The sequence below is a fragment of the Chelonoidis abingdonii genome, chromosome 3 (genome assembly GCF_003597395.2).
Source record: "Chelonoidis abingdonii isolate Lonesome George chromosome 3, CheloAbing_2.0, whole genome shotgun sequence".
Taxonomy (NCBI): domain Eukaryota; kingdom Metazoa; phylum Chordata; order Testudines; family Testudinidae; genus Chelonoidis; species Chelonoidis abingdonii.
The window spans coordinates 66,659,737-66,731,825 of NC_133771.1; the positions used below are offsets into that span (position 1 = coordinate 66,659,737).

The window sequence follows — 72,089 nt, forward strand, 5'->3', positions numbered from 1 at the left end:
AATTAGAAATAATTAAATGTCACTCATGGCCATCGCATGGTGGCAAGTTAATGTCCTGGCACCATCCTGCTCAGCAACTGCTTAGTTGAGTAAATACACAATATAGAAATACAAAAAAAAAAAAAACCAGCCCGGCGCAGGAGTGGCCTGGTGATACTGGGAACTCGTCAGCCAGGATTCCAGCTATGCTCAGCCCGTGCCTGGTCTGGGGTTCGACCACACCTCCGTCCTGCCAGCCAGTCAGATCTCCGGCCGCCCCACCCCCCTCGTCGTTAGCTACCAGCCTGGTTCTGCACATCACAGGCTGGGTGATTGGCGGGTGCGGCAGAGGTGCTGCCGCTGCCTGAGGCAGCGCGGAACCCGGTAGGAGCGAGTAGGCTGAGTGTTGTGCACCTCGCCTGCGCAGAGCTAGCCTAACCCCCGCCCGCTGTCAGCCCGCATACCCCAATACAGCACAGCGCTGCACCGGCGGCTGAGGCTGAATGGAACCCCAGGACTACAGACGCTTTGAGTGTCAACCGGCGCGACTCAGTCGCTGCAGGCTGTCGTTCCTGGGTCCCAGGCAGCAAGCAGAGCGTGCCTGAGTGAGTGGCGCCGCCCTACCAGCTGGCAATCGTGGCAGAGCCCGGAGAAAAAAAAAAAAAAAAAAAAAAAAAAAATACCCAGCGCTGATGCGCTGAGGCGCTCCCTGCCCCCCCCCCTGTCATACCAAAAATCAGGCTATCCTGCACTTGCAACGGTGTGCTTAGTTGGCACCTCTATTGTTATACTATATAGGAGATGATGCTAATAGGCAGTTGTTGGAGCTCACAGGAGATAACAGGCCGTCTAGCGAAAGTCAGTAACATTTCTATGTTTCTCTGATGCAAAACTGGCCCCTCTGCCTCAACCAAACCTTCCAAATATTGTCAAACAATTATTTTCTGTTTTTGGCTAACGATATGATTTGGTGTAAAAATATTCAAATTGGATTCGATGTTAGCAAGATTTGGCAAACGGTTGTTTAAATGACATGTAAATGGCAACACGGTACTGCTTTCATTCTTGGCTACCCCGGTCTCTGCTGGGTCAACTGCCTTCTGCTAGACCCCATCCACCTTCCTCTTAGGTGCAGGAGCTCCTGGACACAGCATTAACTCGGTCATAATCACCACGCCAATGCGGCACCCACCAGCTCAGCATGGGGGGGCTGATTGTAGCCACAGATTGTTCCGACAGGCTCACTCATGAGCCCAGCGCCTATCTGCCTGTGCCGCTCCCCCGGCTGAGAGGCAATTTCGACTGGAGCTGCCAGCCGGGGAGATGCCGGTCCAGCTAGGGGCATGACCAGTCTGTTCCTTTTTTTAGGGCCGGGGTCTCAGCTATGTGGGCTTTGTCTTTACACAGAGCACATTACCCCCTGAGTTACACAGACAGGCGACTGTGAATAATAGGACAGATGGGGGTGGGTTTAAAGGCAAAGAAAGGCGAATTCATGAAAACCCAAATTGGACTGGCCTTATAAGCAGAGGCGATTATGCTCCTGCCTACTCCATCCCATCGTAAAATGATGTTACAATCTGGCTACGCACCCAGCCCTGTGTGACGATTCCGATCTGGCTCAGCTGTCCGAGGAGGAGTGAGTACTTTCCTTCATTTCCTCGCCAGGCCGCCAGCCTCCTCCCCCCACCTACCCCTCAGCACCTCACCCAACCCAGCCCTGATGGAGGAGAGGGAGGAGAGAGAGAGGGTGCTCCTGGGGAGGAGGGAGAAAGGAGGGGGTGCTCCATGGGCCGGGGGGGAGAAGAATGGATGTTATGGGGGACAACAAAGGATACTGGTTCCAGAGCCACAGAGCCTGCCTCACCTCACCTCAGCCTGGGGGAAAGAGTCACACTCACAGGTGAGCTCCTTCCCCATCCCCTACCCCCACCCCTTCCCAGAGACCCCAGCAGCGAATCCCCTCCCTCAGACTGTGCAGAATTCTGCTCTTTCTAGGACCCAGCAGCTCTGCTCTTACATGCTCCACTGCTTCCCTTCTGTCTGGGCTCCCAGCAGAGTGGTGCCCCCAGGCAGAGTGGTACCCTACGCAGCTGCCTATTCTGCCTATGGCTAAGGACGGCCCTGGGAACCAAACACAAAAAAACCTACCAATGCCCAGAAAAAACAACTCCTCTCACACCTCAGACTAATACCACAGATAGCATGTTCCAGCTGAAATATTTCTGCTGAAAAAGATATGTCTGGTTTATAAAACAGGAGATTTGATAGAAGTCCCATCTCAACTTAAACTGTGGCAACTTTGGTGCAATGCTATAGATAGATGTGGTCCCATTTTCAAGAGCTGTTTCCTAAACCAACTGTTTTTCCTCCATATCTGTTCTAATTTTGACTGCACGACCATCCACATATACTAATTTTTTCATCACTTGTCTGATTTTTCAGGGGGAATGAAGACTAAAATCGAGAAGGCGTAGCTGTGGATTGCCATTTTACTTTGTAAATACAGAGTGCATTTTTCCATGACTCATCACCACAGAAGGAAGGTCACCTTAAAAAGTCACCACTCTTAAAGATAGTCAGGAGCTCTCCAAATTTCTCTACTAAAATATCTACTGCATTTTATTTTGACATTGAAAGCATGTTGAAATTGAATTAGATTGACTAACTACCAGTTACAGATGAATTATCATTGTTTGGTTTATTCTGGATTCCCTAAGAGTATGCATACTTTTTATTGATTGAGCTGATTTTCAATTTTTGATACAATAGCCCCAGTTTTAAGGAAAGTTTTGGTAGGTTAGAGCTTTTCACTTTTCTATATGTATACGTGCTGGCTGACAACATGGATTTTTGGGAACTCTGTTGAAACACTAATCACTTTGTAGCAGAGTCTCTTCACAATGAAGAGCTAGGCCTGTGTCAACTTTGCAGGGTTTTATTTTGCCATTTTTGAGCTATTGGTTTTCCCATAATTTAGAAGCAGCTGGATGGACTATTGTCACATTTTCAGAACAATTCACTTCTGAGCTGACATCAAGCAAGGAATGTTTCAGCCCCAAATGGTGAATTTTGCAGAACTGTAAACAAATAAAGAAGGGAGTTATAATGGACTGCAGACTAGTATATGGTATGTTTCTATAGGGCATCATGGACTCAAATGCTAGCAATAAGGCAATCACCCAGCTCTCTATTCCATGCTAATAGTATCATCAAGTTGTCCTAGTTCTTGGTTGAGAGCAGCACCTGAAAGCATGGAAGGCAGCATACTTAAGATGAGCCCAAGTAAAATGTGTATGGAAATAAGAAAATATTATGGAACTATAGCCACCACCACTGCATCACCCTCTCTTAAACACCTGCCCTCAAAGAGGCTCAGATTCCTTCTGGACTTCTCACTGCAAGCTGGGCAGTGAGCACTGGAATAGATATGCTCTCTAAAATGCATTCTTCCATCTGCAGCTGGCCTGCAACCCATACTGTCAGATGATGAGTTGGACATGGATTATTGTAACCACTATATTCAGTAATGAGTACTTTGATCTTAAAAAGAGGTAACATTAATCCAGAACACAGTCGCCCATCTCTCAGCAAAGCTAGAACTAGTTGGAAAACCACAGGGTGGGGGAAAAGAGGAAGGAAGAGAAAAAAAAACTTTAACCATTTTTCCCTGTCTTTATTGAAATTTTACTTTGATAAACATTTTCCTATTTGTGGTGCTGAATGAAAGTACATTACCTTGTGTTCCTTTCACTATACTGGTTCCCCTAGAACACAAAGTGAACTTCATATTCTTGCTCATTTTTAAGACCCTGCATGGCATTGGCCCACGCTACCTAAGTGCACAATTCCCTTTTGGAGATCACAGTGTCCCTCAACAGCTGCACTTCGCAGGAACTATCATCCTCAAGGATTAATAAAAACTTGCTTTGTGAGTGCAAAGAGCAGAGCTTTCTTAGCAGCTGGCCCAAGGCATAGGACTATCTTCCGGAGCAGTGAGCATAGCCTCTGATCTCACCGCTTTCTGTGAGAGTGTTAATAGAATTAAGCACTTTCCAATCTGTTCTCAGTGGAAGCTTTCTACAAGTCAGAAAATAGCATCAACAGGGAAGCTTTCCAGAAAGAATGGATTCATGGAGTAGTCAATAATCAGCAGTTAAAGGGATTCATTGGGCAGCTGGCAATGTGATCCTGCAAAATATTAGAAAGGCTCTTGCTGGCTGCGGTATACATGTGTACAGCTTATCATCTTTTTTGCCACTAGATGACAGTGTTGAGACACTTGTTTTCCTGTCCCAAAGTTTCTCCAAGGCTACTCGGTAGATTAAGTGTCACCAGCAAAACTCTTGCAGTGTCACTTTGGAAGCGTTATTCTTGAAACACGATGGCCTTAAAATCTTAAAAATCGCCTACCAAATGTGCATCATCAATAACTTTTACTGCTTCGGTGCTTTATAGTAGAACATGTGGTTACATCTCTGCACTTTTTTTTTTTTTTTTTAAGTGAGCACACAGTACACTATAGTGGTAATAATAAATTCCATTTATTGAGGCCTCTTAAGCTCAGAATGAGCCCCAAATTCTTTACAGATGTACCCATTTTACGTATAGATCACTGAGCCACCACTAAGAAGCAGTCATCTTTGAGACGGAGGAGACCCTCAGTGGAGGTTTAAGAGGGAGCTATCAGAGTGTTCTCCACGAAAGGTCTTTTCTTGCGGAACTTGCTCCATTTTGTGCTCTATTTCCAAGGAAACTATGTCTCTTTAGAATTCACAACAATGATAATTTGGTCCACTAGAGCTGCAATTTATGATTTTCCAGACATTATAAAATCCATATTTTTCATGGACATTTGCTGAGGAGGGGTCTTGATGGGTTGAACTAAGTACTGTAGATTGTCTGGAGAAGGTGACTGTTCTACTACAAAAACAATGAGGAGTCCTTGTAGCATCTTAGAGACTAACAAATGTATTTGGGCATAAGCTTTCATGGGCTAGAACCCACTTCATCAGATGCATGGAGTGGAAAATACAGTAGCACGTATAAATACACAGCACATGAAAAGATGGGAGTTGCCATATCAAGTGGGAGGTCAGTCTAATGAGACAATTCAATTAACAGTAGGATACCAAGGGAGGAAAAATCACTTTTGTATGGTAATGGGAGTGGCCCACTAATTTCCCCCGACTGTTACTCATACCTTCTTGTCAACTGTTTGAAATGGGCCACTCTCATTACCACTACAAAAGTGATTTTTCCTCCTTTGGTATCCTACTGCCCAAATAAATTTGTTAGTCTCTAAGGTATCACAAGGACTCCTTGTTTTTGCTGATACACAGACTAACACGGCTACCACTCTGAAACCTGTTCTACATCCTACAGCAAAAAACCTTCAGGACCAGACTTCATAGACAAACTGCTGAGCTTCAGTTCATTTGTAAATTTGACACCATCAGATCAGGATTAAACAAAGACTGTGAATGGCTAGCCAACTACAAAAGCAGTTTCTTCTCCCTTCGTGTTCACACCTCACCTGCTAGAAGAGGGCTTCATCCTCCCTGATTGAACTAACCTCGTTATCTCTAGACTGATTCTTGCCTGCATATTTATACCTGCTTCTGGAAATTTCCATTACATGCATCCGACGAAGTGGGTATTCACCCACGAAAGCTCATGCTCCAATACTTCTGTTAGTCTATAAGGTGCCACAGGACTCTTTATTGTTCTACTACGGTTATCTAGTGGGCTGTTTCAAGCAGATTGGTAATATCTCTTACCAAAAACCAGGTTAGGTTCAGATTTTCAATAAGTCAGCAAATATCTGCCCACTTCATTCATTCATTATTGTGGACAAGAGTAGATGATACTAGAAATACCAGTCGTCTTAGTCTATTATATAACCACCACCAACAATTTGACTCCAGCCTTATTAGCAGTAGCTCTGGAAAGTCATTATCATCCTGCTCTAACCACAAATGGATATTAAACTGAGCCATGGAATGTTTTCCCAAGAAAGATATAATTAGTAAAGAATTTAAAAATCACTAGTACAGCCAGAAAATTCCATCTCAGATCACTATATTAACTGAACTCCAGCTGCTTTGATCATCAAAATGTGAATATGGGGGGAAGGTGGGAATTAAGATTCTATTCTCCCTATTATCAAAAAGAGCAGAGAGGAAGGTTAGGTTAGGTTAAAAAAAATTCACAGATTAAAGTGATGACAAAAAACCAGATACATTGTAAATGCCGTGTGTCAGATTTCACAATAGATATGGTTAAAAAGACATGTGCAGACACCCACCTGGGGTTAAAAGAAGGTTACTGGATGCACACTGCAGTTCAGTATTGCTCCATGTGAGCAAGCATATCAGATGGGCTGCAGACCATGGGGCAGAAGGCAAAGTATGTTATAGTATCAGATGCAATGACAGAATCACAATCACAGCACTCCCAAGGCCAACAAAAAATGTTCCATATCTAGGGCTTAAATTCTGCTAGAGCTGTCCAGAGCAGAGATCCAGTAAATATTTTCAAATCTGTGGGGCTGAAAATTCTCTTGCACTATTTCCTAGAGCCCCTCACTTATTTTCTCACAAGAAATGATTGTGTCTGGGAAATAGTGTATGAGAATTTAAAACCTGTCTGTATCTGAACTCAGAGCCAAATATGGAGACCTCACTGAGTTTTTAACTCGGACTCAATTTTCAGAGGTGCTGAACACCAGCAGTTCCAGGTGAAGTCAGTGGGAGTTGAAGTCTGAAGGAGATAAAATGGTATGTTTGCCAGGTGTTGTTTCTTTGCTCTCACGGCTCTATTTTTGCAGGGCGTATTAGCAAAGAATGTCCGAGACCATTTTTCATGCCAATGCTAATTAAGCAAATTTGATGCAGCTTCTGAAAAAATTAAAGTGAATAAAATAATGGGAGCTAGTTGTTCCATGTTGTTTTAGTAGCATCCTTAATGAGATAACCTGTGAGAAACTATTTTTACATTCTATTGATTTCCCTTACTACAGAATTCTCATCTCAGTGTTATCTTGCTTCTGGGCTCAGCTATACAGCAGCACAAAGGACCCTTTATGATGTTCCCACCAGTGCAGCTACATTTTATACTAATATATCATTATGTTGACCTTCCACTAAAGCATAGAAAACTGAGGGTCAGTGCTATGGATAACTTATGTGAGGTGGTATGCACTTGAAGTCAATCATAGTAAGGAACTTTCAGGTTCTCAGTATTACACTCTCATAGAGCGGGTCTGCCCTGCAGCACCTCTTATCTGCTTACTATGGGACTACCTGAACTCCCTGCCTCAGTTTCCTCCCCCCAAGATGAGGCTCCTTGGCTTTCCACAAACAGGTCTGTCTTGGAGATGTGGCTTGGCCCTTCCAGTAATGAAAGTCCAACTAAAAAGACCCAAACAAACAAAGTTCTGCCCTTTGTGGGCTTCTCTTCAGCTACCTTCTTAACCCCTTTCTAGGCTACTAGAACACTAGGCCTCACCCTGGTTCTCCTGGAGCACTCAGACCTATGCCAATCCTGGCATAGGGTCTTCTACAGGTGCCTGCCCACATCTTGTAGCTCCATGTATCAGACTGCTCTCTCTCAGCCCTCTTATAAGGCCCAGGTGTCCATTAAACTATCATCTGACCCCTTTAATTCCTCTGAAGATTGGAAGCAGCTAATGAGTTCTGGCATAGGTAGGGCTGGTTCCAGGTCCTCTTACAGGTTTGTTTACACTGCAGCTGGGAAGCGAGCCTCCTAACAGAGGCAGATAGATTCATGCTACTGGGGCTTGAGCTAACATACTAAAAACAGTATGTGGCTGTTGCAGCTCAAGTGGTAGCTTAGATTCTCAAGACCACCCACCACCTTGGTCTGACCTTGGGTAGCTCTGTAGATCATAGCATATATATATGTCTACACTGCAGTACCCCCAGTCTCCTGCACTGGGGTACTGCAGTGTAGACATATATATATTCTATGATCTACAGTCATGCAAAAGATAGGATAAATGAAGCTTTCATAATAAACCAGCATAAACAGGTGTAGCTTAGCAATATCAAAGGCAGGGTACAATTTGATGATTCCCTGATGGCTTTGAAAAACATCTCATTGTAAGCTCTCCTCTGGGTTCTTTTCTTTCAGCATCCAGCTTTAGCAATGAGGTGAAGTATCAGGATCAGCCTTTTCCTCTTTAGCAATTTATATGAAGCTGCAATCAGGATTTTTTCCAAATTCTTCCTTATGAGGAGATCTGTACCACCAGTATAGTTGGTGTCCACAGGTGCTGACTTTTGCTGGTGGGTACAGTACAAATATTTGTAATAAAAAATAATAATTTAAAGTGAGCATTGTACACTTTGAATTGTGTTGTAATTGAAATCAATATATTTGGAAATGTAGAAAATATTCAAAAATATTTAAATAAATTCTATTCATTATTGTTTAACTGTGATTGATTTTTTAATTGTGCAATTAATCATGATTAATTTTTTTAATTGCTCGACAGCTGTACTTCTATCAAATGTTTTCTTTGCTTTTAAATGGGAAATTTAATCTGTACACAAACATCCACTTTAACAGTCAGTTAAGCTCCAGTCAGATACTTAATTGCTTCTTGCATAAAAGATTGGTAAAATTCTGGAATAAGTTCTTAACTCCTACAGACATTTTGAAAGGGTTCAGCACCTGCATGGAGCTTTGTCCAACTGGTGTAGGAGTTAAATCTGGTCACTCTCTCAGGGATTTGACTAGCCACTATCCTGCCACTTCTCTAATAAGTTATACCTGTGTAAAAATGAATGTGAAACACTACCACTGTGATTTGCCAGCAGTTTACACACAACTGTAGGTTGCTCAACAAGATGCAATGCTGTAAAAAAAATCAGGTTCTTGATCCCAAACATTTTGTCCTGCAAAAGGAAAGGGCAACCTAAGAAAAAAGGAAAATGGGAATTACTAGCCAGATAGAAAGGAAAGCCAGACTAAAAGCATTCTTACTATGATAAACAAAGCCATCATTCTTTCATCCTTCTAGGATGAATTAATTAACCCACTCAGTTAATTAAGATTGTCTTGCACAGTGGGTACCTACTGAGGGAAATCTAGAAGAGAAAGTGCACACTCCTCCTTCAGGTATGTCACTGAAGGGACCTGTACCAGTGTCATTCTGCTATCTCTACAGAATGGTAGGTCCTTGTAGTAAACCACAGCAATTAACTTTGTAGAGTATCAATAAACTCAAACTAAGTAATACCTATTTCAGTGTAACAAATGCTAAGTATCCCTGAAAAACCTATAGAAAAGTTTTATTTTCAGTGCAATACCATCATGCTTCCAGTGCCTCTGTCATGCTGGGGAAAGGGTCTCCTGAGAATAATTTAGTGCCTCTGGTTGGAGAAGTGGGGCCCTCAGCCACCATCCATGAAGACTGGGTTGCCTGCATAAGAAAAGAGAAGAAGATGGACCATCAGCAGCCTCCTTTGAGGATTTTTTCCAGAAAAGAGCTTGGGTTAACTCTTGGGTTAACTACATAACATTAGCCAAAACAAGCTCAAATGGTCTTTTACAACCATATCTGCTGGAGACATGCAACACCGCATATTTAGAGTGTATTAGTAATGCTAATCAGACTCACAACACAGCTAAGCAAACAGAGTTTCCTCAAAGTGCAGTCAGTCTCTAATGCTGGAGAACAGTGAGACTATAACAGGCCAAGTGCCTTTGAATAGTTTTGTTTTCCCATATTTTCTCCTTTAATCATGTCAAGATCTATATTTTGAAGAGTTAATTGGATTAACTTGTTTTTATTATTTGGCCACAAAAGATTTACACGTTTACAATGGAAAAGCACGTACACAGCAAGTCCCCCTGTAAAGCAACTATAGTAATTAAAAAGGTAGACCTTGAGTAGAACTATCTGGCACTCAACCTAATTCCAACTGTAATTTCACTTATCACGGTTACCCCATTAAAGCAATTTTCTTAAAGTCAACACACTGAAACAGGAGTTTTCACTTACTTCAGTTCGGTGTCTAATGGACTGCAGACATAGGGTGGGGTTTTGGAAAGCACTCAGCATTAGTGTAACTCTGTTCCTGTTAAAATCTATGGCTTCAATAGTAGCAAAGGCAGGCCAGTGTGGAGTGCTTGACATTCTTCATTAATCCCCTTTCTTCTTGGTCAAGCACTGCAATGTCCATATTTAGAGCTCTGGCCTGCCAAAATCTAACAAGTATAGAAGCAGGTTCTGCTATCATTTCTCATCTGGAGTAGCACATTACTCTGCATTTACAAATAGTTTAAGTTGATCTCAGTGCTAATTTATGTCCTGATCCTCCCAGCAACTTTATACATGTAAAACCCCTGGACCTGCATGCAGCGTCATGCTCAACTCAGTGGCAGAAATGCACCCACAGAGAATTGTTTGCAATATCGGTTCCAATTTAGCACTGATATTTAAACTATCGCTCTGATTTTAAATCCACTCCTGCCTATCAGTGGCACTTCTTTTGTATGATCAGTTCTATCACATTTGAATCTGAGCTACTTGAAAAGCTATATCTAAAACTGTAGGAGTTCTACCTATGTGAAAAAGAAAATGGAATGAATTAGGTGGAAAAAATAAATTTTAGCAACATCACTGAAGATGTTTACCTTTCAGTGGGCAATAAGTAAACAAGATGTTAAAACCATAGCAGTAAGGGTCTGCTCACTGTGTTCTCATTGTTTTGTTTGAACAAATACAATTTTGTTAAAAAAAAATAATGAACATATTATGAAGTGTAACACTAGATGTGAATTAATTTTCACTCAGCTGAATGAACAAGGCTGTGTTCTGACTTGTACTCTACATAATGCACCTGAGGCATTCTCAAATTTCCTGTTGAATATTTATCTTGAATTATGTTATTTAACTTGCTGTACTTACATAAAAACACCCCGTTCTCACAAAAACAGTGAGCTGGGAGCATCCTAATACCCTCAAATCAATCTGGCATGCTACAGAAATGAACAGAGCTGTGACAGGTGAAAAAAAACCAAACAGTATAGAAAAAAAACAAGTGTCAATATAAGTAATATATCCAGAATTTAAAGGATTTTTTAAAATAAAAATGCAGAATGTACAGTTTAAAGAGTGTGCTACCAGAAAATGGAATTGTTTAGTTATAAGCATATTTTGAAAAATTCAGGTTGACAGTATGCCTTCCACTGCTGAAATGCACAGAGTTTATGGATAAAATTTTGCAGCCATTTTAACAGTGTGCAGCAACTTTTCACTTCAGTATACCTCAAAAAGTGAAGAATAGCACATCTAGTTTAAACTGCAGGAGGAATTTCAAATAGACAATATGTAGTGCCCAGAGAGGAAATTTCTTCAGGATACTGGGGTCAACATCCTCCTCTTACAAAGAGCAACTTTAGTGACGTGCAAAACAGGAAAGTGTTTATTATTTTGAGTCCTTCTGCATCTTCTATTTATCAATAAACCTATTCTGAGGAAAAGGATATGAAACTGCAATTGAACATTGGACTTTCTTCGGACTGCCACCAGCTTAAAAACCTCAACTGAGATTAGAGTCCTATGTAACTAGAGACTGTACATATACCTAGCAAAAGATATTGCTTGTCCTGAACAGTTGACAGTATGGGATAATCTCCACAAGGAAATCCTTGCAGATAGGCCCTCCCTGCAAAAGGAGCCAATCTGGTCCAAGGGTGGTCACGTGAGGATTTCACTCTTATGTTATATCCAAAAAAGTAAGTCACATGTTTTGTTTAAATTACTCAGTGAGCAGTAATATTGACTGTTTTTTAAAGTTATTATTTATAACTTTTTGTTATTTTTTCCAAATACAACAAATATACCAAAATACCAGATTCATCATAATACACAAGGGTTAGGATAAAGAGAGGGGTGAGAAAGTGACATCTCTATCTTCAGGGTCTACATCAGGCCTGCACAACTCGTAAAGTGGCAAGGGCCACATTACTCCAAAGAAAACAGCTGAGGGCCGAAACCTCCCAGCCCCGCAGAAACACCCCTCCCCAGGGTTGCTCAGCCCTGCGGAAACAAACCCTCCTTCCCCACCAAAACAGCTGTGGGTCAAAAAGGAAGGTTGGGGGTGGGGAGGTGATACTTTATTTTAAATCAACCAGGGGCTCCCAGCTGAAGAGGTGGCTAGGAGCCCTCAGGGTCCAATTAAAGGGCTCGGGGCTCCAGCGGCTGGGGAAACCCAGCAGGGCCGGCTCTAGGTTTTTTGCTGCCCCAAGCAAAAAAAAATTTGGCTGCCCCCCATCCCAGCCCTGGGCTCCCCCCTGTACCTTCCTGCTGCCCCAGTCCTGGGCTCTTTCCCCATCCACCCACCCTGCCGCCCCAGCGCTGGGTTTCCCCCTTTCCTCCTGTCATAAACAGATAGCTAAGGGTTAATGTCTCTTTCACCTGTAAAGGGTTAACAAACAGTGAACTGCAACACCTGACCAGAGGACCAATCAGAAGACAAGATAACTTCAAATCTTGGGAGGGAGCTTTGTTTGTGTTTTTTGGGTTTTTGGTTGCGTTGTTCTCTCTGGGATCTGAAGAGTGACCGGAGACGTACTACAGGCTCTAAATTTCTATCGAGTAATGCAATAGAAAGGCGTTTAGTCTTTAAATTGGTTTCTTTATTTGAAATGTGACTGGCGGTTACAGTTTTAATGTGTATTTGGCGTGGAAGTATTTAAATTGTATTTCTGCTGGGAGGCTTTTCTCCAGTTTCTATAAGTCACTGAAGCCCTGTAATATCGATCTGAATTTACAGTGTATCTTACTTCTCTCTTATAATGTTTTTCTCTTTAAAGACCTTAATTAAATTTTTTCCCTCGTGTAAGGAAAAGGAACTGAGTCCTGTACTCACCAGAGGTGGGGAGAAGGAGTATGGGGGAGAAATGTGAATTTCCTCTGGTTTAGAATTCACAAGGAGCTTGAATCTACTATCTCCCAGGATTAACCCAAGAAAGGAAAAGCCTAGAGCAAGGGAGAAGAGGGAGAAAAAATCTGATTTCTCTGTGTTGTGATCAAAGGAGTATTTGAAATCACGTGATCTCTTGTATCCAGGCGGCGAATCTGCGAAGAGAGGGGCAAGAAAATGGTTATTGCCTTCGTTGTCGAGCACCAAGGAACTTTGGGTCTTGGGTTCCTCGGGAACGGTTTGGGAGACCACAGCAGTTTATCCGGCACCTCACTGATTGGTGCCGCGTTATAGATCTAAGCTGCGTAATTAAGCTTAGGGAACTTCATGCTAGTACTCCATTTCTTTTGGGACTCTACAGTCAGATGGGCAGTACCTACCTCCCCCACCGTGCCTTCTCCCACCCTGCGCTGCCTCACCTGGCTCCCCCCCAGGCAGCCACACCCACTACACCTCCTGCGCCCAGCCTGCGTCACTGGTAAAGCCATCCCTGCGCCAGGCCGGGTCATTCAGCAGAATTTTCGGATGTGCTATAAACACAGAACAGATTGGTTTCCATAGGTTACAAGCGTACACGTCTTGTAGTAAAATGAGATGGATAGACAGTATTTGCGAGCAGTAGTTCTTGACTGGCGAGGTCCACAAAATGGATGGCAGATATTACCATTTGAACCAGCGGAGTCTCCTCTCCAGTAAACAGATTAAGTAAGCGTGCTTTTTTTATTTTGTTCCACCTATGTCGATATCTATTTGTGGGAAAATATTGGATGACATGTACCTATCACTAGAGACGACATTCACTCATAAAAACAAACAATTATGAGATTGAACAATGGCTGGTATATTCTGACAAATTCAGTGAATTACAGCATCTTCTGGGAAGAGCACACTGGCCTCAATTTTAATCCGCTAAAACTTGTTCTACAGCACAGTCAACTAAGAGAGATAGGCAAGAGTCAGTCAAGGATTTGTATTAGACTATGAGTCATATTCAGCTGCCCAACCCGCATGAAGTGCCATCCCTGATTTTGAGGTCACACATCATGGAAGCAGTCTGACGGGAGGGGGCCTGTGGCTCCGCATGGGAGCCATGGCACGCAACAGTTGGAGCTGCAACGTAGCCAGACACACTGGTCCTGAGTGCACGGTAAAGGTGCTGGGGATTGGAGAAGGGACTGGGGTTCAGGCGGTCAGTCAAGGTACAGGCGCCAGGGGGGGTTGATAGGAGAGCTCGGACGGGCAGTCAGGGGGACAGGCAGCAGTGGACCTAGCATCGCGGAAAGGGTTTATTCAGGGGACAGGTAGAGGTTGGGGTCCTGAGGGGAAGTCAGGGCAGGTCTCAAGAGGAGACAATCGGGGGAACAAGGAACAGTGCATTTAGATAGGGGGTGGGTCCTGGAGGGCATTTAGGGGCCAAGGGGGGCCTGGGCATACGAGGATCAGGCGACAAGGGCCAGCAGGTGCTTAGATAAGCGAGTGGATCCCTGGGGCACTGGGCAGGGGCCAATCAGCGGCCACGAGTGGTGGGATCTCCAAAGGGCTCTGGGTGCCTCAGTGTGGAGCCCTGAGCCCTTTAAATCCCAGCCGCAGCTGGGAATCTCTGCTGCACGCAGAGCCCGTTTGATTCCAGGCCACGCTAGGAATTAAAGGCCTGGGCTCCCGCGCTGCGGCAGCCCAGACCATTTGATTCCCGGCGGCCTGGGATTCAAAGGGCACGGTCCCGCAAGGATTTAGAGTACCTGATCTAGTCCTACCGTCCTGCTCAAAGCAAGGAAACCAATCCCATATCTTAAATAGCCCCCTCCAGGATTGAACTCACAACCCTGGGTTTAAGCAAAGCCAATGCCCAAACCACTGAGCTATCCCTCCCCCCGCCATGGACCTAATGGATTATTAGTCCTGACCCCTGTAAAGCACAGGTCATAGGACTGCCCCAAACAATTCCTGTTTGAATTAAAAGTATAGATCTTTAGAAAATCATTCAGTTTTCTTGAGTAAAATTGCCAGGATGAAGAAATTCATCACAAGAAGAATCATAGACTCAATAGGACTGGATAGGACCTCGAGAAGGCATACTAGTCAGTTCGCCACTCATGGCAGATTATATTATCTAGCCCATTCCTAACGGCTCATAAAAAATCTCTTGAATGAAAATGGAGATCCACAACCTCCAAGGCAAATTTTTGAAGTGCTAAGCGCGACCTGACATTAGGAGTCTTTTCCACTAAACCTAAATCAACATCAGGGCCGGCCACCATTTACTGCCGGCCCCAAAGCAGCAATGCCAAAATTGCCGGCTGGTGGACAGCTGAAGATAAGAGCAGATGTGGAGTTGCCCGCCAACTAGGTGCTGCGTGCTGCCCTAACAACACAATAGGACTGCCGCCCTTGCAGCAGATTGCCTCCCCAAGCACGTCTGCTTGGAAACACCTGGTGTCTCTGACCGGCCCTACTAATGGCCAAAGCCTAAACTACTCTTTGCTGCAATTTAAAGCCCATGGCTTCCTGTCCAACCCTCAGAGATTAAGAAGAGCAATTCTTCTCCCTCCTCCTTGGTAACAAAACCTTATGTGCTTAAATGTTATGTCTCCTCTCATCTTCTCTTCTCAAGAATAAACACCAATTTTTCAATCTTCCCTCATAGACATGTTTTATTAGATGTTAATCATTTTGTTGGCCTTTATCTCTAGAATGTTCGCCTCAATTTATTCCACATCTTTCCTGAAATGTAGTGCCCAGAACAGGACACAGAACTCCAGTTGAGGTCTAATCAGTGCAGAGTAGAGTAGAAGAATTACTTCTTGTGTCTTGCTTACAACACTCCTCCTAATACATCCCAGAATGATGTTCACTTATTTTGCAACAGTGTTACACTGTTGACTCATACTTAGCTTGTGGTCCACTACGATCCCCAGATCCTATTCCCAATACTCCTTCCTAGGCAGTCATTTCCCATTTTGTATGTGTGCAACTGATTGTTCTTTCCTAAATGAAGTACTTTGCATTTGTCCTTATTGAATTTCATCCTGTTTAGTTCAGACCATTTCTCCAGTTTGTCTAGATCATTTTGAATCTTAATCCTACACTCCAAAGCACTTGCAACCCCTCTCAGCTTGGAATCATATGTAAATTTTATAAGTTTCTATGCCATTATCTAAATCACTGATGAAGATATCGAACAGAACCAGACCCAGAATTGATCCCTGCAGGACCCTATTTGTTATGTCCTTCCAGCATGACTGTGAACCATTGATAACTACTCTCTGGGAAAGGTTTTCCAACTAGTTTTGCACCCACCTTATAGTAGCTCCATCTAGGTTGCATTTCCCTAGTTTGTTTATGAGAAGGACATGAGAGACAGTATCAAAAGCTTTACTAAAGTTAAGATATACCACATCAATCCATGGGTCTATTGGCTGAAGCTTCTTCAGATTGTAAACTAAGAAACTGCTCCTTTTTGTTCTTGGTCTCTGTGTTCAGAGAAACAGGACTTTGTATATTCATTGTAAACAAATGAGATTGAAACAGAAAATATCAGACTTGAGCAATTTCTACTTCCAACTGAAACATCTCCAGGGTCCCAAAATTTGACTATCCACTTGGGTAAAAAAAGGGTCAAAAATACCTTTGTCTGCCAGGTTTCAGAGCCCATTATCAAATAGTTGTTCCCCATGTAGGTGGTGGGGAACATATAAACTGTGATCAAGTCACCCTTTAACCTTCTTTTTGTTATGCTAAATAGATTGGGCTCCTGGAGACTTTCACTATAAGGAATGTTTTCTAATCCTTTAAACATTCTTATGGGTCTTCTCTGAACCATCTCCAATTTCTCAACATCCTTCTTGAATTGTGGATACCAGAACTAGACCCAGTAGTCCAGTAGCAGTCATAGCAGTGTTAAATAGAGGCAACATAATCTCTCTATTCCTACTCAAGGTTCCCCTATTTATGCATGTCAGGCTTTCTCTACAGAGGCAAGTGAAAGACAGAACTTTTGTTATTCAGAGATGTTAAAAAAATACCCTCCCGAAAGACAAAAGTTTTGTTGATGACAAGCACTGGTGTGAACAACGTTTTGTCAGCAGGAGCTCTCTCCTGCTGACAATGCTAATGCCGACAAACAGTGGCTACACTATGCACCTTTTAGTGGCATGCTTGTAGCGGCACAGCTGTGTCTCTAAAAGCTGTGTAGTGTAGCCATAGCCTAAGGCTTGCATTAGCCCTTTCAGCCATATCAGTACTGGGAGCCTCATGCTCAGTTGATTATCCACTCTGAGCTTCAATTCTTTTTCAGTCACTGCTTCCCAGGATAGATTACCCGCATCGTTGAAGTGTAGCCTACATTGTATTCCTTTATATTTGGACATATTGCAATGCACGTTTGCTTATGCACAAATTACAGAGCAATCCAGATTGCTTGGTATCAATGACCTGTCCTCTTAATCATTTACCGCTCCTCCAATTTCTGCGTCATCTGCACATTTTATCAATAATGGTGTCACGGTTTCTTTCAGGTCATTGATTTTAAAAGAAAAATAAAAAGAATCAATTCCTGCAGGACCCCACTAGAAACATACCAGTTCAGTGATGATTTCCTGTTTACAATTACATTTTGAGACCTCTCATTTATCCTGTTATAATACATTTAATGTGTGCCATGTTAATTTTGCATTGATTTGATTGATTTCTCAAATGTCTTACAGAAGTCCATGAATATTACATTAACACTGTTACCTTTATCAACCCAACTTGTAATCTCATCAAACAGATAGTGTTAGGATCGCTTCTCCACAAACCCATATTGATTGGCATTAATTATATCACCCTCTAATTCTCTGTTGGCCAAGTCCTGTATCAGCCTCTTCATTATCTTGCCCGGGATCAATGACAGGCTTTCAGGCCTATAATTACCCAGGTCAACCTGTTTATCTTTTTTAAATATTGGCACATATTAGCTTTCTTCCAGTCTCCTGGAACCTCTCTCAGCACTGAGTCATTGAAAATTAATATTAATGATGGAGCAAGCTACTTGGACAGCTCTTCTAAAACTCTTAGATGCAAGGTATGCAGACCTGATGATTTAAAAAATGTCTAATTTTAGTAGCTTTTGTTTAACAGCCTCTTGGGTTACTATTGGAGTGGAAAGTGTTTAATCATCTACATGATTGTGAGATGTTGGATCACAGAAACCCCTTTGAGGCTGCCAACTGATGAGCCAACACTACTTCCACCCTGCTTTCCCAGCTTGGGACTTCAGTGCCCTGCCTGGTTTGAGCCAGACCCGCTAGCCTGCTGCAAACCCAGACCCAGGTCTGAACCACATCCCTTAGCAGCTGTAGGCTTAATTGAAGTGTTCCTGTCTTTAACACTCAGATGCTCAACTCTTATAGGAGTCCAAACCCCAAATAAATTCATTTTACCTGTATAAAGCTTATACGGAGTAAACTCAGAAATTGTTTGCACTCTATAACACTGATAGAGAGATATGCACATCTGTTTGCCCCCCCCGCATGTATTAATATATACTATGGGTTAATTAATAAGTAAAAAGTGATTTTATTACATACAAGAAGTAAGATTAAAGTGGTTTCAAGTAGTAACAGACAGAACAAAGTGAATTACCAAGCCAAAAAAAAAAAAAAGATCATGCAAGTCTATGTCTAATACAGTAAGAAAACTGAATACAGATTAAAACCTCACCCTCAGAGGAATTCCAGTAAGCTTCCTTTTGCAGACTAGTCTCCTTCTAGTCTGGGTCCAGCAATAACTCATGCCCCCTGTAGTTACTGTCCTTTGTTCCAGTTTCTTTCAGGTATCTTTGGGGATGGAGAGGCTATCTCTTTAGCCAGCTGAAGACAAAATGGAGGGGTCTCCCAGGGGTTTAAATAGACTTTCTCTTGTGAGTGGAGACCCCCTCCTCTCTTCTATGCAAAGTCCAGCTCCAAGACGGAGTTTTGGCATCACATGGGCAAGTCACCTGTTCATGCATGACTCGGCAGCCATTGTTTACATGCTACCCTGAATGTCCTCGGGTAGACTTCTTATGCAGATTGGAGCCTTCCAAGATTCATTGTCCTTTAAGTGTTTCTTGATTGGCCACTTAATTTGCACATTCCTTTCTCAAGAAGTTGACCAAATACCTTACTAAGGCTGCTTAGAAATCATGCAAGTACACAGCCAATATTCATAACTTTGAATACAACAATGACACATTAATACAAATAGGATGAATAGATTCAGTAGATCATAACCTTTACAGAGATATGTTACATGGCCTATGTAGCTGTAATGATACTGGTTCTGGTGGAACCCAACTGAGAGTGCCAATTCAGGACAAATTGCTTAAAGCAGGGCAGTTACAGCCCAAGGCTGGGGTTTCTATGCACACCAAGGCAAACCAAATCAGCCAAACAGAGAAGACTTCGGTTTTACCCCACTGACTAATCACAAGTCACAGAAGCAATTCCCTTAGACACTCCAGTTTCCCAGTATCACCACCAGTGCCACTAGTTATGGGGGATCAGTGGTTATGAAAACCAATACCCCAGTAAAAGAAAAAAGGTTCTCTCAATCCCAAAGGACCAAGCCCCAGACTAGGTCAATATACAAATCAGATCTTACCCACAAATCACACTGTTGCCAATCCTTTAGAATCTAAAGATTTATTCATAAAAGGAAAAAGATACAGATGAGAGCTAGAACTGGTTAAATGGAATTGTCAAGGTTTTTTCCCCCACTTTGAACTTTACAGTACAAAAGTGGGGACCTGCATGAACACTTCTAAGCTTAATTACTAGCTTAGATCTGGTAACGCTGCCACCAGCCAGAAATGCAGTGTCTGGCGCACTCCCTGTCCCCACCCCCTACCCCCGGCAGCATTTCCCCTCCCTGGGCTGCCTTTAGGGACTTCACCAATTTCCTGGGGAACACAGATCCAAACCCCTTGGATCTTAATACAAGGAGAAATTAACCATTCTCCCTCATTTCCCCCCACCAATTCCTGGGGAGTCCAGACCCAATCCCCTTGGATCTTAAACAAGGAAAAATCAATCAGGTTCTTAAAAAAGAAAGCTTTTAATTAAAGAAAGAAATGGTAAAAATCATCTCTGTAAAATCAGGATGGAAAATACTTTACAGGGTACTCAGATTCATATAGCCAAGAGGAAACCCCCTCTAGCCTTAGATTCAAAGTTACAGCAAACAGAGGTAAAAATTCTTCAGCAAAAAGAACAGTCACAAGTTGAGAAAAAAAACATAAGACTAATCCGCCTTGCTGCTATTACTTAAATTTGAAACATGAAAGACTGATTCAGAAAGATTTGGAGAGCCTGGATGTACGTCTGGTCCCTCTTAGTCCTAAGAGCGAACAACGACAAAAAAAAAGCACAAACAAAGACTTCCCTCCATCATTTGAAAGTATCTTGTTCCCCTATTGGTCCTCTGGTCAGGTGTCAAGCCAGTTTACTCAGCTTCTTAACCCTTTACAGGTAAAAGAGACATTAACCCTTAACTATCTGTTTATGACATGCCCCCCAAATCTCAAGACAGTGTGGACCACACTGGCGGTGATTTCTTCCTAGAACTTTAGAATAAATAGATTAATAAAACACATGCACCTTTACATATACTACTAATTATGTAAAAATACAAGACTGTTTACATTTTAAGGACAATTTTGACCAGTTGATTCTGGGAAACTTCACATGCATCAGCTACTTTGTTAGAAGCTACTTGAGAGAAGCTCCTGAAATGTGTTGAATTTCAAAATCAAAATCTTGGAGAGCTAAACTCCATTGAGAAGTTTTTTGTTGTTTCCCTTAGCAATATGAGCCATTTAGCGCAGCACGGTCGGTTTGTAGTTGAAGCGCCATCCCCAAAGTATGGCGTAGCTTTTCCAGGGCATACACAATGGCATAGCATTTTTTTTCACTGATTGACCAGTGACTTTCGCTCTCAGACAGTTTCTTGCTGAGAAACACGACAGGATGGAAGTTTTGATCCAGTCCTTCCTGCATTAAAACTGCTCCTACACCATGCTCAGATGTATCTGTGTTACTACGAATGGTTTGCAAAGTCTGAGGCCCTTAGCACAGGGTCAGACATGAGTGTTGCCTTAAGCTGGGTAAAGCCTTTAACACTCATCAGTCTACTTAACTGCATTTGGCTGGGTCTTTTTGGTCAGGTCGATCAGTGGGGAAGCGATTTGCTGTAGTGTGGTACAAATACCTGTAATATCCGGCCAAGCCTAAGAAGGATTGGACCTGTTTCTTTGACTTTGGGACACACCACTTTTGGATAGCATCCACCTTGGCCTGTAGAGGAGTTATCGGTCCTTGACCCACCTGGTTGTCCAAGGTAAGTCACTCTGTTTGGTCTATTGACACTTTTAGCCTTACAGTTAGTCTGCCTGCCTGATGCGCTCGAAGACTTTTTCAGTGTTCCATGGTGTTCTGCCCAGGAATCAGAAAAAATGGCCACATCTTTGAGGTAGGCAACTGCAGATTCTCCCAATCCTGCTAGGAGACCATCTACAAGTCTTTGGAAGGTGGCGGTGTGCATTTCACAGCCCGAAAGAAGCACATTAAATTCATACACCCTGCATGGGTGATGAAGGCTGACCTTTCTTTGGCGGGTTCATCTAGCGGTACTTGCCAGTACCCCTTGGTTAAGTCTATTGTAGAGATGAACTGGGCACGTCCCAATTTCTCCAATAGCTCATCAGTGCATGGCATTGGATAATTGTCGGGAACGAGTTACAGCATTTACTTTCGGTAGTCCACACAAAAGCGTATTTCCCCATCTGGTTTGGGAACTAGAACCACTGGAGATGCCCATGCACTGTTAGAGGGGTGAATTATACCATCTGTAGCATGTTTTGGATCTCCGTTCCTATAGCAGCTTGGCATGAGGAGACACCCGGTACGGTGGGGGTTCTAATTGGGTGAGCATTACCTGTGTTAATGGAGTGGTATGCCTGTTCATCCATCCTGGGGTAGCTGAGAACATTGGGCGAAGCTAGTGCACAGCTCCTTGATCTGTTGCCGCTGCAGACGTTCAAGGGTCACGGAGTGGTTCAACTCTTCCACGCCACCGTCATTTTTCCTTCGTAGTAGACATGTTCAGGCCACTCAGCATCATCTCCTCCCTGGGCTGTAAACTGACAAACCTTTAATTCTCTGGAATAAAAGGGCTTGAGAGAATTACATGGTACACTTTAGGCTTTAGGGTTGAGGTGGGGAATGCTATGAGATAGTTAACAGCTCCTAGGCGCTCTTGGACAGTGAATTGCCCTTCCATGATGCTTCTATCTTATGGGCCTGTTGCGCCTTCAAGTCTCCTACCTTGAAGGAACACTCTCTGGCATGTTTATCATACCTGGCTTTTTGGTCTCTCTGAGCATCCTTTAGTTTCTTTAGCAAGGGCTAAAGAGTGTTGGAGGTGCTTTGTAGGTTGCTTACAAGTCTAGAATGTAGTTCCTGAGAACGAGTAAACCCCTCCCATTGCTGCTTTACAAACTGTAGAATGGCCCTTAACTTGGTGGCCATACACAGTTCAAATGGTGAAACCCTAAACTGGGATGTGGTACAGGCCCTGTAGGCAAAGAGCAGCTGCTGCAACACTAGATCCCAATCATTGGAGTGTTCATTTACGAATTTACATATCATGGCCCCCAAAGTTCCATTAAACCTCTCCACCAGGCATTGGTTTGATGGTGGTAAGGGGTAGCAAGCAAGTGATTCACCCATAAGCTTTCCCACAGATTTTTCATGGTCCCTGCTAGAAATTAGTTCCTGAATCTGTAAGGATGTCGAAGGCCAACCTACCCTGGCAAAAATGTCTGCTACCCGATGGCCGGAAGCAGTAGCTCTAAGCAACACCAGGGCTAAAACCGTGTGCCAGGCTTAGCAAAGTCCATGAAAGTCAGTATGTACTGCTTTCCCCTGGGGTCTTTTTTGGGAAAGGACCAGAATATCCACAGCTACTGCTGAAATGGGACCTCAATTATGGGGAGTGGCTGGAGAGGGGCTTTGACCTGGTCTTGGGCTTTCCACTCTTTGGCTCACCTTACAAGACCGGACATAATTAGCAACGTCCTTGCCCATTCCCTCCCAGTGGAAGGACTTCCCAACCTGTCTTGGATCTGTTCACTCCAGAATGGCCACTGGGATGATCATGGGCTAAGCTTAAGAGCTTTACCGGTACTTAGTTGGAACTACCAACTGTTTTTGAGGATGCCAGTCTTCCTGGTGTCCACCAGAAAGAGTCTCCTTGTATAAAATTCCTTGTTCTACAACAAACCGGGATGGTTAGAAGAGCTGAGAGTTGGTGGGGTGCTCTGTGCCGCTGCCCAAGCTTTCTGAAGGCTGTCATCTGCTTCCTGCTCAGTCTGGAACTGTTCCCTTGAAGCTGGAGATGTCAGTCCTCCTTAGACTGTGGACTTGGCTTGGTCCTCTGGAAGCGATGTAGGTGATGAGTTGTTGTTTTCGTTGATTCTGAACCACTGTCCGCTGGTGCACTAGGTGATATTTCAGGCTCTGATGAGCCTCTTGGGTAAGTTGTCTGCTACTTCTGCCAGTTCAGGCCCGCTGGTGCCCTCTGGCATTGGAGTGGTAGATGGGTTTGCAAGCACTGGCGTCAGTGCTGGCAACGGTTCTAGTGCTGGTTGCTTTTCCAGTTCCGGTTCTGGACTGGATGCACTATGGCTGTTGCAGTCGTTGGCAGGGATCTGGTTCCGCCACCCCTGTCTGGGTCTCTGGTAACACAGACGGGCCCTTGTGGACGACTCAGGAACAGGATGGGTGTGGAAGCTTGCTTGGCTTGGCTGCGTGTGACCATCCCACCCTCTTGGCCAGCTTCACCTGGTTGGCCAAGTCTTCCCCAGTAGCATGGGATGGGATAATTGTCATAGACTGCAAAAGTCCACATTCCTGACCAGCCCTTGTACTGACAGGCAATTTAGCTGTAGGCAAGTTAAAGAATTTGACATGAATGGCTGAATTGTCACGTGGCCTCTGGGTTGATGAATTTGGGTTACTAAGATTGGTGGATAGCTGACACTTGTGCCTCGGTGTCTCTCCACGCGATAACCTTCTTTCCGCCCACTCTCAAGGTTTCCCTTCGCTCCAAGGGTATTTGAGAGGCATCTGGCCTGGGGATCTTTGGTGGTGGATGTGGTTGTAATGAACTGTACTCAGTTGGGGTTCTTGGCAGTTGGCTCTTATATGTCCCAGTTCATTACATTTAAACATCGCCCCACTGACTGGTGTCATAAACAGATAGCTAAGGGTTAATGTTTCTTTCACCTGTAAAGGGTTAACAAAGGAACCAACACCCTGACCAGAGGACCAATCAGAAAACAAAATTTTTAAAAGCTCAGGGAGGGAATGGTTGGTGTGTGTCCCTTTGTCTGTGTCTCCGGTCTGTCTCTCGCTAATGAGAGGGATCTTTCATTCTTCAAGCTTCTAATCTTCAGTTTCCAAGTTGTGAGTACAAAGATAGAAAAACAATAGGCTTTTATTGGTTTTTTTGTATTTACATGTTGTAGTTGCTGGGATGTTTAAATCGTATTTCTTTTTGAATAAAGTGTTTATCATATTTTCTTTTAAGCAATTGATCCTGTATATTGTTATCTTGATACAGAGACCATTTTTATGTCTTTTCTTTCTTTTTATATAAAGCTTTTCTTTTTAAAACCTGTTTGGATTTTCTTTTCTAAGTGAGGCTCTAGGGGAAGAAATCCTGTGCAGGATTACGGTCTCTCTCAGGGAAAGACTGGAGGGGGGAAAAAGAAGAGGGGGGGAAGGTAAATTGCCCTCTCTGTTTTGTAATTCCAGAGTTTAAGTACAGTAATCTTCCAGGATAACCCACGGAGGGGAAGCCTGGGAGGAAGTAAAGAGAAGACAAGGGGAGGGGTTATTTCCCTGTTGTGAAGACTCAGGGGCATCTGAGTCTTGGGGTCACCCAGTGGAAGGTTTTGGGAGGACCAGAGTGAGCCAAACACTGGAATTTGGCTGTGGCCGCGGCTATCAGATCCAAGCTGGTAAATTAGCTTGGAGGTTTTCAATGCAGGCACCCACATTTTGGACTCTAAGGTTCAGAATTAGGAATTATAGCTTATAACATGAGTGGCAGTGGTAGGGATAAGAATCCAGAAGCCAGTAGGAATATTATTTTTCTTTTTCTCTGCTAGGGCTTTTAAGAGAGAGAAAAGGTTTGTTTTAAAAGGAGCCAGAGAGAAAAAAAATTTCTGTTTCTCTCAGTATGCTTCAAGTTGGTTTGCATATTAAGCAGAACCATTAAGGTGACAAAGGGTCTTTTGTTAAGGATATAGAATTCCAATTGGGAATCAAGTACCCAGCAGACACACACATGCAAATAAACTGGTTCGTTCTAGTTTAATTTACATGTAAAGAGTTGCTAGGCAAACCCAGGAGACAACAGAGAGCCAGCGTTCAGACGATAAACACCAGAGGGCACCCCAACACAAGAAAGTAGGAACCATGAGTTCCAAGGAAAGCTGAAACAGGACACGGAGCCCGGCAAAAAGCCATAGAAAAGAAGATGACATAGAGACGGATAGAACTAATTAGGCTAGAACTAGCCAAAGAAGAGGCAGCCCATAAAAGAGAACAAAAGCAAAAAATGCAGCTCACCAAAAGAAAACTACAAGAAGAAGAGGTGGCGGCTGAAATGCAAAGGACAAAATGAACGCATTTATAAACTGTTTCAAACCAAGGCCAGATACAGAATGGGATAACCCCGGATCATGCCATCGGCGTTTCAGAACCCAAAGTGGAAAACAGATGTGTCATTTCCAGGACACGCCTACTACGTTGGAAAGAATTATGAGGCCTGGATATCAGGAACCAATGTTAAATCCTGACGAACTCCGGTTCCACCACTCTGTCTGGGTCTCTGGTAACACAGACAGGGCCCCTGGTGGACGAACTCAGGAACAGGGATGGGTGTGGAAGCTTGCTTGGCCTGGCTGCGTGTGACCATTCCCACCCTCTTGGCCAGCTTCACCTGTTTGGCCAAGTCTTCCCCCAGTAAGCATGGGGATGGGATAATTGTCATAGACTGCAAAAAGTCCACATTCCTGACAGCCTTGTACTGGACAGGCAACTCAGCTGTAGGCAAGTTTAAAGGATTTTGACATGAAAATGGAAACGTGAATTGTCACTGGGCCTCTGGGTTGATGAATTGGGGGTCCACTAAGGACTGGTGATAGCTGACACTTGTGCCCCAGTGTCTCTCCACGTGATAACCTTCTTTCCGCCCACTCTCAAGGTTTCCCTTCGCTCCGAGGGTATTTGAGAGGCATCTGGGCCTGGGGATCTTTGGTGTGATTGTGGTGTAATGAACTGTAATCGGTTGGTGTTCTTGGGGCAGTGGCCTTTAATATGTCCCAGTTCATTACATTTAAAATCGCCCAGCTGACTGGTCACTGGGCTGAGGTGGGTGTGGAGACTGGTGAGGTGGGACAATAGGGTGTCTGGGGCTTTCCTTGGGTTGTAGGTGGGGCCTTGGGTTGCCCTCCAGTGATAGGGTTTAGGTTTCTGGTTTGCCCCCTGTTGATATTCACTCCAACTGCTAGTAGCTTTTTTTCTTTTCTGCCACTTCACCCATTTGGCTCCAATCTCCCCCACCGTCAGTTTACAGTTTTTGGGCTTCCCATCTATGATGTACCTTTCTATTTCCTCAGGAACACCCTCTAAGAACTGCTCCATTTGCATTAGGAAGGACAGCTCTTCCAGAGAGTTTAGCATTGCTCCTGATATCCAGGCATCCCAATTCTTTCCAATGTGGTAGGCGTGTCGGGTAAATGACACATCTGGTTTCCACCTTAGGGCTCTGAACCGCCAGACGGGCATGCTCAGGTGTTAGCCCCATTCTGATTCTGGCCTTGGTTTTGAAAAAGTTCATAATCGTTCATGTGTTCCTTAGGCATTTCAGCCGCCACTTCTGCTAAGGGTCCACTGAGCTGTGGCTCAGCTCTATCATGTACTGGTCTGTAGGGATGTTGTACCCATGGCAGGCCCTTTCAAAATTTTCTAAGAAGGCCTCAGTATCATCACCTGCCTTGTAGGTGGGGAATTTTCTGGGATGGGGAACAGTACTTGGAGAAGGGTTGTTAGAGTTGGCTGTTCCATCCTGCTTAGCCTTTTTTAATTCCAGGGCCTGCTGTTGGGCCTCCCTCTGGAGCTCCAAAGCCCTCCGATGGTCAGCCTCTTTGGCTTTTTCTTCTCTTTCTCTCTCTCTTTTTTTCATCTCCATCTCTTTTCTTTCATCTCTATCTCTTTTTGTTTCATCTTCATAGTTCTCCTGTGGTCAGCCTCTTTGGCTTTCTCTTCTGCGTCCGGCCTAGCCATTTCTAGTTTGTTAACTGTTTCACTGGTACTCATTTTCCTGCTTACTTTGCTGAGTTACAAGGCATATCTGCCTTCTCTCAATGGGTCAATTGTATAGATAATGGTCCTTAATGTGCCATCAAGCAGGCTAGGCAGAGATGACACCAACTTGTCTGGGGTGTCATCCAGAAGCATAGCATACGTTTGAAATACAGACAGTATAGAGCCAATATTCCTAACTTCAGCTACAAAAATGATATACACATATAGACAGGATAATCATAACCAGCAAACCATAACCTCTCCATAGACCCCTTACACAACAACCTTTATACAATATTTGCCACAAATACCTAACAGTGGTTGCAACAGTGATCTATACAGTTACAGATTATGCCAATAATGTCACAGTAGCATAAAACATATTCCAGTTATGTCACATATACATTATAAGCATATTTCCATAAAGCCTTGTGGGGTACACCGTCACAATGATCACATCTATCTAGCCTTTTCCACAAGTACCAGACAGAAATATTTATTGAACACTTCTGCCTTTTCTGCAGCTATTGACAATTCTACACTTCCTGTCTAGTAATGGACCAGTATATTTGTTAGTATTATTTGTATTCCTAATGTATTTTTTAAAACTCTTTGTCCTTAATTCTGCTGGCCATAGATTTCTTCATGTGGCCTTTTTTTCCCTTACAAATTTTCTGCAATTCTTAGCTTCTGATTTATATTCATTACTATCAACTTACCTTTTCTTCCATTTGTTCTATATTTTGTATAGATGCCTTTACTTCCCCTCTAAGTCAGGTGGTTGTTGTTGTTTTTTTGCCAGGGTAGCTTCCTTTCTCAGTTGTGGTGTTTGGGGTATCTAATAAGGTGTTCTTAAACAGATCCCAATTATCATTTATATTTTTGTTTACATTTCTCCTGCCATCTGATTTGGCTCATAATTGTTTTCAGGTATGTGAAAATGGCCTTTGAAAACAACATATACCAGTTTGTACTTTATTCTGTTTGCACATAACAAGTGTGATCAAGTCATCTCATTTGTATCTAAGCTTCCACTAAATTTTATTTCCATGATCAATTCCTCTTTATCTGTCAAGATGAGGTCTAATATATAACTTACTCATTATTATGTCATCATCCGACCTGAAAAAAAAGAAAATAAAAGCACAGAGACATAAGATAAGAGATAATAATGAGGAAAACTAAAAGAATCATAAAGAAATCTAAAAAGATTTGGAATAATGGAACAATCGTCAGTCTTCCACATTTTCTTATTACTATCTTGGTTCAAAGGACAACTACAGGACCTAGGCACCACCTTGGCCTGCATAAATGGAACAGCTCACATTAAATAATTCATTTCAGTCCATTTTATGATGAGCCTGCAATATCATTATCTTCTATCATGTGATCATGATATTATTCCTACAGAACCCTTGTCTAATTCAAGGCCCAATTTTATTCCTAATGAACACACCTACCAAATTTCACACGTTGTCTGTAGCATTCATGCATTTGGCAGATCTATCACTCTTGCCTGCATCTCAGGTAAAATGTCAAGCCTTGTCTACTTGGGAAAGGTTTCTTAGTATAACTTTTTCTGCTATAACTATACTGAAAGTGCATATCCACACTGCTTTATTATGCTAGCTTAAGCTACTTCCATTGTGAGATGGTAAGACATTTTCCACGTCATTTCCACTTTATATAGGACCCCAGACTGTAACAATGGTGGGTGGGTGGGGCCAGGATTAGGTTCGTAATTGCACCTTTGAAAGCCATGCTTACATTGACAAATGTTTCCCCCAGGACATGTCTCCAAGACAGAGAGAAGGGTCCTGTTCAAAAAGGCAATGGACAAACTGGGAAGATATGCAGCACTGCTATTTACCAGGACGGTGCCCTCTGAGTCATTGCAGGAGTTGAAGGTAACCACTACCTGTATGGATGACCCTGAGAAGGCCACGTTGTCTTACAATGTGAGTGCCATATGTTCTAATTTATAATATCTGATGATCAGCACAAAGCACAGTACAAAATTAATCAATTTTTGCAGTAATTCACACCCATTTTGCTGTGAAGGGATTGGCAATGTTGTGCACTTGGGCAAAAGAGGGTTTGATGGAAATTAACCATGCGTAGCCACAAATCCCTTATAATCTCTATGCACTGTGAAGTGTTTCGGGCCATTTACCTCACCTTCCAGTGCATGTCTGAAAACGTGAAGGTAACTATAAGATCTGGGCATTAATCAAAACGGTGACTCAAAGATTTCTATTGTTATTTCGCTATCTGTGTCTGCTGCTACAATAAAAATGCCTGCCATGCAATGCTTGATATTTTTAGCTCTCCCTGTGCTCCCATCTTGAGCAAGAGGGGCCAGGGACAGTCAGCCAAGAGGGAGAGGGATCCTCAAGCAGCACAGGAAGGCTAGATTTTAGGCAAATAACTTTTTGCCCAACCATTCCAGCCTGGTCAGCATTTTGAGCACACTAGGAAGAAGAGGGTGACAAAAGCTGAAGAAATAAGAGAATGAAGGTTACTGCCCAGAAACGGATGTCTGTCAGTTCATGTAATGATACCTGAGCAAGGTGGCAGTGCCCAGCTAGAACCTGGAGCAAAGTTATTTAAACCTCCCTATACAGTCAGTACCCAGATGGTTTATTGGAATACAGTACATAATACTAACTGGTAGAAGTTCCTCAGTGGTGCTGCCAGGCTGGCTCTATGCCTGAGTCTCAGGGGCCATCTCCGGCACCCTCTGTACCTGGATCTCTGCCTTAGCGTTGGGCATGCCAAAAAGATGTTACAGGGGGCATCCCTCCCCCATATAATACCCTTTGGCCAATGTGCCCAAGGCAGGGAGCCTGACAGTGTTGCCGGCCTCAGAGATTTTACTGTGAGTCTCATAATATTTGCTGTTTTACTTTAAGTTTCTGCTCCCGGGAATCATGTCAGTATATAAGAACCTGAGCTTTTATATTAAAAAAGCCCTAGCAGTTGCAGAGAAGAGCTTAAAAACGTGAACCGTAAAGGCTCAAAACCAAGAAGGCAAATAAAAAGAATGGTTAACAAGGCATTTGCCTATACACAGGTACAAATAACCAATATAGAACAGATCCAGACACTGAAACAATGGCAAAGGAGCGTGGTACTTTGAAGAGGTTTCAACATAATACTATGAGTTTTTAATAACATTAATTAAACTCCTTCTGTACCTATTCTTCTCTCTCTCCTATTTTTGCAGCTATTGATCTTGACTTTGTTTTCCTGCAAGTCTGAACTTTGACTTGGCAGCACACAATTGGCAAGCTGAGGGCATTTTTAATGCTGATATTAGATGCTAGATGAAATGCACACTGAAAGTAGACTCCCCTGCCCTGGGTTATATAAATGCTACCTCCAGTTTAAATGTAAGTAGTAGCTGTTTATCTTTTAATCTCTTTTACACTTCAGTAGAAAATACAATAAAGAGCAAGTAAATGCAGCATTCAGACCCACGTTCTTCAGTCTCTTCCCCCCGGCCCTGTTTCATGGCTTGCAGCATCTGTTCAGAGACATATGGATTTGCTGTAGCATTCATTGTGCTTAAAAGGCTAAATGAATTGCAGGGGCAGGCAATTATGACAAGCCAGAAGTGCAAAATGCTGCAGTTCAGTTATTCTATGGCTTTGGGACTATGGGCAGCTATGTGTTAACATCAGAATGTTTCTATCTTCTATCTTCAGAAATGCCGTAATATTATAGGATTCCTGTTTAAAATGAACTCCTTAATACAAATAAATGTAAGTTCTCTGCACATTGCACTCCTTATTTTCAAGAGGTAACAGTAGTCTTTTAAAAAGCTCTTATTATTTTCATTTAAATTGTTTACCCTTCATGGAAACACTTGGCTTTAACCCCAATTTAGATTAACATACAACCCCCATCAGAGCTCATTTATGTTAATAACTACCATTAGTGAATTTATATGATAAGCAATAAAATATTCCCCATACTAAAAGCTTTTAGTAGGATTTTTTTAAAACACTGTGACCTAAAGATAATTTAGACAGTAGTAACAACTCCTTTCTGGCCCTGTTCTCTGACTCCATATTAATTTTTAAATGTCTTGTGTATTTATTTAGTATCAAAGTGCTGAACCTCAGAATATTTTAATCTAGTCATAGAAGAAGTAACTTTTGCCCACTGTTCTTTCTTGCCACTTCCGTATTTGGGGTCAATTACATTTATAGTCTTCTTCTAAAACTCATGATTATACACCTGGCTGTCATGCAACGTGGCCTCTCTAAAGTCTGCTGACATCCAGTACAAGTATCAAGTCTTTGACCTCCACCATGGTCATCTTCCACCTATGATCATTGCAAGGGCCATTCTACCAGTATGTGTGTCAGATCTCTGTTGGACACTTTTGCTCATTATGGATCTAAATTCTGGTCAGACTAACCACATTCTACTCTGGGTTCTAAATGCATCAATTCAGCAGGAAAGTCTTAAAAGTAGTATAGATTTTTGTTACATTGTTTGTGGTTCCCTGTGCAGCACAAGATGGTATAATTTTGGGTTTACCTTCCAGAAGGGAATGCGTGTCTTAGGAACTGGGATGTGCTGTGCCTTCCCATGCAGAGCTCATCTCAGCATCTGTATGTGTAGCTGCAGCTGGGTATGTCCCTACCTGTATATGTGCTGGGGCAGTGCAATTTGAAGCCTGGGGGAAGGCTTGGCAGGCTGCATAGCACTGCAGTGAGAGGGAGCCCAGGCTAGTGGGTCAGGTGCGCTCAGTGGTACCCCAGTTCCAAGTGGCACCCTGGAGGTGAGGGGACACCCATGATCTTCTTAAGCTAACATTTGCAGCAGGTTTATTCAACAATACCCAACATGCAGTACTGCAATGAAAGAGTATTCTTCATGACAAGCGTGCTAAGACACTATAAAAAAAATCTTTCATATGACTACGTATTAAAGTTTAAGAAATTTAATAAATTTTTAACCTGTTAAACAACACTGTGGAGTTGGGTAGAACAGTTATTATTCAGAGAGCATTTCATAACTACAGCTGATGGAACAAATTTTTTTGGAGAAAACTTTCAAATAAAAAAAATTTATTCCAAAATGTTTGTGGGAAAATTTCAAAACAATTCACTTTAGATGTTTTTATTTTAACTGACATTTTTATTTTGAGTTGTTTTTGAAAACTGAAAAATTCTAGATTTGTCTTTATTTCCCCTTTTTCTTCCTTTGCCTTCCACCTACCTGCCCACATTCACAGAGCACAATAGAGTGAATGATATCTAGGGACTTTCTGTCCCTCACTTTTTCCTCCCTCTTTTATTCTACTCTAACTTTTCAAAAATCTCTCCAACTTTGAAAAAGTTAAGAGTGACAAAAGAAAAAATGAAGCTCTGTAACTCTTATAGTTTCCCATTAAAAATATTTTTTCTTTAAATCAAAAGTAATATTTTTCCACAACAAATTTTGATTTGAACTTCTGGGGGGGGGGAAAGGGGGAGGGATTTTTCAGCTGAAACTATTCAGCCGAAACTATTCAGCCAGCTCTATTCATAACCTTGAAATACTATTAACAAATGCTCTGGCACTAGCCTTTTCCAATTTATATTCATTCAGAATAGTTAGTAAATCAGAACTCTGGTAGTGTATGGAATGGAATCTAAGACATTAACTCTTATGAAAAATGAATGCGATACTACAAAAAGACCTATATAGTTAATTAAAACCAGGATTTTTGTGTCAGTGGCTGGCTAATAATTAGATACCCCAAGGATCATTATTGTTTTATACCTCTGTAGTAATCACATTTTTTAAAGATCAAACCAGGGCAGAAAGAATGAAAATTGAACATTTAGATACAAATTTTATTAGGCAAACAGAAATAGTATAGCTTCTTCCTTTACACAAAATTGACTTAGTGATTCTTGACTTGGATAGATTAGGAAAAGAGAAACCATTTAAAGGACAAGTGCTCAGAAACTGTATTTCCTGAGCAGTTCCTTCATACATTAATGCCTTCTGTGCTGTCTTTGGTTAGTCCTAGATTTTTAAGACTCTCCTGTATTGTAGTTTGCACATTCTAGTAGTCCCAGAAAATATGTTGAATCATCCAGGATTGAAATATCCTGGGCAAGGTGCAATGCTGGAATTTTATTTAAAATTCCTTACATCATAAAAGGCAATTACACCTGCCAGTTCAGGGGGAATCTCAAAGGCACAGATGGTAGGTATGAAAGAAGCAAAGCACCTGTCACTGGGTAAACTCACTGCCAGACTGACACTTTGCAGACACAGCATTGCAGGGGTTCTTCTGCTCTAGCACTGCCTGTTGTCTGTCATCTGATGCCACAGCAATCTGCAACTTCTGTGGTGTAGCCCTCTGGCCAAGTCATCTTCTGGTTCAGTCTTCTTCCAGGGTAACAGAAAAATCTAAAGTTTAATGGTCCTTATACCAGGCCTTTAGCCCCCATCAGGGACTCATCAGTTTCTACCTCTTTTAATCCAGAGATTCGTATTCCCCCTCTTGCTGGGTGAGGCCTAAGGGAACCCAAGCCCAGCTTCTCCTCTAGGTTCCAGCCCAGGAACCCTGTGTTAGGCAGCTAATGACTGCTCCTTACAATCCCTTGGGCACTTCCTGGGCTGTTCCCACCTTTTCCCTCTTTGTCTACATCTCTCACAGGGCCATGGACTCCACTCTCCTACCCTGGAATTCTCCCTCCACAGCTTCTTGCCAACAAGCTACTGAGGTACTTCCTCAACACCACTCTCAGCCTCTCTAGCAACAGTCTTTCTCTAACTGAGCTGCAGCTTTTATACCAGTTGCTGTTAATTGGCTGCTTAGGATATGTCTACAGAGCAATAAAAGACCTGCAGCATGGCTGCAGCTGGCCTGGGCTTGCAGGGCTCAGGCTGTGGGCTAAAAAAATGTTGTGCAGACATTTGGGTTTAGTCTGGAGCTCAAGCTCAAATATCTACACTGCAGTTTTTCTGCCCCACAAGTCTAAGCCACTTAACTTGGACCAGCAGCAGGTTTTTTATCCCCCTGTAGACCTATCCTTTGTCTCAGCTGGAGCAATAATTGGTCCATCTATTAATTATTTTCTGGCTGTCACAGTGTGGGGTCTATACACCACATCAGAATGCCATTTGTGCCTTTGCGAATCTCTCTCTCTAAACAAATTGCATGGCAGAAACATTGTGATAAATTATATTTGCCTTCTCCCAGGTTTAGTTAATCAACTCTTATTACAGAGAACGGAATGTGAATTCTGAAGTACTTTCCTGAATTGGGTAAAGAAGTTTGTTTAAAATTCCACTGCTCAGGTGTGCCCATTAGGCAGTTCTACAGTCTAAGCAAGCTCATTTCTTGGTATCCAGTCTGAATTTTAATTTGCTTAATTTTCTCCTATTACTCCTACTTATTCCTCTCAAATCATGCTAAACCCTTTCTCTTCCTCCTTAGTGTTTACCCTCTTCCAAGTGTTTATAGACCTTTTGATATCCCCCTTAGTCTTTGTCTGGGCAAGCTATACATATTTAAAATTCTTTTGTATTGTTCCTCATAAGTCAGTCCCACCGGCCCCTAATCACTTTTATTGCTCTTTTCTGAATTATCTTGTCATCTCTAGAAACTTGCTGGTACTGGAGTGCTAGAATTGAGTGCAATATTTTAGGTGCAGTCTCATCGATACTGCACAGAAGAGGAATGATCACCTTCCTGCTGTATGACAACATATCTCTTCTTGTGCAGCCCTCCAAAAAAAATCAGACAGGCTTTTCTTCCTCCCTCAGATTATAAAGGTACATTTACAAGCATGAAATCAGTCCAAAGAAGAGGAGCTGCAGCTCCCAAGAAAAACAGAAAACTGACAGAGAGATGAGGGAAAGGAAAGAAAAGCAGAAGTGAAGGAGAAGAGGGGTGTTCAGTGAATGAACAGCAGGTATAACATGAAAGTGTAATATGGAGGTTCACAGTCGATAACTGATCATACATGAAAAGGAAGAGAGACCTGATTCTCCAGTGTCTTACTCCTTGTAAACTTGTGTACTCCTTTACATTTGTGGCTGTAAAACGTATTTTTTTGTTATCTTAGGAAAGTGCATTATTTTATTTAATGTTGAAATAAAATTTACTAGACAGTAATCATGAGATCCACTTGTATACTCCTTGTAAACCTTTACAAGTTTTACATCCACATTGCAAAAGTGTAAATAACTACACAAAGTGCAAGACAGTGGAGAATCACGCTTCATATGTTTTCAATTTCTTCCAATCTGTTCAGTCTTTCATATGCCACCCTTTCCAAATCCTTCATATCACAAAGTTCACAGTCTAGTCCTCTATGCTTGAGATGTTGAGGCCCCGCATTTCTGCGGCACTTGGTTCTTAGCCATTATGAAACCAGAGCAGAGTCAGCTTCTTCGCATTAAATGAGGTCCAGAGACCTTGGAACTGCACTAGAAGGAATAGCTGTGCTTTGAGTGGGACTATCATTTGAAATGTGAGGGAGCAGGGCCCGGATTCAGAGCTGCACTGAGTTTCTACAGGGAAGAGGAGCCAATTAGGAGCCTGCTGAGGTTCCTTGATTCTCACAGCAAATCTGCTCCCTGTAGAAGCCTAGATGCTGCTTTAAATTATGTCAGCTTTCAACAATCCCAAAGTAATCACACACCAGCTAGTTGGATCATGCTGTGCTCCAGTCATGCACCATCCCCACTCACGACTCTGAAACCAGGACAGGGCATGGCACAGGAGACAAGCATTTCAGCTGTGACAACTGAGAGCTCCCTCATGCCAGGGGAAATCACAACTGGCCAGATCCAGCTGCTCTCCAACCCTTACCTGCACTTTGTCACAATGTTTAAAATAAGGTATCATGATAACAGCTTTCCAGTCTTCAGGAGCTGTTTCCATTCCTCGGGTGCATTCACATTATCAGTATCTGCTATTTCACACTTCCTTTCCTCAACAACTCTTTGATGCATACATCTTATCTGATAGCCAGATTCTGCTATCCTTACACAGTGTTTAAACCTTACCCAATGAATCATCCCATTGATTAACCACTGCAGAGCAATGGGAGCAGAGAGACAAGAGGCAGGGAATCCCATGAAATTTATGAGCTCACTATGGCCCCTGTCTCCCCAGTCTCTGTCAGTTGTTTTTGCCTATTCCCCCAGGTTCTGTGCTTGATTCATGCTCTCATGTGCAGCTTTCCCTCCCTGTTGGCTTTTTAAAGTCCACAGGACCTGTTAAAGACCGTGGTAGTTCACCAAAAAACAAGGGCCCACTGTGGATTATTGCAGGTTTTAAGGAGACAAAAATGGGACTAGGATGGAGAATCAAGATATGACATGTGGGAAATCAGGAAAAGGAAGGGAGAGTGTGTGTGTGTGGGGGGGGGGGGGGGGGGGGCGGGGGCAGATGACTTGTGTACAATAGGGCCAGAGAAAACCAACGGAATTTAGGAGATTTGCAAGCATTCATTAGTGAGGAATAAGGAAAACCCAGAGGAGTTTAGGATTAATTGGATCAAGGTAATTAGCAGCCAGCTGCCTATATAGATGTGCTCTGACTGAAAAACTTCATTGTTCAAATTGTTCATTGTTACAAGCATCTGGAAGAGTCTCCTCCTCCTTTGTAGGCACCAAAAGAAATCAGTCTAAAAAGCAAGCTTTTATCATACATGACTTTTCCAATCATGCCCCCCAATGATTCTGAGGTAGTCAAAGCAACTATGGTGGTTAAAAACAAATCACCCAGCATTATGTATTTGTAGATTTTTGCAGCTGTCTTAATCTCAAACATACTAATGTCCTAAATCTCAGATCTGCAAACCTACTCCTCCTGTTTTTCTGCTATTTACAATTGGTAATCAATAGATTCCATTGGTTTATTTCTATAACAGGTACTCTTCATTGCTTTCCCTGATGGATGCCTGCTAATCGAAGGGAAAAATAAGATCACAAAATTGGTCTGAAATCAACAAGATGAAATTCTGTAAAGACAAGTGCAAAATACTACACATAGGGAGGAAAAATCCAATGCACAAATACAAATTGGGGAATAACTGGCTGGCGCTAGTACTGCTGAAAAGGATCTAGAGGTTATAGTGGGTCACAAATTGTATATAAGCCAACAACGTGATGCAGTTTGGAAAAAGACTATTTTAATAGGAGTATTGCATAAAGACAAAGGAGGTAGTTGTCATGCCCCACTCAGCACTGGTGAGGCCTCAGCTGGAGTACTACGTCCTGTTTTGAGTGTCACACGTTAGGAAACATCTGGACAAACTGCAGAGAATCCAGAGGAGAGCAATAAAAATTATAAAATATAACCTATAAGGAAAGGTTAAAAAAACTGGACATGTTTAGCCTTATGAAAAGACGACTAAGGATGATCTGGTAACAAGCTTCAAAAATTGTAAGGACTGTTATAAAGAGGATGGTGATCAGTTGTTCTCCATATCCACAGAAGCTAGGACAAGAAAAAGTTGGCTTAACCTGCAGCAAGCAAGATTTTGGCTAGATATTAGGAAAAACTTTATACCTGTAAGGATAGTTAAATACTGGAATAGGTTGTGACAGGTTGGGTCACAGAGATCCCCTTGTGAACTGCCACCTGATGTGCTAGGACTACCTCTGAGCCTGTTTTCCCTGGCAGCTTGGGACTTCAGTACCGTGCCTCGTTGTGCCAGAAACACTAGTCTGCTACAAACATAGGCCCATGTCCAATCCACATCCCCCAGAAACTGCAGGCTTAACTAAAAACAACTTAAGAAGTGCCCCTGTCTCCAACACCCAGATACCCCAATGGGATCCAAACCCCGAATAAATCCATTTTACTTTGTATAAAGCTTATACAGGATAAACTCATAAATTGTTTGCCCTCTATAACACGGAAAGAGAGATATGCACAGCTGTTTGCTCCACCACAAATTACCTGCTTGTTCCGGGTTAATTAATAAGTAAAAAGTGATTTTATTAAATATAAAAAGTAGGATTTACATGGTTCCAAGTAATAACAGACAAAACAAAGTAAGTTACCAAGCAAAATAAAATAAAACACCTGAGGCAAGTCTTAGTCTAATACAGTAGGAAACTAAATGCAGGTAAATCTCACTCTCAGAGATATTCCAATAAGCTTCTTTTACAGACTAGACTTCCTCCTAGTCTGGGTCCAGCAATCACTCACACCTCCGTAATTACTGTCCTTTGTTCCAGTTTCTTTCAGGCATCTCTTTGGGGTGGAAGGTTATCTTTTAAGCGAGCTGAAGATAAAATGGAGGGGCTTTCAGGGCCTTATATAGTCTCTCTCTTGTGCAACATCACAGACCCAATATGAACAGGAGTACTTGTGGCACCTTAGAGACTTAACAAATTTATTTCAGCATAAGCTTTAGTGAGCTACAGCTCACTGCTTTGGATGCATAGAATGGAAAACACAGACACGAGATATTTATACATACAGAGAACATGAAAAGGTGGAAGTATGGATACCAACAGGAAGAGTCTAATCAATTGAGATGAGCTATCATCAACAGGAGAAAAAAAAAACTTTTGAACTGATAATTAAAATGACCCATAGAAGGTGTGAGAAGAACTTAACATAGGGAAATAGATTCAATTAGTGTAATGACCCAACCATTCCCAGTCTCTGTTTAGGCCTGAGTTAATTGTATCTAATTTGTATATGAATTCGAGTTCAGCAGTCTCTCTTTGGAGTCTGTTTTTGAAGTTTTTTTGTTGCAAAATTGCCACCTTCAAGTCTGTCACTGAGTGGTTAGAGAGGTTGAAGTGTTCTCCCACTGCTTTTTGAATGTTATAATTCTTGATGTCAGATTTGTGTCCATTTATTCTTTTGCATAGAGACTGTCCAGTCTGGCCAATGTACATGGCAGAGAGGCATTGCTGGCACATGATGGCATATATCACGTTGGCAGATGTGCGAGTGAACCAGCCCCTGATGGAGTGGCTGATGTGATTAGGTCCTATAATGGTGTCACTTGAATAGATATGTGGACAGAGCTGGCATCGGGCTTTGTTGCAAGGATAGGTTCCTGGATTAGTGTTTATATTGTATGGTGTGCAAAGAGAGACCGCTGAACTCGAATTAATATGCAAAGTACTCCTGTTCTTTTTGCAGATACAGACTAACACGGCTGCTACTCTGAGACCCAATATGGGGTCTCTAGCCACCTGGGCAAGTCACATGTCTATGAATGATTCAGTTTTTTGCAGGCCGACACCATTGTTTACATGTTAGTTTGAACATTCCCCAGAAAGCTCAGATGTGGATTGGTGTCTCTCAAAGTCCATTGTTAGTTAAGTACTCCCAAATACTTGAATAACCTCTTCACACTATGTTGACCAAATCTGCCTTATGTGCTTCCTACAGCAAACACTTTAAATACAAGCATAGAGCCAACGCTCGTACCTTGATATAAAAATGATACATGCATACAAATAGGATGAATATATGCAGTAGATCATAACCTTTGCAAAGATATGTTACATGGCATATCTAGCATACAACATATTCCACTTATGTCATATTTACACTCATAAGCATATTTCTATAAAGCATTGTCGGGTGCAATGTACCATAGGTTACCATGGAGGTTGCAGAATCCCCATAACTACACTACATGACCTCTCAAGGTCCCTTTGAGCCGTCCTACATTTCTGTTTTATAAAATGACCTGGGATGCAGGAAATCTCGACCACACTAAAGTTCAACTGTCTAAATACAGGCTTACTTTTTTGGACAAGGGATTAGGTAGGAAATAAAACGAGGAGCAACTCCTAATAAACCTTATGTAGCACTCTTGTTCATAACATTGTTATTCTAAAGCTTGTAATATGTCAGATTTTCAGGAGTAATAATCACCTATCCTGGGCTAGCTTTGGCCAATGTCAATCCTGGGGTCATAGTGTGACCTCCATAAAGCAGTAGATACACAGACAAACATACTGACTTAAAGAATAGAACTTTAGAAAACATTTTAAATTCTGTAAGTAGTTTTTCTTTCTCCTTGCCACAACAGTTGTCATTCAACTGGTTGACAGGAAACCTAGTAAATAATTCCCTGCACTCAGCTTCTGACTCCTGAAGTATTTATGTTGTGTTAATGAAAGCAAAATCAACTAGATTATGTATCTATTTAGGACAAAATCCTTCTCCATCCTTTTTGTTTCTGTATTTTTTACTTTTCACAGTTTGTTTTACGTTGCATTACACATTTTTGTGAAGTGATTTATGTTTTGGTGGCTGCATTCATAACGCTTCCATAAGGACAAAAAAATTGCTGCTGGTTTGAACCATTTTTACTCCCATAAAACTGCCTCTATATTCCCCAGGCATCACCCCAAGCACAAATACTGTTATCTGCCCACATAAAGTGATTGTCTCTGTATTATCAGAGCTTGCAATTTGATTGATACTACCTTTTACACAGCAATCACAGAAGGACAGACCAAGGAAAAGGTACTTCTACCCCATTCTCACTAGCAAATTTAAATATACAATGTATTGTTTTGAGATTTTTAGTTTATAATTCTCTTGAACATGGAGTCACTTTACATTAGATCTAAAATTCACTGATATTTCAATCATGTTTGAGCTTCAATTTTGTTCATTTTAATCAAACATAAGTTTATAAATAATCAGCAGAATATTCCCCAAAGCCACCTGTCCTAGAAATCAGTTGGTATGGGAATGGATATTTTAGAACAAAATATCAGGCTAGATTTAAGTGCAAAATCATCTTTAACAAAAAAGATGAACCCCCATCTCCTTAAGTGTACCCTAATCACTTGTTCTCTGCAAAGCTGGGCTGGCTCTAGAGCACAGTAGCTATTTCTCAGGTCTAACACTCACTCACTTTTTGTCCCCAAGCATTACTGCACTGAAAGTTGTGTGCTGCTGTGATCAGTTTCACACCTAGAAGGGAAGACTGACAACTCTTTGGTAACAGGGCTGGCTGCTCGTCCTCTCTGAACACCTTGATGAAGCCTCCAACAATGCCATCTGTTATTCCACCGAGAGATATGGTGAGCGAGGTACTATCTTATCTTTCATCGGTCCAATCAAAGATAGTACCTCACTCACCTAGTCTCTCTAATAGCCTGAGACCAACAGGCTACAACCACATCTCTAAGCTGAGTCACATACAAGGCTAGTACTAGTCTTTCCTTTGTTGCAACAGCCCTTCAAAGTTCTTCAGCCTTCCTCCACACTGGAGGGCAGGGAGGATAGTTTATTTTTTCCCCCCACACTCCGCTGTCAAGGAGACGCCACTGTCAGCCCACCTCGACCTCCTTGAAACCAAAACCTCACTTACACACCCTTCAGCTGACTAAAAGCTTTAGTAGGGGAACTTTTGATCTTCAACAGGAGCGTGAGAGTAGGGCCGGGGAGGTTCTCCTGTCTTCAACATCAGTCACATTTCTGTCTGCTGGGGCTGCCCTGCTCTGCAGGGATCCAGTCAGTTCCTCCCTGGCCGGACCGGGGAGCGCTCCACGTGGCTCCGCTCAGCTCAGCTCCAAGGTAAATGTGCGGAAGCAGCACCAAGCTGGGGAAGCGGGGACCTCCGTCTGGGGCTCCATGGCACCGGGCCGCGTGCCAGCTCTGGGCTGCCAGGGGATATTCCCGGAACAGGGAGCGGGCCTTCGCAGGGGGCATGTCCCGGCCCCTCCCCGGGCCGCAGTTGGTCTGTGCTGGCAGCGGGGCTGGGCAAGGCGCTGCGCAGGGGCGGGACCGCGCGGGAAGAGGTGGCCGCAGAGCCGGGTCACTTCCTAGCACTCAGTTGCCGCGGAGTTTGCACGGGGCTTGCTCGGCGCCGAGCCGGGAGGTGAGGCTGGAGGCGACGGCGCGGGGTGCTGCGCCCCGGCACAACTTCGCGGGTGGAGTCGGATCTCTCTTGCAGTGGCGGCATCGCAGCCGCCACGTCTGGACTGGGGCAGCCCCCTGAGCCGCGGGATGGGCTAACGCTAGATTGAGGTTTACCCCTGGGAGAGCAGGGAGGGGACAGCGGAGCCGGGCTGTGCCGGGTAAGGGTGACCGCGGCGGGCGGCCCTGCGCGGGGTGGAGGGCACGGGTGCGGCTGGGGAGCCTCCCTTTATTGCTGGTGGGCTGCAAAGGGGGGCGCTCCGCAGGTCCGGCGAAGTGCTGCTGCTTTATCCGTCTCTTTGCTCCTTGCAGGTCTCTCTGGGGGTGAGGGGACGCCCCCTCCCCCTCGCCGAAGAAGAGGAGCGGGTGGCTGCCTGCGAGGCGCCCCAGGCCCTGAGAGTGCTGCCTGGCTCCCCTCCTGCACGCGCCGGCGGCAGCGGAACGTACCCCCGGCGGAGAGTGTCTGTCCAGGCTCCCGCGGCGGACAGCAGCGTCCGGATCCCGGCGAGCGCGAGCCGGAGGATGGCGGGACGCGCTTTGCAGGGCGCTGCGCCCCCGGCCCCGGGCGGAGAGAGGCGGGCGGCGCTGGGGCTGCTGCTGCAGGTGCTGCTGGGCTGGGGCTCGGCTCAGCAGCCCGGCTCCTGCCCCGCGCCCTGCGAGTGCTCCGAGGCGGCCCGGACGGTGAAGTGCGTGAATAGGAACCTGACGGCGGTGCCCCCGGACCTGCCGCCCTACGCGCGGCTCCTCTTCCTCACGGGCAACCGGCTCTCCAGCCTCCCGCCCTGCGCCTTCCTTTCGCCCCCGCTGCCCCAGCTCAGCCTCCTCAACCTGAGCGGCAGCCACCTGGAGCAGGTGGAGGCGGGCGCCTTCGCCAGCCTGCCCAGCCTGAGGCAGCTGGACCTGAGCGGCAACGCCCTGACCAGGCTCAGCCCCGAGGCTTTCGGCAACGCCAGCAGCCCCCTGGAGGAGCTGAACCTCAGCAACTCCCTCAGCAACCACAGCGCGGTGGTCGCCCTGGCCGAGCTGCTGGGCTCGGGGGTGCTGGGCAACTTGAGCCGCCTGGAGCTGGCCGACAACAGGCTGCTCTCGCTGCCCGCGGGCATGTTCTCTTCCCTGCCCAGCCTGCAGCACCTGGACCTGCGCAACAACTCCCTGGTGAGCTTACAGGCCGCGACCTTCCACAGCCTGGCCCAGCTTCAGAGCCTCGACCTCAGCCACAACTCCCTGAAGTGCCTGAAGAACGCCACCATCACCCAGCTCCGCAGCCGGCCCGCGCTCCGCAGGATCAGCCTGGGCCACAACACCTGGGTCTGCGACTGCTGCATCGAGCACCTGGTGAGCTGGCTGAAGGGGAGCGAGCAGGTGGAAGGGAAAGGGGCCTTAAAGTGCTCTTACCCTGACAAGATGCGGGACAAACCCCTGGTGAAGACCAGCAGCTCAGACCTGGACTGTTCTGTTCCTGTAGACATCCAGTCCCAACTGCAAACTTCATATGTCTTCTTAGGGATAGTGCTGGCTCTCATTGGAGCCATTTTTCTCCTAGTCTTGTATTTGAACCGAAAAGGAATCAAAAAGTGGATGTACAATATCAGAGATGCATGTAGGGATCACATGGAGGGATATCACTACAGATACGAGGTGAATGCAGACCCGAGGTTAACAAACCTCAGCTCTAGTTCTGATGTATGAAGAAGATACACTATGGAAGCAGGGCAAGGCACAATAGCTATGCATGAAATGTAGACTTAAGCTTTACACCCATGCTCACTTCCCCATGCTCCCAGAGAAACAACAGATTTATTTGTGCCATGTGGGGAATATGCCTGCATGTAATGTAAAGGTGATGACGATTTTCTGTTACCCTGAAACATTGAGCAATTGTGCATGGTGTTGGGCTGTACATAAGAAACATGCTGCTATTCCCTCTCTTCCTTCCCATCCCCTGCCTGTTTTTCTTTGGAACTAGTTTCAAATAAAGGTATTGAGAGCATTTTTCAAGATCTAAAGTGAAAAAGATCCTCTCTTTGATGTTCCCAACCTGCAAGAGCATATAAAATTTACCAGTACAGATACTATCCAACAAAAGCTGCCTCAACTTTTTTGGGAAAGAAGCTTTATTCATCAATTACAGTTTTGTTCTTATGTATCCTGACAGAGAAGAAGAAAATTTTATTCCATAAACTACCTGCAGATTTAAAAAGCTCCTAATAGCTCTGTACAAAGACGCAACTAAAATAGTGAGCATGCACAAATACTTTGTAGTTTTACATGTTAGGGAAAACTTCAACCTCAATAAGCCGCTTACTCTTTTGTAAAGTTCTTTTTATGGCAGTTTATGTGAAAGTAGGATTCTTTTTTAATATAAACTGCATATAAACTCAGTTTGAACTGTTAAATAATTCAATAAATGTTCTAACAGAGAACTACTGTTATGCTGAAATTTGTTTAATAATACAACTGTAAAATAAATGCATGGAAGTATAAGTTTGGAGAATATAATGTTATTCACAGGTAGTTGTTCCATTAATTAATGGAAAACAAATTCTGTTTTTATAGAACAGGGTCTAGTTTAGAGTCTGGTTATAAGTATTCACATGGCAATTTGTGAAACACCGTATAAGAACAGATAGATTCCACAGGGAGAACAGATTTCCTTTAGTAAAAAGCCCAGCAAACAAACAAAACAAAGGAACAGAGGCTAATACTAAGTTCTCCCTTATTACTAAAATACTGCAAGATTATAAACATAAAAATTACGTGAAAATGTACACTTCAGTTTAAAATCAACTGTGACGATGCATGCTTAAAGCTTTAGAAAATTGCATCTAATCTATTGGTTTTAATTATAAAGTAGATTTTCCATAGTAAATTAAATGTTGACAAATCCTGAAGGCACAATTTGGCACATGAAACTTAACTTATTTGAAACTTGCAATCCTTGGGCAACACTGCAGTAATCTACACTGTGCATCATGTTTTGAGATCTGACCTAATTTTACTGTTTCTTAAAACTACTAACAGGTGATCTTTAATAATTTTATACATGTTTGTGCTTGACATTTGCCTGTAAGTGACATTTTGTTTAAATATTTATGCAAAATACATAAGGAAGGACTTTATCCTATTGCCTAGTATTTAATTTTGATGGCACATATTGAAAGGATAGCAACTGAACCATCTGTTGCCACCAATAACCTAATAAGCTTTCTCTTATAAACAGATTCTAAATGAAGGGGGACAGAGCTGCACTGAACTTTTAACACTTAATTTAATATTTCCGCTTTTTGGCCGAGCACTTTGATTATTTTATCTGACATTCTTAAACAATACTTAATGTAGTATAAAGTTTGTCTGGTACATAGATTATTTTTGCTTTTAATAGTGAAAATTTTAGTAGCTATTTGCCTTTCATAAGACTTTTTATGAACATAAAGTAGCTCTTAAACTAAGATATTGGGTAAAAATAGTATAAACTTAGTCTGACAGTTGTTATTATTTAAATACAGTTTTTTTTTATTCCTGCAGCCTGTGGCATTCTCAAAGTAACTAATTTGTTTTAAGACTAACTTCTGTAGCTTGAAATCATCAACATTACTAATGCTGACATTTGTTTTAAATGTACAGCATATGCAATTTTGAGAATAAGGAAAAGGGACGAACACTCACATTTTGATGAATATGTTTTAAAACTAATGACCTATGATAGCTTCTCCTACTCTGATGATGAATATAAGGATTGCAGAACATTAGGTTCAGTTTACAGATTCAAAAAAGAACAAAAAGCCCAATACCTTCTCAAAAGTCAGTTAAAGTATTAAAGTGTCTGAATAACTTACTGTGCAACTACCAAAAATTCCTTAAAGCTCATGATTACTTAGTAAATGCAAAATAGTCTGTGTTATAAGATAAGCTATTTTTATTGGTTATTTCAGAGATTGTTACCTTCGATTTCATAATGTATAATAATAATTTCAAATATATACCAGACAAGCAGTTTCCTGGAGGTGTGGCCTTTGTTAATAGATAAGTTAAAAATAAATACAGTAAAATATCAGTCGGTCATACATAGCTTATTAAGGATAGCTAATTGACTATCTTAGTCATACAGTCTGTAACTAAAGAATTCAGCAAGTCAGTGTTTGTGTCGTGGGAAAGTGTTTCAATTGTACCAACATCTATTAGTCTCAATGATTATCAGTGTTTTTGTACGATAAAGTCACTGTAGTAAAATTGTTGAGAGAATTAGTGACACCTGCTTTAAAAATAAGTTCTGCCATTTGCTTTCAAGAAGATTTAGTGTATGACCATTAGACTATGACAGTGTCGTGTTATGCTGATATGCACCTAAAATGTTTGACCAATAATGAATGCTTTGGTGTTTTTGTAGAGACTGTAAAATGCATCTGATCTTTAAAATCTTTTCTATACAATTCATGGCTGGAGCTTGTCTTCCTTTCCTGTACAAAATAGTTAGTACACAGAAGGCAAGAATAAGATAGTTATACAAGTGCTTCTGAATTTTTAAAAAGTGTACATTGTAAATGCTTTGGGATTGCAGAGTTTTCTAAAGCATATTCTTTCCCGCTGCTTATCCTGCTTTGACACCTTAAAATTTCATCTAATTACTACTTCCAAAGCAGTTTAACTGGTGGGAAGGCTATTTTATTCCTTCAGACTTTAATAAAAAGTATGCAGTATTAAATGCTTTCAACGCTTTTTTTTTTATATAGGCAACAGCTGAAAGTTCCAAATGGGCTGGTTGTCATTGAGGTTTCATAGGAAAGAGCATCTGGCCTAAAGCAAGGGGTAAGCTTCAAGAAGGATGAGTAGTCAAGAATCAAAAAGAATAAATAGTATTAGATTAAGGGGTCCATTGCTGTCCTAAAAGTAGTCTAATTATAACAAGCTTAATCTTTAAGAGGGAGAAGCAAAGTGAAGCTGGGAGTTAAAAATAATTTTAGTATGTTTCTACATAAATATGAAAAAATGTAGTTTGGATAAGTTGTCATTGTCCGTTCAGGGATAGAAAATTCCCCAAATCTTTGTCGGTCCAGTCAGCTGTTAAGTAGCTAAACATTTCATATGTTCAGCAAAACAGAGCATGACTGCTAGATTAAAACTCCAAAAGTAATCAGAATTTTTACACACCTGTTTTTAAATCTTTTCTTGTTGGCTAGTTTAACTTCTAAGCATGGCTAATAATGCCCTTCTAACAGATAGTCAGGTGAAGCCATCAGTTCAAACCAATATACAGTACTGCCAAAGCTTCCATTGAAGTTATACATAGACATGATGGTAACATTCAAAGTTTTGTTGCACTGAGAGCTAAAGCTCTAATTTTATAACTAACAGGTGTTTTCAATGAGACTGTTATAGATCTATACTGTAAGTATACTGTTTCTCCTTTTTCTCATTCCCCAGAAATCCATTTGTAGGTATTTATAATGAAAGGGTTCCACAAACAGAAAATCAGTCTGATTACTGCATTTTGAGATTCACCGTTGTCATTTTCTCATAAGTTTGGTACTAAAAGGGCCCTTGTCAAGGTTGACAGGATCAAAACTTGACACACACTTTTTCCTCTCTGCAGCAGCTGAGTGTTCATGAGCAACCGCACATTAACTCTGAACACGTGATGAAGGAAAATAACAGTTGGTAAGAAAACATTTAAATTCCAAGCTTCCAGATTATTTTGTATACTGTGATGGAGGGCAAGGGGTTGAAACAATAAATTGTTTTTAAAACTATGAAAGAGATCTTGATTATTCCCATTTTAAATTTGTCAGCAATGATAATCCCAACACAGCTGATCAGTACAATTACTGATTGATATCAGATAGTGTTCTTATGCTGTCAGAGGCCCATGGGCTTTCTTATTGTGGACTGTCTTCATGGATCTACACGCATCTTATTTCTAACGAGGTATGGCAGCAAGGTTTTTGTGCAAAGCAAGTAGAGCTAGGTTATTGTAACTTTCTTAATGCAGGTGTTTCACTTGTGACATTTTTGGTGTGCCATAATGGAATACAGATGTGATACTTTATAAACAAATATACATGTTTTCTGCCCAAATGGGCTTTCAGTGCTCTTTTAAGTGTAAGTTTCTTTTAAATTTTCAAACCAACAAACTTGCAGTCTTTAAGACTGCTGAACATTATGATGTTCTGGGCCTGTTACAGTTCCTATTAGATTAATGGAGACTCCTATTGAATTCAGTTAGATTCAGGTATCTCTAATGTAATCAATATAAATCAAAATAATAAAAATGGGGATTGATTAAGCTACTAAAGGTTATTTTGATATAATTATTTATACTGTAGCTTTTTAAAAATAGTAATTATTTACACTTTTTTCCAAAGCATTCATTGGACAGCATTTTCCTCTTTTGGAAAATGCTGTCCAATGTGTCTCTTGAATTTGAGTTCTCTAAAATTATGCATGAGATAAATAGCATCATAACAAACTAATAGTGATATTTTAATAGACATTGTGGTGAAAGATTTAGAAAGTTAAAGTATGATTATTCTAGAAATCATATGCATGGAAGAGACTTGTACAATTTTTAGATTCAGGGCATGTGCAAATTGAAGCTATGTTTTATAATTAAGAATGATTGTCGAACAAAAACACGTTGGTTTTGCTACCAGATTACTTATAAATGTTGTGTGCTCTCTCGCTCTTGATTTATCTACTTTAAATTTTATAGGCAATGCTGGATTGTGGTTTTAAATAAGAATGTAATTTTTCTTTATAGTGGAGATTATGGATTTGGTACCAATTTTCATTAATTAATACTGATAAAAGCCATTTGTGTGCAAACTGCATGACTTTTTGTTTGTTTGTTTGTTTGTTTTGCAAGTAAATTCGATAAGTGATATAAGGGATTGTGGCCTAATTATTCTTGTTGTTTTGAATGTAATGTGATAGCTTTCTGATTTTTAAGCTTAATATGTGCAGTACTTTCCAAGTTGCATATTGATTTTTAACACTATTAATGATGATGGATTTTCAGGTTTTTAATGGTTAGATCAAAAAAAATCTGTATTTTATGGTCTGCAAATATATATTTACATATAAGGAAATTATGGTGGCTGATAGTGTCAATTCTCTTACTACAGGGAAATTAAAGAGAAATTGCCAAGAGTTCTGCCTACACAGAGGTTGCAGGCTCAGTCACTTAAAACAACAATAATAACCAAAATAACCCTTTTCCCTTGGGAATAAATCTCATTTTAAAAATTCCTGTTTTCTAGGAACATTTTAGATTGTGACAAAATGGAAATAAAAGTGAAGGCTGCTGTTTCATCGTCTGAGACATTGATATTGCAGAGGGTTGAGGTTATTACAGTACGGTTGTGTTGTGTTCTCTGTTAAAATACATTGGCACAAGAAGAAATCAGAATGCATGGTCAGTCTTAGCTCTAACTTTCTTTCTTTTGTTTCATTCTTAGTGTTAACTCAACACAGAAAACTACTTAAATGTAAACATATTGGGGTTGTCTACATATTGGAGTTTTACAGTCTGAAAACATCCAAACATTTTGTGTACGTTGAACTTTATGTACTAGAGTAGTCCCATTGAAGCCAATGAGTTTGTTCATGAATTTAATATAGGTATATACTTTTACTTTTAAGCATCTAAACAAAAATGCATTGTTGACACCATTAAAAGCAAAATATTAACTGTCAAGAGTTTGTAGCATCCATTATATTGTTAATTAACGGAGAATTGTTGTTTAGTCCTAGGGATATTCTGTACCACTGCGCATATGCAGAATTTATGTCCCTGGCAGATTTCTTTGCTTCCCTGCAGAAAAATTACTTTCTGATGGGAAAGCAAAGGGAAGTCTGAAGAGCGGGCATGAGACCCTCCCCAGCAATATGTTTTTTTGGGTGCCCAAGCGCAGCCAACACCAAGGTAAATCACTCTGAGGTAGGGGGAGGGACTGGGAAGACCTGGCTGGTGGCTACTATTCTGCACTGGGCTCAGCTGCTAGTCCCAGTTGGACTGGGGAGGATGGGACTTCCTCTTCCCCCTGCATGGCATCTGGGCCATGTCAGACTCACCCCCAAATTTCTATAGGAAGGTCTGAAAATTCTCCCTCCCTCCTCCCCCCTGCGCTTCCTACACCCATCACTCCTCAACGGCAGGGGGAGGGATCTCTGTACAGGGAGCTGCTCCCCATGCATCCAGACCTGCCTGTCAAACCTCACCACCCCAATGAACCATCTGGATTCCTACCCTATCAAGGCCCAACAAGCTGCATCTGGACCTACCCACTGAGCCTCCCACACCTAGAACCTCCCCTGCTGAGCCCCAACTACCTTCACCTGGACCCCCGTGCAAAGTCCCATTACTGTTCCACCAGAACTCTCCAACAAGCCCCTGTACATCCAGATCCTTGCCCGCTACCGGATCCCCCACCCAGACTGCCCCATGCAGAACCCTCTCAACCCACACTAAGCCCCTTCACACTTGGATCTTGTCTTGCTGAGCCTGCCTGTCCACACCTGGTGCACCTGGCACAGAGGAGCAGGCCTGGTCCTTGCGCTATGTCAGGGTTGGGGTGCAGCCTCACCACTAAGTCCGTGCACCGGATTGAGCTGCACAGTGATCTCCCACCTCTGTTTTGCCAGTGGCTTGTGCTCCCCAGTGCCATGCTGGAGCCTCCACATTTATTTGACAAATAAAATTTGCAGAATTTTAAAATTTCATTCACAAAATTTTAATGTTTGGAACAGAATGCCCTCAGGAATAGTTGTTGAAGTAACAGCCTGTTTCTTCTACTTAACCAGTATTTTAGACTTTGGGCATATCACTTATGACCTAGACTTTTCTCAAATGCAGAACACCTATAACAGGGTGAATTGGCTTTAAATCACCAAGTGGAAAACCTCCATTTAAATAATTGATTTTTAATCAACTTTTCCATTTGTACTTGAGCTATTTGGAAAGTTGTATTATCATAGGTTGATATAACCATTAAATCATGTTGATTTACAATTTAATAGAGCCTTTACACAAGATGTGGTACATCTTTTTGCTACACTATAATTTATTTAAGCAATTATGTAGCTTAATAGTTTCACATTCTTATTAGCTGTACATTTTTAGTGGGTTAGAAAATGGTGAATGATGTTGCTTATTTAGTAGATAATTTATCTTTTTGCTCATGATTTGTGTTAAGCTGCATTAGGATAACTTAAATTTAAACACAGCAACATAAAATTTAAGCAGATCAAACTTAAATGTTTTTTAGATATATAAACTCATCAAAACATGTTTCACATTTACAATTTAAATGATTTATTAAACAGAGGAATTAACTATAGTCAGTGAATTAAATTATTCTTTCAGGTCAGCCTGGGAAAGTTTTCAAATATGGTTAAGTGAAAGTGACTGAATTTAAGATCCGATTCCCCTAAATCCTGATGAAGATGACACAATCTCTTAAATTATTTAGGCTGACCTATTGTGCCATATTAAGAGAGCTTAAAACTTAGCTGTTTTTCCCCTGATTCTTTCTTTATGTAGAAAGCTGTTTTTAAATCGCATTTTTGATAGAGGCTCATGGATTCAGCATATTTATTTTTATTTGAATTTTTAAATTTTATAATTTTAGGCCTTAATACATTGTGTATTAAATTCAGATTTTCTTTTAAAGATGTTTATATTTTAAAAAAATCAGATTTTTTTTCTATGCCCCCCCCCCCCAACCTCACATTTTCTCCCCACCCTGCCTATCGCTCTCAATGGAAGCTACTGGTGCTTAATAACCAATGTTTTCCAAAGTGACTAATGATTCTGGGTGCCCAGCTTGACACCTTTAAGGGGCTTGACTTTTCAAAAGTGCTGAAAATCAGGCCTCTGCAAATTGTCTTAAGTTGGGCATCCGAAATTTGAGCAATTCTAATCATCTTTTAAAAGTTTGGCCAACATCTCTGAAGATCGAGTTCCTGGCACCTCTGTGCCTCCATGTGAGAAAGCTGGTGAACAGTAAGTACCTCACAGAGATACTGAAAGTCTTAGTTTGTGAAGTGCTTTGAGAGTCTTAGTTCTCTCTACTCCCTTTCTTGTTCCCTCTGCTCATTTAGTACCTGCCTTTGTCCATTCCCAGAATCTTGCCACTGTCTATCAAGAGCCTTCTCTGTAACTTCCGGCATATGCAACAGCCTTCCTACATCTCTTGCTTCACTCACTCACCATCTATATCTTAAATATTTTCTCCCTCACCTTTCTCTCCACCTTTATAGTATTAAGCAATCAAGGATACAATTTATATGAAAGCAGCCACCTACAAAATAAACTTAGGTGCTTTTTAAGCAAATGAATTCACAAGATTGAGTATATCTTAAGACTTCAGTGGGGGTTTTCTATGCAGCATTTCTTTTTCCTGCATGCACTTTATATTCAGTTTTCCAGGATACCAGAAAATGTCTCAGGTAGGACAGAGTGACTCTGATCCAAAGCTCTGATAGTGTAAGAGACGTACTTTTGGTCTGAAAAAGCAATCTGGGAAACATGGGTTTCCTTCCCCTAGCAGGGTTAAATGCCTCAATTAAATTAATCAAATGTGAAGAAGTACTGTCTCAAGCGAACAAAGAGGAAGGCAAACAGAGCATGTGGAGAGTGGGAGTTTTAATATGGGACTACTAGGAAATCTGACTTTGGAGAACCAGTGTATCCAATCTTTGTACTATTATTAAGGAGGAAAGGAATTTGTCTGATAAATGGAATAATACATAAAGATTAGTGTCTGAGTTTGTATAATTTTATTACCTACTGAGAAAAGGAAAGATGGGATTTTGCAAACTAGAACCCAGAGGAAAACATAACTACTGAAAAATACACCTGGCAAAGAAGACCACTAAGGTACCAGTACACGTGTAGAAAGCATTGGGGTAAGAAAGGATTGCTATTGAGTATGATATTGAAATACTTTATTTAACTTGAAGGAGTTAAGAGGTCTGGATTCTATAATTATTTTGTAATTTGCTTTTAAGTAAAATGGCTACTTACTCTAGAAGTGAAAAACACAAACTATTATGTTCTGATTTTTTTTCATTTCCCTAACTCCCTCCACATCTACAGAACCAATACGTTTGAACTATCTGCAGAGCACTCATACTCATCTGGGGACACGTGTCCAATATTTTAGTGTTACTTTTATGTGAGTACATTCATATTTGTATACTTCAAGAAAATAATTTTAGAGGATAAAGTTCAATGTTAACTGCGAGGTAAACTAGCTGGCATAAGCTGATTTGATAATTTATCTGTAAATACAACTATGTTACATCACTGCTGTAAATTAGAATTTACAAGGAACGTATGTCTTTCAGGAAGCTTGAATGTTAATTGTGCAGGGTTTCTAGTTTAGTCCAGCAAATAACAGAAATTTACTGCAAACATAGGGATGAATGGCTCTGCATAATAGTTATGCAGATTAGGCATTTTCCACAAAGTGGTACAAGATATTTTTACAGCATAAGTTTCCAGGGAGACAGTCACAATCCAGTAGGGGTTACTGTTGTCTTGAATAAAGCTCTTCAGAGCTTCATAGTTTGTCATTTTTGTGATCACAAATACCTGTATATCTCACACAATAGGATTTGATGAATAAGATGAAGTAGCATGAACTGACTTGACCTATTAAAAAAACAACAACAAACTTGTAGGAGACTAGTTAGACTATATGCTATCAGTACCTCTCACCAGCCAGAATCATCGTAACTTCAAATACAAACCCATTTTATCTGAGTACTAATCATTTGAAGGATTTATATAAAATGTTCTACAATATAACACTTAATATTCCCTTAGTATATTTGTGTAGCAGTTGCTACAATGCAGCATAACGAGGGCAAAATAGGTACCTAGATGTATTTTGTAAAAGTGCCTAGAGGCTTATCTCTTAATGCTTTCTGAGAAATGAAAAAGTGGAAGTGAACAAAAGGATGGAGTAGTGTAACTTGAATTAGACAATAAAATCTGGTGTACCTTCTACAGAAAATCACAGTACTAACTAGACACATTCTTGGTGAGTTTTTTTTTTTTTTAAATTCTGACCATGCAAATATATTTCTCCCCATTTCCTTTTAATTATAGATCCCACAATAGACTGAGACAACTCTGCTTACAGAGCTGTCACCTTGCAAAGCAAAAGTGAAGAGCAAGAAGGTAAATGTCTTCAATATAATTTTATAACAGGTCAGTAAGGTAAGACATGGAATAGGACTGAAGGTCTCTAGGCAGTTGCAGTTCTTTCTGCCATCACTGTAAAATCAAATGGAAAGGTTGAAAGTTTACATACTGGACTAGGGTGCAGTTTCTTACAGATATTTCTGTTCACTGAAGTTCATTCTCCTGTGCTTCGTTTTGCTTGAACCGCAGCTAATGCTCTATCAGACATTTAATGTAGTTCAACAGAACATACAAATTTGACAGTCTGCTGTACCTATTCCATTCCATAATATTTTTATACCATGCTTATGTATCTGAATGCACATGAACTGTTCATATGTGTGGCAGTACAGTGAACCTCTTTGGAAAGTTCACTATTACAGCTATAAAATTATTACATAAGGTAAAAATGTATGAATACTTCACCAGTCTGGAATTCATATGTTATGCAATAGTAGTTAATCACCACTGTGTTACTGAGGGTTTGAAAGGGTGGGTGGGTACATAGCTAGAAAAAGAAGGTGGCTCAGTCCCAAAAAAAAAAAAAGGCATTTCATGGATGTATCGGGAAAGTTCCAAGAAGGCAGTTCAGTGGTAGTCCCAGCAGCAGAGGGATGCATGTAAGCATCCTGCATAAACTAACTTACACCTGCCCCATCACAGACATACATGCCACCCCAACAGTGTAAGCAAAGCTCCTCCCACAATCTACAAGGTACATATCCACTGTGATAAGATCTGTGGTTCACCTGGGTCAGCTGACTTGGGCTCAGAGAGCTATCAAATTGCAGTGTAAAGTCTCAGGCTGGACCCTGGGCTCGGAGACCCCTGCAAGGCTGGAGAGAGTCTGAGCCTGGGCTCACATCTACACTGCAATTTTTAGCCCCACTGCCTGAGCCAGCTGACCCTGGCTCTGAGACGTGTGTGGTGGTGTTTTTTTTAATTGCAGTGTAGATTTACTCTAAAAGACCTGCAGCATGGCCACAACTGGCCTGGGTCAGCTGACTCAGGCTTTAGGGCTATAAAATTGCAGTGTAGATGCTTGGGCTGAAGGCCAGGCTCTGAGTCCCCAGGAGTGTGAGGAGGGTTACAGAACCCAAGTCCCAGCCTGATCCCAACCTCTACACTGTAAGTTTTAGCCCCACAGTCACTCAGAGCCCAAGTTAGCAGACCTGGGCTCTGGGACTTTGTGCCATGGGTTATTTTACTGGAGTGTAGACATCCCCACAGTGTTGGGAGAGCCTGCTCTAAGACCAAACAGTATTTCCACACTGAAAATGCTTTAATTAGTATTTGTACCCTACACATCCATGATAAATTGGGCCCACTCTGAGAATGTGCTGCTTTTGTTTGTTTGTGCTGTGTTTTCCATTATTATCCATAGTGGGCCAGATACTGCATTTTCTGTAGACACAGAACTCTCTAATTTTGAATCCATCACAGGTAGCCTGCACAAGCCCAGCAGAAGTGGAGGTCCTCTCTCACCCTGCAGAAAAGGCTGCCCTTACCTGGTATAAGGACATAAGAATGGCCATAATGGGTCAGACCAAAAGTCCATCTAGCCCAGTATCCTATCTTCAGACAGTGGCCAATGCCAGATGCCCCAGAGGGAATGAACAAAACAGGTAATCATCAAGTTGCCAATTCCCAGCTTCTGGCAAACAGAGGCTAGGGACACCATCCCTGCCCATCCTGGCTAATAGCCAGTGATGGACCTATCCTCCATGAACTTATCTAGTTCTTTTTTGAACTCTGTTATAGTCTTGGCCTTCACAACATCCTCCAGCAAGGAGTTCCAGAGGTTGATTGCACACCACTTGAAAAAATAGTTCCTTTTGTTTGCTTCAGACCTGCTGCCTGTTAATTTCAGTTGGTGACCTCTAATTCTTGTGTTATGAGAAGGAGTAAATAACACTTCCTCATCTACTTTCTCCACACCAGTCATGATTTTATACACATCATTCACATCCCCACTTCCCTATCATCTCTTTTCTGAGCTGAAAAGTCCCAGTCTTCTTAATCATTCCTTACGTGGAATCTGTTACATACCCCCAGTCGTTCTCATTGCCCCTCTGTGAACCCTCTCCAATTCCAAATCTCCCTTTTGAGATGGGGCAACCACATCTGCACACAGTATTCAAGATGTGGGCATACCATAGATTTATATAGAGGCAATATGCTATTTTCTGTTTTATTATCTATCCCTTTTTTAATGATTCCCAACATATCCCTATGGATGGATATGTATCCAGAAGCTCTCTGCTGTTGCCCTGACTCTGTCCCCCTCCCACCTCTTCGGTAGTCCAGCTGTATTAAAACCATACTGACAGGTCTTCTCCTGACTGTAGCCCCAGAAAGAGAGCTCAGTGGGGAAAATGACAGAGCCCTGAAGTATATTGATTTTTTTTCCTAGGTAAGCTTCTGAGGGCCAGAGAGCAAATGAGTTGCACTCTTTTTTCTCAGACTCCCAGAACATGGAAACTGGAGGCTCAGAGAAGTTGAAGCCCTTTTCCACATGGTAGCATCCTTTTACACTGTACAGATTTTAGGATGATGATCAGAGCCTTTCATTGCGGTTTTAGAGGATGAAGAATGCAGGTTTGGGTTTCAGATATGTAGGTAACACATGAACCACATTTTCTGCCTTCTACATGAGAGGGTAATAACTCTTTTTTTTGTTTGTTTGTTTTTTTATAAGCTCATTTCACAGTAGGGTTGCCAACTGTCTAATTGCACAAACCCAAAAACCTGTGCTCCACCCCCTACCCCACCCCTTCCACAAGGCCATGCCCCAGCTATGCCCCTGCTTACTCTTTCCTCCCTCCCTCTGTTGCTCACTTTCCCCCACCCTCACTCACTTTCTCTTGGCTGGGGCAGGGGGGTTGAGGTGTGGGTTCTGGGCTGGGGGTGTGGCCGAGGGGTTCGGAGTGTGGGAGCGGGCTCTGGGCTGACCCTGGGTGCAGGAGGGTGTGTAGGATGCAGGATCTGGTAGGGAGTTTGGGTGCAGGAGGGGGCCCAAGGCTGGGGCAGGGGGTTAGAGTGTGGGAAGAGGTGAGGGATGTGGGCACTAGAAGGGAGTTTGGGTGCAGAAGGGGACTCAGGTCAGGATCAGGGGGTTGGAGTGCAGGAGGGAGTGAGGGGTGCTGAGTCTGCAAAGGAATTTAGGTGCGGGAGGGGGCTGAGGGCTGGGGCAGGGGGTTGGGGTGCAGGCTCTGACTGGGTGGTGCTTACCTCGGGCAGTTCCAGGAAGCAACCAGCATGTCCAGCTCCTAGGCTCAGGGGCAGCCAGGTGGCTCTATGCGCTGTCCCTGCCTGCAGGCACCTCCCCTGCAACTCCCACTGGCTGCGGTTCCTGGCCAATTGGAGCTGCGGAGCCGGTGTTTGGGACAGGGCAGCACACAGAGACCTCCTGCACCTAGGAGTCAGAGGGATGTACCAGTCGCTTCAGGGAGCCACACAGAGCCAGGGTGAGTAGGGAGCCTGCCTTATCCCTGTTGTCTTGCCAACTGGACTTTTAGTGGCCTATTAAAATCTCCTGGATTTGTTCCATTAGCCACTGTGAGATCGATTTCAGGAGACTTCCAGCTAACCTGGGAGGGTTGGCAACCCTATTTCACAGTGTAAATTCACAGAACAAACATCCATTTTAGGAGAGAAGAATTTAGAGAAATTCATTTGAATCCTTTTTACAGATTTTATTTTGTGCACATTGCTGGACTCTATTGTATTTAGAAATTAGTGCTTGAGATTTCTTTCATCCAGACTTCTAAGATAAAGGGAAAAAAATTGGCTGTTAAACATTTATTAAAAATGACTCATTCTTTATGTCCAATTTTAGATAACACTAAAATAATTGCCTCATTTTCTTAAGTATTAATTTCAGTAATGTTAATCATGCTGAACTAATTTTATAGCTGGAAGGGTACCACAGGACAACTGGGCAATTTTTGGCATCTAGCAAGTTTTGCAGGTTGCTTTAGAATTCATAATTTATAAGACAATGAGATGGAGGCCACTCCTGAGTGGACAGTTTTAACCAAAACACTCCTCTGTCTCCACTTTCTTTTTATTGTATTTCCAGCAATGAGATGCTGCCAATATTTTGACAAAGGAATGCCACAAACACCATTTTCCCCCATAGCCTGTCCCAAAACCTGTGTAGCTGGGTGTGTGTGCTTTCAGAGAATAGGAATGAGGGAGAGGGGAAGATAGTCATGCATTTTCTCATTGAAACAAAGACACTCAATCATAACCAAGAAGGGAGAGAATTCAACCCTGCAATAATGCAGTAAGTACACTTGCTCGACATACTTGCATTTTGTGCAATACCATCAATACACTTCAGTTGTTTGGGTACAGCATTCAACTTACTTAATTTGAAAACAGAGGGCTAAAACCATGGCCCTGATCCTCCTATGTAGCTGAACAGCACAACACATGCACCCCTCCTGAGTGTGTAAAGGTGGCTTTCTATCACCATTATGCTGGTCCTGGTTCGGCTGTGTGTTGGGCTAATACCCTGCCATAAGCTAGAGAAGCCTGAAGGCTCCTCTAAATTATGTCAGCTGGCCCTAAGGAGCCATGATGATACCCAGTGTCACAGACGCAGCGTAATGGTTCCTTTACCAGGCTCCTTCCGTGCATTCCACTGCTTCTGTGACACGGGAAGGTTCCTCACTTGCCCTGGCCTTGTGGCTGGTGTGTGCTGGCAGTGTGTTTGTAAAGCAGGCCCACTGCAGGCAAAGTTTGGAGGCCTATGGTATTCTTTTTGGAGAATTTTGAAAGTACTTGACACTTGTGGGAACTGGGGCATTCCAACAATGAAAGCATGAGAATCAGACGTATTTTCTGAGTCCAGGAATATATCATCCTAGGCAGGGATGGATTTAAAATTGTTCAGGTGGAGCTCTACCAGAAGCAGGGAAATTGTCCCTTTCAACTTGATGGTTTAATTTTAACAAAGGGCTGCTTGGATCCCCCTTCAGCACAGCAGTTATCCCTTTTTTAGACAAAGTAGTAGAATGCCAGACACACTGAAAGGGAGACAAAAGGCAGTGCACTTCACTAAAGCTCAGGTTTCATCCCCTGTATCATCCTGGCTAGTGAATATTAATGCAGAACATTTGTAGACATTTCTTGAATGTGATTCTATTGGCAACAGGATCTTAGATTCTGGAAATAATGTTTAAGCAGGAGGAAGATGAACAATATTTCTTTCAAAATGTAAACTCTAGGGGCAAAGAGCAGTTTTGTTCTGTGTTTGTACAGCACCTAGCACAATAGGGTCCTGATTTAAGACTAGGCTCCTAAGCCCTACTGCAATATAAATAATAGCAATGTTGCTCTGAAACTTTATTCGTGTTTTCTTTATGTTGAAAACTGTAATAAAATAACACAACAGCTTCTTCCAGGAATAATGAGTCTATTCTACGTGAGTGCTTAACATTAGAAAAACTGCACGTGCTGGGTCTGAAGTGTGAAGAGTTATAATACCGCTTTTTTTTTTTAAAAAAAGTGCAAATGTACTGAAAGAACCTCTTGACATTTAAAAATGTCTACTAAGCACTAAATGCTACATATACTAAGAAAAAAATACTTTAATAAAGACCCAAAACTACTTATAATAAAATCTGAGTTTTTAATATTTAATGTTTCAACATGGGGTGCACCTATCAAGGACTGGGAAGAGCATATTTGGATACAGACTGGCTAATCTAGTGAGGAGGGCTTTAAACTAGGTTTGATAGGGGCAGGTGACAAAAGCGCACAGGTAAATGAAAAACATGGAGACTTGGGAGAAAGGTCAAAATCTGGGGGGAGTATGGGCTATTATAGCAGGGATAAGGGAGAGACGAGAGAATCTGGGGAGGAAATCAAAGATACATCAGTATCTTAGATATGTGTATACTAATGCAAGAAGTATTGGGAATAAGCAGGAAGAACTTGGAATGCTAATTAATAAACACAACCATCACATAGTTGGCATCACAGAGGTTTGGTGGGATAATACACACAACTGGAATATTGGTATAGAAGGGTACAACTTGCTGAGGAAGGACAGCCACGCTCTAAGATACAACCGTATATGCTCCGATCCCTCAGACAGAGACAGACATCTACAGGCTCTCTATCAAGTGTCCTTAAAACTACACTACCCACCTGGTGAAGTGAAGAAACAGACTGACAGATCCAGAAGTGTACCCAGAAGTCACCTACTACAAGACAGCCCCAACAAAGAAAGTAACAGAACGCCACTAGCAGTCACCTACAGCCCCCAACTAAAACCTCTCCAACGCATCATCAAGGATCTACAACCTATCCTGAAGGACGATCCCTCATTCTCACAGGTCTTGGGAGACGGGCCAGTCCTTGCTTACAGACAGCTTCCAACCTGAAGCAAATACTCACCAGCAACTACACACCACATAACAAAAACACCACCCAGGAACCAAACCCTGCAACAAACCCCAGTGCCAACTCTGTGCACATATTTATTCAAGGGACACCATCATAGGACCTAACCCCATCAGCCACACCATCAGGGGCTCGTTCACCTGCACATCTACCAATGTGATATGCCTTCATGTGCCAGCAATGCCTCTCTGCCATGTACATTGGCCAAACCGGACAGTCTCTACACAAAAGAATAAATGGACACAAATCTGACATCAGGAATCATAACATTCAAAAACCAGTAGGAGAGCACTTCGATTTCCCTGGTCACTCAGTAACAGACCTAAAAGTAGCAATTCTTCTACAAAAAAACTTCAAAACCAGACTCCAATGTGAAGCTGCAAAACTGGAATTAATTTGCAAACTGGATACCATCAGATTAGGCCTGAATAACGACTGGGAGTGGTTGGGTGATTACACAACCTACACCTAATTTCCCCAATACTAATTTCTCCCTACGTTACTCACAACTTCTTGTCATCTGTCTGTAATGGGCCACTCTCTTAAGTTATTTTTCCTCCCTTGGTAACCTGCTGTTAATTGATTTATCTCGTTAGACTGACCTCACACTTGGTAAAGCAATCCCTATCCTTTCATATATTTATATGTGCTCCTGCATTTTCCACTCCATGCATCTAATGAAGTGGATTCTAGCCCACGAAAGCTTATGTCCAAATAAATTTGTTAGTCTCTAAGGTGCCACAAGGACTCCTCTTTGTTTCTGCTGATACAGACTAACACGGCTACCACTCTGAAACCTGATGAAAACAGTATGAGGAAGCAAGTAGCTAATTTACAACACTGAAAGTTATGCACTGAAAACTTGGCCTCCTGGGAGAACAATATAATACCCTGAGATGTGATATAAAACATTTATAACCTCTCTTTTTAAAAGGCTTCCAGGGAGGAAGTTTCAGCTTCTACATTTGTTGCATAACGCTTCACTGTAAGAAACATATAAACTGAAGAAAGGAAAGATCACAGAAGGTTAGCAGTTAATTCCATCTTGCTTCTTAAAGTACTTGTGTGGTGACAATTTACAAGCTAAAGCATTTTATACATTTCAAATACATAAAACCAATAATTTCTCACTCAATCAGGAAAAATTATATTGCTTATCAGAAATTCTTGGGCTATCATATGCAGTTTTCTCTGTCTCTGTAGTAGATCCCCTATACTGCTTAATATTATAACTGTAGGCTAGCACCTAGTAATAATATAAACTTACAAGTAATGCTATGCCTAAAAATTGCTTCTTAATATCTCTTTATATCCATAAAAATGAGTCTGATTATATTCTCCTATATAATATTTTTCAACACAATCCCAACAGTCACAGCCACGTTACATTTTTCTCGCACACTGCAGCTAATGCCCCACTTCTCACTGACATTTATCACACTCTGGGAATCTTCTTGATTCAATTTTTGTTGGGTATATTTAGTCTAATGTACCAAACTTATGCAAAAGTAAATGCCATTGAGTGCCTAGAGCAATTATTTTCATCTGACTTCACTTTCATGCCAGCGTCCTGATGAAAGAGCATTCCAATTTATGCTGAGGTTAAACATATAAAAAAGTGTATCTAAAAATAATTCTAACCAAGAAATCACATTCCAATTCATTTCCAGAGATGAAGCATTTAAATTGATTTCATTAACCAAGGCCATTTGTCTTGTGTGCTCACAAATTCAAATTTCATAGTAGTAAGTGGAATATGTGTGGGAAATAGCAATTGTGCAAATGAAATAATTATCTATGAATTTAAAAACAGAACAAATATTCCCTTCTTTTGTTCCCAACCAGCAATCCCCAAACTACCTTTGGTGTTTCCTCAGCGTTCCCAATGAACTAGTGTTCATTCTGCTCAGACACATTTGTGACATTGCAAAGGGGAAAGAGGTCACAACAAGGAGAAGTTCCAACTGCCAGAACTCTTACCAGAAATCGTTTTTAATGAGCAAGTTCACTCCTTTCAGGGCAATCTTCACAATTTCCCTTTGCTCTGAGTTAGAACACCTGGGATTTGTCAGTGAGGCTGTGTGTTGAGAACAGACCAAAAATAGTTCCGTGAAGGATCCCATGATAAATTGCTAGCTTTTATGAGTCACCTTTGAAATGTGAACTAGTGTATGTGGTGATTTGGTTTGCATCATTAGGACAAGAAAGTTCAGTGAACTTAACCGTAAACATTTGAATAATTTCAGTGTATACAAGAGAAGGGATTTCTTTTGATCTAAAATATGGCCAAACCTAAATGCAAATAAAATTTTGAATGCAGAAATCTGAAGAATCTTATTAAATGTAAATCCTTTACTTATCTGCCCCGTCCACATGCATGCTTTTAACAAAGCAACAGCACAGAAATGCAACATATTGCTCCAGAAGAAAACTTCAATGCAGATGAAGCTGAGAATTGATTACCTTTACAAGCACAAGCTGTACTACACTGTTGGCATTTAAATTTTCAGTAATTAAAAGTCAGAATCATCTCAGTTAAGGTTCCAATACAAGGTTTAATTCTACATTGCATATGCAGGTTGAAAATCCTCTCTTGATTTCCAAAGGAACTTTCATTCTGGGCCCCTTCAGACATAACCTGGAAAGTCACCACACTCTAAATTTGGGGCGGAGATTCTCAGCAGATCTAGACAACATAAAAATGAAAATGTCTAATACTAGTGTACCATACCATTGCTACTATGTGTCAAACAGTACTGGTATTAGTGCAATAGTGGAAGATTTCCTGAAAAATACTAGTGTAGACTAAGGACCAATCCTACAATAAGCTAAACTTGGGGCGACCCCTATACACATGCAGGAGTGAGGTCTTGAAATCCAAGCCTGCAGATGGCAATTTTGTTGTATGTTCAGGAAAATAAATAAATAGAACTCTGCATCCCTGGTAGGTAACCTTTAAAAAAATAGTATTTTTAATCACAATCTGTTGGTTAAACCAATGGGGTTCTCTAAAACCCACTCCTGATACCCTTTCTTGTCTTCCAGCAGTGAGAGGCTAGACTTGGGCAAGGGGTGCAGTGAGAGAAATCACTACTTCAGGTGCTATTACTCCCAGGTCACCATGTTCTCAGCTGGTGTTTAGAGGGGCTATAATGATCTAGTGTTCCTGTTGTTTTGGCTTCGTGAATAACCTGTGCCAGGGGCAGGGTCGCCCGGGGGGGGGGCAAGTGGGGCAATTTGCCTCGGGCCCCGCAAGCCCTGACCTGGCGGCGGTCTGGGTCTTTGCCAACATTTTGGCGGCAGGGGGCCCTTCAGTTCTGCCGAAGACGCAGAGCAACTGAAGGGCCCCCCACCGCCGAAATGCTGCCGAAGACTCGGACCACTGCCAGGTGAGTACTAAGCGCCTCGGCTCCCCTGCTTTGCTCCAGGCCCCCTAAATCCTCTGAGTGGCCCTGGCCAGGGGTCGGCAACCTCTGGCACACGGCTCGCCAGGGTAAGCACCCTGGTGGGCCAGGCCAGTTTGTTTACTTATTTGCACCGTGTTGTCTAGGAAGTGGACCTCCCGTGTAGATTGGTCCAGGCTGAGGCTGATGGTGGGGTGGAAGCTGTTGAAATCGTGGTGGAATTTTTCCAGGGTCTCTTTCCTATGGGTCCAGATGATGAAGATATCATCAATGTAGCATAGGTAGAGAAGGGGCGTGAGTGGACGAGAGCTGAGGAAGCGTTATTCCAGGTCGACCATAAAAATATTGGCATATTGTGGGGCCATGCGGGTGCCCATAGTGGTGCCACTGAACTGGAGATATGTAACCAGATCAGCCACACCATCACCGGTTCATTCACCTGCACATCCACCAATGTAATATACGCCATCATGTGCCAGCAATGCCTCTCTGCTGTGTACATAGGCCAAACTGGACAGTCTCTACGGAAAAGGATAAATGGAGACAAATCAGATATTAGGAATGGCAATATACAAAATCCTGTAGGAGAACACTTTAACCTCCCAGGACGCACGATAGCAGATCTTAAGGTGGCCATACTGCAGCAAAAAAACTTCAGGACCAGACTTCAAAGAGAAACTGCTGAGTTTCAGTTCATCTGCAAATTTGACACCATCAGTTCAGGATTAAACAAAGACTGTGAATGGCTTGCCAATTACAAAACCAGTTTCTCCTCCTTTGGTTTTCACACCTCAACTGCTAGAATAGGGCCTCATCCTCCCTGATTGAACTAACCTCATTATCTCTAGCTTGCTTCTTGCTTGCATATATATATATATACACACCTGCCCCTGGAAATTTCCACTACATGCATCTGACGAAGTGGGCATTCACCCACGAAAGCTCATGCTTCAAAACATCTATTAGTCTATAAGGTGCTACAGGATTTTTGCTGCTTTTACAGATCCAGACTAACACGGCTACCCCTCTGATACTTGACTCACAAGGTCGTTTACATCTTGTCTACCAAGCACTTTGTAAATGGATTATTCAAGGTGATGACCCATTAAGAAACACAACAGGCCTTAGAAGAAGCTTATACCCACCCAGTGGGCCTTCCTGTGGCTGCTTCAACCGGATGGATAATGGCTGCTATGACTCAGCAAAACATGCAAGGGCATGTGACTAGATCATGTAATACTGGACTCCATCTGGTGCCTGTACTTTTCCACAAACTGTATTGAGGACTTTGCTTGGAACAATGAAGTTACGTCCACATGGAAGAAGCTATTAAAGGGAGAAGTGACATCACTTGGCCTTACACCCCCTACAACTCAACACTTGTAAACACCTCAGGAACAAAGACTGGACTTGGGGGTGGTCTCAGGAGGGAAAGAAGGAGGCCCAGCCTGTGTATGGAAGATTGGTGAACTATTTGTACCATCAGGGTAAGACACTGCTTGATTCAAATCCTGTCTAGTTAATAGAACTCAGATTGTGATTTTTGTTTTATTTCTTAGGTTATCTACTTTGAGCTGCATACTTATTACTTATAATCACTCAAAATGTATCTGTCTGTAGTTAATAAATCTGTTTTATATTTTACCAAAAACAGTATGCTTTGAGTGAAGTGTATGAATAATCTTAGCTCAGTTAATGAAAAGCTTGTGCTTGTTCCGTCCACATTGAGGGAGGAGCAGACTGGTTAGTAATAAACTTACACTGGTTAGGCTTTTGACCAGGGCAAGACAGTGCAGTTCTGGGGTTCTAGGCTAGTGGGGCTGAAGAGAAACTGGCTGAAGCCTCTCTGTTGTTGGTTCATGAGTGGCTGGCAAAAGCATTTATGTAACTCAGCTGGGTGTGTCCCTGCCTGTGAATGTTTATGTAAGTGCAAGACCTGGGGAGCTCTGCAGCTTGTCACAGCATCATAGTGTGAGAGGGAACCCAGGCTGGTCAGACAGAGGACTCAGCGGTAGAATCATCGAATATCAGGGTTGGAAGAGACCTCAGGAGGTCATCTAGTTCAACCCCCTGCTCAGCTCAGGACCAATTCCCAACTAAATCATCCCAGCCAGGGCTTTGTCAAGCCTGACCTTAAAAATCTCTAAAGAAGGAGATTCCACCACCTCCCTAGGTACTCCAGTTCCAAGTTGCACCCTGAAAATGCCTATCACAAGTCCCACATCAGAATATCCCATAGTCCAGCAGCTACGGCACTCATCTGAGCTGAGAAAGACAAAGTGGGGGGACTGAACTGGAGTCTCCTACATCCCGAGTGAGTGCCATATCCACTCGGCTCAGAGTTACACAGGAGGCTGCTGCTGCCATCATTTTGTGTGGAGTTAGGCATGCACCTAAGCCATTTTTGCAAACAAGGGCTTAGGTGCCTAAGCCGCCTGACTCCAAGTAAGGGGTTCTCAGCTGTGGATCGCAAGCTAAGATAGGAGTCTACCTGCATCCCAGACTTAGGCACCAGGCTCTGTGAAGGGATAGGGCTTAGGACAAACCCCTCATCAGAATCAATGGCTGAGATGGCTATGCCTAGCATGCTGGCTTTTGTGGATCTGATTCTTAGGTGCCTAAATCTTCGCATTCACTGTATAGATAGCTTTGCTGCGTAACACAGGCTTTGTGGATCACATTGTTGTTCCTAAGCACCTGAAAGGCATTTCAGTGTCTACCTAAGTCCCTTTGTGGATCCAGTCCACAGAGCCTGGAACAGCTGCCTTCTTTTACTTCTATTATAAACTGAACTAAAATGCAATAATGATGAAAATTAATCCAATGAATACACCTGAACATTCCCCTGTATTGAAGCAGGGGAAGAAAGACACCACAGTTGGTACTGATATAGAAAAAAAGGTGGAAGAACTATGAGATACGGGCATCCAAATCAGTGCCCACTGGTCAGGACAACACTTATCCTGAGACTGTTGTTATGGAGGGAGCATGCTCAGGAACAAGCCACACAGAATGAGAAACTATAATCCCTAATAGAAACATGCATGGCTATCAGGAAATATTCATCATACTACTCCCACTCTTGCCTGGATGTAATTGCCTATAACAGCAGAACACAAAAATGCACAAGAAGAGGTCACTGAGAAGGAGCTGTTAGTTGTCTGATGAATTATTTTAATAACATGGCAGCCCAATGACATTATTCTGAGAATCCATAAGTTCAGGAAGATAGAGGTGTGACTGTATATGCTGCCCCTCAACAGGTGAAAAAGAGGAGGCATTTTCCATTCTATTTGCAATTCAACTTTTTGAAATGGATGTGCCTGCTTGGTTTATCCCTTCTGTTCTGTCTGGAAAATGCACATATAGTGGAAATAATTATGGAATAAAGTAGTTCCCCCTTGACTCTACCTGATGAGACTATTGCTATGGGTTTCCTAGTATGGTATCTAGAATATATTTCCCTGATGAAAGCTAAAGTCTAATATCCCAAAGTGAAAATCATTGAGGACAAAGTGATGATTGGGATGCAAATTTATGGAGTCTTCTCATCTTTAAAGCAGCTGGCTACTTGAGATTGGTTTTTAGACAGGCTCCTAAGGAAGTCTTGGTTTCATTTGTATGGCTGAGAAAGGGATAAAGAGTTCCTGCCTTTTCTTCGGGGTGGGGGGAAGTGACAGGGGTGAGTAGAGGAGGAAGCATAACAAAATAGTAGAAATATAACCTTTTGTCATACTGTCTCAAGAACTCACTCTGTGGCTCCCAAACTTAGACCAGATGCATCTCTTTCCTCAGAAGTGTCTTATGAGAGGCATCCTTGGAAAAAGAGATGGACTTCCAACTTAACCAGTCCCTAAAAGTTGAAGGAGAGGGAATGTATTGGTTCTCTGAAATACTGCAGACTTCTTGCTTTGAGGCTGCTAGTGGAGGAGATGGAAACTTGAAGGTGAAGTAGGGTCTTTGTCAATGCTGATGGGTCATGAAGGTCTAAGCTCACCGAGACTGCCTTTGTGTCTGCTGAGCCAGAAAAACAATTGAACTGGAGGTTCACTATGTGTGACATGTGTGACCAGGTGCCTGAAATGGGCAACACTGACAATGCCACACTCAGGGAAAACTGCAAGAAACAGGGCAGGCAGTCCCAAAAACTGGTGGTTTATTTTATGAGTCATCAAACCAGTATCAAAACGGCTTCTGTAGTACCACACTGGTTAACAAGAAGCCAAACACAGTCCCCATTAGGCATTCCAGCCGTTGGTTCTTATCTAAGCAAACAGGTCTAATATAGTGAGAGGTTACCAAAAACCCAATTCACCATATGAGCAGTTCTACTAATACCAAAAGATTGGACACCTACCCAAATATCTCGCTGTCAGCCAATCCTTAGTAAACTAACTACAGATTTATTAATAAAAGAAAAGAGTTATTGAATGGTTAGAAGATTATATACAGTACATTATATTGGCATTAGCCACTATCAGAAGATAGGATACTGGACTAGATGGACCTTTGGTCTGACTCAGTATTTCTGTTCTTTTTATTACAAATGCTTGCAAGTCCTTATATCAGATTTGTAGCAGTGATGGATAAATCTGCTGGCTTGCAAAAGTCTCTCTGGAATCATCCCAAAAGGGAATCCAAATGCTGTTTAGATGTAGAGTTTGTTAGAGTCTTTCCTTGCATTTTCCAGGGTATTCCAAACAACTACTTGGAAGATCTCAGTCCACTGGCTTAAACCAGGGATCGGCAACCTTTGGCACGCGGCTTGCGAGGGTAAGCACCCTGGTGGGCCAGGATGGTTTGTTTACCTGCAGCGTCCGCAGGTTTGGCTGATAGCAGCTTCCACTGGCCGCGGTTTGCCTCTTCAGGCCAATGGGGGCTGCAGGAAGGGATGGCCAGCATATCCCTCGGCCCACACCACTTTCCACAGCCCCCATTGGCCTGGAACAGCAAACCACGGCCAGTGGGAGCTGCAGTTGGCCAAACCTGTGGATGCTGCAGGTTAACAAACCATCCTGGCCCACCAGCAGATTTCTCTGACGGGCCGCATGCCAAAGGTTGCAGATTCCTGACTTAAACTTTCTCTGTTTAAAGTTCAGCAGACAAGAGGGACAGGATCAGGCCCGAGATTTCACTTTTATTGCTGAAGCAGGCTGTCGAGTGTTTTGAGCTCAGCATGTGACTGAGAATTATTCCTCTTCCTTGAGCATACACTGACCCACCACTTTGAATTTAACATTCAATTCCTATGCATGCACAGGGAATCTAGTTACCCTCATTAACATAAGGCAACAGCCGGTCACTCTTTATAACAGGGACAGATAAAGGTGAAGACAATGTAGGTAATAGTATTAGTTTCCTGCAGCGTCTCACATCTTTGATCTTAGGGGTAACTGAAGACAGGCACATACGCAATGTAAGGCAATTAAGACATAACAAGGATTTAGCATCTAAAAGACAATTTGGTTACACAGGTACACAAACAGGACAGGTACACAAACACACATTTAGCATCTACCCTTGATTTCCATTGCTGCAAATTAATATGTAGCTCCTCCCCCGTCCTGTTCACTGACCCAGTATGATGTTGTTCAAGACAGGGGAAACCAGCCTTGTGACTTTTTACACAGCTTTGGGAAACTGGGCCTGAGGCTCCTTTGTGTGCTCTGCGTTGTGTGTCAGTGTGTTCACCTCAGACCAGACCCACACAGACAAACCACCAGGAACAAGGCTTTAGTCTGGAAAGAACATAGAACAGGATTACAGTCCAGCAGCCTCCTCTCTGCTTGCCTGCTACCGGCTCCCAGCTCAGTCAGTGCTGAGACCACCTCCTGGAGTCGGGGGTGGGGGTGGGCAGCAGCGGGTACATCCTGGGAGGAACCAGGACATTCTCCCAACATGCTGCAGTTTATACTCTACAACTTGTAGTTCCCAAGGCTGCTCTTGAAGCACACAGGCCCTTGGCCTACAAATGGTTTAGTAATTGCTGATCTAGGACATCTCTTTGATATTCACACACAAGTGAATTGTCCTGATACAATTGTAATGCCTCTTGTTAAGTTGTTATTGGTCATACTCAGGTTAGCTGGTTTGCCAGTGTCACAACATGATCTCCAGAAGTGGAAGAATGACAATTTTCAGCTCTATGAAAGATCTGCAAACCAAAGGCTCAAGCCATGGACCCCTGAAGTTTAAGGCTACATGGAGCTATTCTTCTCCTGAGAAACAGCTGGGAGGAATTTTACCTTCCTGGAAATGACTTCCCTTCAGGGGGTGCAGTGTACTCTGTGGTATTCTGTGTACACATTGTAGGCCTGTGCAGGGCCAAGGTCCCACTTTCTCCCTGCCCCTTTTGGGATGAGGTGTGTTCCTCGTGTGCACAAAGGGAGTATTGGGCACTGCACTGTGACAGGTTCTAGCAGGAGGTGAGGAAGCTCCTTGCACACTCCCATCCTACTGTCTCTCTGTACGCATCTCCTTAAGGTCCTGTCACAAGCTGGAGTTTTCCCTAGAGTTTTAGCCATCATTACAGTAGAGTTGGGCCCTGAACCAAAGGAAATCCCAACACTTATTTTGGCTTTTTATAAGAAGCGGAACACAGTTCACCAAAGTGGCCTGTGAACAATCACAGGAGATATAACAGAATGAGTGGCCTTATTGTTCTTGTCATGAGCAGCTTGTAAGGCATAATTGGCCAAACCACGGTCCTCCTGAATAAATCATAGAATATCAGGCTTGGAAGGGACCTCAGGAGGTCATCTAGTCTAACCCTCTGCTCAAAGCAGGACCAATTCCCAACTAAATCATCCCAGCCAGACCTTAAAAACCTCTAAGTAAGGAGATTCCACCACCTCCCTAGGTAAACCATTCCAGTGCTTCACTGTCCTCCTAGTGAAAAAGTTTTTCCTAATATCCAACCTAAATCTCCCCCACTGCAACTTAAGACCATTACTCCTTGTTCTGTCATCTGCTCAATAGCCTCAACTTATTCCTTTTACTTCCTGGAAGATTGTCCACAAAATGAAGCCTTTTTCTCCATAAAGGAAAAGTTTTATAATGGTTCATTATCACCTGGCAATTGACTAGTCTCATGCAGAGCCACATGATTGCTCTTAATGATTCAGAAGATCTAATTCACAGGAGTCTTTATTCAGAGAGGTAGCCTAGATGATCTTCTGGCCTTCAAATTTCTCTGGGGCAGCTGAAACTATTCAATAGCCCAGGTAGAGTACAAAATAACTTAAAACCCTGGTTAGGAACCAAATGGATAGAATCAAGTTTCTTAGCCACAAGTGAGTTTATGACAGGGTGCAACCACAGCTCTCTAGCAAGATTTAGCAAGCTCCCACTAACAGTAAAGGGACACCTTACCCTTTACACTCAGTTCTAGACTATCACTGAGTTAGTGAGTCTCTTGCTGAGCTGAATATTAGAGCAAGAAAAACCCAGGAACACTCATGTGCACAGGAAGATGAGGTGCCTGGAGAGTGAGAAAGGGTAGCAAATTCCAGTTGCTGTTTTCCATCTACCTCTGAAGCCAAAAGGTCATTTCTCAGAACTGATGATTCAGGACTGTGCTTAAGAGAAAGATCTAGACAACTTCAGGCTCTCTCTAGTTTACTCTAGCTTTGAACAGTGAACAAGATGACCACCTCTTTACCCACCTATCTATAAATGCTATGTGATCATGGGGGACTTCAATGTGAGTGACATATGGTGGAGGTCTCATTGCTGCCAATACTAAAACATCCTTGGAATGTCTAAACATTATAGATGACAAATTTCCTAATTCAAAAAGTGTTTCAGCCAACACAGGGGAATTCTTTATTAGACCTTGTCCTAATAGATAAGGATGAACTGATCACAGAACTAAAAAAG

General features: G+C 42.4%; 1 protein-coding gene across 1 annotated transcript; it reads left to right on the forward strand.

Moving 5' to 3' along the window:
* The first annotated feature begins 42,731 nt into the window (after positions 1-42,731).
* Positions 42,732-44,178, forward strand: TPBG (trophoblast glycoprotein). Its single transcript, XM_032796440.2, has one exon. It carries the CDS (start codon positions 42,732-42,734, stop codon positions 43,896-43,898), a length of 1,167 nt encoding a protein of 388 aa, XP_032652331.1. The 3' UTR covers positions 43,899-44,178.
* The last annotated feature ends 27,911 nt before the right edge of the window (positions 44,179-72,089 follow it).

Coding starts and splice junctions, on each gene's coding strand:
- TPBG (XM_032796440.2), top strand. CDS start 42,732: ATGGCGGGACGCGCTTTGCAGGGCGCTGCGCCCCCGGCCCCGGGCGGA.